Source organism: Gymnoscopelus braueri, assembly GCF_963280865.1.
Source record: "Gymnoscopelus braueri genome assembly, chromosome: 18".
Taxonomy (NCBI): domain Eukaryota; kingdom Metazoa; phylum Chordata; class Actinopteri; order Myctophiformes; family Myctophidae; genus Gymnoscopelus; species Gymnoscopelus braueri.
In genome coordinates, this window is record NC_137618.1 from 38154477 (window position 1) to 38224437 (window position 69961).

The window sequence follows — 69961 nt, forward strand, 5'->3', positions numbered from 1 at the left end:
CAATTTCCAGTCAAACAATCAGCATAATGATTTATGCTGACACAGTACAACAGTGACAACTAGCTCCCTTCAGCCTACTGGCAGCTAAGAATCTGTTCCATGTTCAGGGGCCCATAACCCACTATTAATGTGTTGTTGTACAGGTAGTTGTAGCCTACAGTAGCAACCCATCTAGTTTATACCATTTTGGTATTTTTGTGTGTGTTATATTACACAATATTTATCATGTATTTATTTGCAGTATATTATATATACAGGCTATACATATACAGTATATATATATATATGGCCACCCCATAAATTGTAGTCCCAGTGGATTCCAATAATTATAGCACTATACTAACTGTACTAACTGTGCAGTAGTGAAAACACATGGGAATAATAAATGAATCGCAGTTACATTTTACACAATTTAGTAAAATTTAGGCCTACATTTTAGGCCTGCAAGTAGAAACACATTTAAGTGCTCGCTAGATCATGGCCATGAATATCTTCAACAAATGAGAAGGCCTCAGGCCTGTAGACTTTAGTTGCGTTTATATACTTTTCTTTGTTATGATGAATAGGCCTATAATTGCCTACTATGTAATTTGAAATGTGTTGATTTGTTTGTGAAAACTGAATGGGAGAGGATCTTTCATTAAATGATTCAATAACAAAACAGGTGTAATTGATAGCTGGTTTAGGTAGTAAGGTAAATGGCTGGTCACCAATAACTCCTACACCGGTAGCCTATGTCCAATGCCCATCAAGGCATGGAAACCAGAGTGCTTCATATACTTGGTTTATTTCTTATAACTCCATGCAGATGACATGTTGAAATGAAGATTGAACTATGGGAGAAATCAATAAACACCATAAACAAACGTAGGCATACATATTTTCCAAATAAAAAAATACTTAAGAAAGAAAACAGAACTTCAACTAAACAGAATACAACTCAATAATGCATCAGATATGATATGAAGACAAACAGCAATGGAGTTTTTTTTCCTCTCTTCCAACACAACTTCCTCACCCCTCACCATAGACAAATGGATATGGGACATCTACCTCAGCCTACTGTATATCTAGGTCTGGTGTGCCTGGCTAAGCCTGGAACCAAACCCCACCCACCAACACGTGAAAATAGTTAACTCTGGTTAACTCTCAATCCATGAGAATCTGTCCATGGACCTCCTGTGATCATGCCATGGACCACTAGTGGTATGTGGACCAGTAGTTGAGCAACAGTGCACTAAATGACCTGGTGACCTAAGATTACGTGTCAATGTAGTCACTAGTCAGTTACTGGGAAGTCTGAGGTCAAGAAACTCCACAGAAAAGGGAGGGTTAGAATCTCAAGAAGGGGAAGTGAAGTATTATATTCTTTGGAACTGTTTCTGTTTGTGTCATGAGAACATCCACACAGAATGTGGAAATTACGAACTCAAAGCGATAAAGTTGCATAATTTTTATTCAAAATTAGGTCAATTCTGAGGCATCAATATAAATAGTATTGTTTATTTGTCACGCCCCAGTGTGTAAAGACCTTGGGTGATAGTCCTAAATGATGCTGGTATTAATCGTTTTGAGAGACAGTTTGGCAACATGACACTAGCTCCCCTTTGAGAAACACTACTGTATTGAACCATTAGGAGCCCTAAAAGGAGAAGAACTGGTAGAGAACCTCTAGAACTATATTGGGCTCCAAAGAACCACTGAATATCCAAATAGTTTTGTGTATATGTAAAGGACTGGCCCAATAAGCGGCTGGAAACAGCACAGAGTCAGGAGGTAGAGTGCAACCAAAGGTGCTTTTATTCATCCAAAGTTCACACACAGGATAAAGGCATCAGCAGCGAAGGGTGGCATAGTGATAGGCAGCTCCACCATGTCCTAATACTTCTCAGTATGTTTCTTTCTGGCAGCCTTTTATACTCAGCTAAGCCAATCAAGTGTGAGTCAATCAAGTGTGGGTTCTACCATGTTGCAGGTAACCTCATACATGCAACAAATCTAAATCACACATTCCATTAAACATCTGAATCAATACCCCTGGTAAATACATATCATTTATGCACCCTATTGCAAAACAGCAGCTTCCAATACACAACACAAAACCCCCCTCTCTCTTCTACTGTGGTCCAGTCCAAACCCATATATGGTGCTCGGGCACCCTGGGGACTCTTTTGCCCGAACACCCTGGAACAGACAGACATAAGCAGTATTAAATCACAATCCAATATCACATATATATTGCCAAATATTATATTGCACATTCCTCTTATGTTATTGCACTGAATATGAGTAAAGTGCATAATGCTGTGCAATAAATCAATAAATACTGGTACAATATATATATGTGCAAAATAAGTTGTGTGTGCAAAATAGTGCCAAATATAAGTAACGGAGGACCTCTTCGTTACAGTATATATGTAGGTTTTTTTAGCATGGATGACATCAGCAGCATAACGATGCCAGCACCAACAACACAGATTATTCACACAATTATCCAAACACACGTTTTCCCGCCATTTTGAATTTTCTGAAAACCCTTGAAAATTGCAGGACAATTACATAGTATGTGCACGGAATTATTTTGAGAAAAGCTAAAAGATTGTCAAAAATGTACCAAATGATTACGGTAGTATTCATTTCTTTACATTTTAATTTGAAATGCTTCAAAAAGCTAAATATAGCAGGCCTGCATATCAGGCTTTTTATATATAAAAAGATGAATGCATTCTGATCAAAATCATGATGCTCTGAAAGAGTTGAATCAAATTTGTCTGGGGTTTAGGTTAAAGATGATTTTCAGAGCATTTTCTAAACTGTGGATTTAAGATGATTAGATGAAACACATCAGATTCCTTGTTCACTAACAAGTTACATGTTGGGCTCTGCACAAATCAAATGAGCATCGTTTACATTATGCCATCCCAAATATCTCCAAGTAGTGGTAGTGCCCACTCTCCCCAAATTGTGCCCAGTCTTCCGTCCCAAAAACATCACAACAAATTGTCTCAGGTGCTCAGGGTTCAGAAAGAAAAAAAAAGTGCCTAGTCTTCTCAAGGGCCCACTCTTCTGGATATCCAAAAAGACTCTATAGTCTATGATTCTTGTGGGGGAACAACACGATTCAAGATGATGTTGACTAGAGTAGCCTTAGCTAACCCATCTGTGACACAAACCATTACACAGCTCAGAAAATTTCACTGATGAAAAGGCAAAACCAGTATTCTATTGAAGATGTGATATCAGTGTAATGTCAGCAGGTATCAGTAAAACATATGAATTAATTTGCCCCCACCTCACCTCTCAAAGATGTTGCAACAATTAGTTATGTCAGTAGTAGCATAATGTGTACACTAGAGGTCAGTATTGCTCTACCACTGTACAGTCTCAATACAACACAGTGGTTAATACAGTTCTGCTTTATTGTCCATTTAAGTTGTGAAAGAATTAGGTCAATTCTGAGGCATCAATATAAATAGTTTTCACTGGAGATTTTTGAATTGTTTATTTGTCACGCCCCAGTGTGTAAAGACCTTAGGTGATAGTCCTAAATGATGCTGGTATTAATTGTTTTGAGAGACAGTTTGGCCATATGACAGAAGCTCCCCTTTGAGAACTGGTAGAGAACCTCTAGAACAGATTCAGATTTAACTGATTTTTTTATTTTAAAAGGCATGTCTAATACAATTCAGACAAATCCATTAAAGCACTATTACACGCAATGTGTAATATTAAAATGATGACTCTAAGATAAAGGATCACTCAAATGTAAAAATGCCATTACATTGCACATTTGCACGTTTCTACAGTAATACAGCATATCATTGCAGTGGAAGGAACACACGGTATCCCCTAACCATGTCAGGTTAGAATTATTACTTATCTCAGGTTTCATAAATCTGGAGTAGAGCCTTTAAATCAACACACAGAGGTCAATATAAACATTCACATCAAATACAAACATGTAAAACACATTATTTGGAGTTCTGATATGACAGCAGCAAAATGTACAAAAATTACAAGGAATTTCTCTGCAAAACAATTGCTCTCTGGATGAGTATCATCTATGCATGACAAAGTACATATATATATTTACATGGGAGGAAGAACAGTAAATTGCAAATCTCAAACAATGGCAGTTGTTCCAACAGAAAGAAAGAGTTCAACAGGAGCAGAGACCTCTCCAATTCTACCCTGTATAAACAAGTGGTTGTCGACGGCAGGGCAACACAGTGTGAATACTAAAACAGTTCATAGAGAGACTCCTGACGATACCGTCTCCTCCTGGTCCACTCATCTGTCAAGAAACTGCAAGTTCATTGGAGTAGCAGGGACAAGAAGTGTCCTGGTGATTGGCTTGACATCAGTTCCTGTGGGATCGGGCCTCACCTCGTATTGTTTTGTCAACTGTTGGAGGAGGGAGTAAGCAAGAGTGAGCGGGAGGGAGGGAGGGAGGGGGGAATGTATCATCACCATGGGTGGAAAGTAACTAAGTACATGTACTCAAGTACTGTACTTACTGTAAGTACAATTTTGAGGTATTTTTTACTTACTATTTTTACTAATGGAGTACTTCCAATTTTCAATCATTTTACTTCTACTCCACTACATCTCAAAGGCAAATATTGTGCTTTTACTCCACTATAATTATTTGAAAACTTTGTTCTTTTGCTCAAGTAGATTTTGAATACTGATCTTGTACTTGTAACAGACTATTTCTACAATAGGATATTAATACTTTTACTTAAGTAGACATGTGAGTACTTCTTCCATCACTGATCATCACAGAGTGAGATTCAATAGGAACGAAAAACATATAGGTGATACATAAAATAATAAAAAATTGCAGCAGCTCCTTGATGGTCTGCATCTCAAAATCGCAGTCTACATCCCACAGTTAATGATTACCCTCTGCTTGCAAGCTGACAGACGTATTGTTTTTGGTTCAAAGTTCTGATTTGCGGTCACTGATACCAAGAATAACACGACAGGCAGCAACATTGGCACTGATCAGACAGTTATTATAGGTCATATCAACCTAATCTTCCTTTGTGTGCATAGCCTACTAACACTTACTGTTTTCCAGGTTTTAACTGGCTTGATCAGCAAGTCGTGTAAGTAACAGCGACTTGCTTTATTGTTTTTATGAAAAGTACATCAGTATAATGGTAGGTCAGCACTCTCCATTGTGAAGAATGACAGCAACGTGTGCAGGGGTGGTGCCTTTACAGTCTTACCCTGGACAGAAGGAGGTACATCTCTAGCTCAGCCACCCTCCGACCCAGGCAGGCCCGGATCCCGAAGCCAAAGGGTACCGACCCAAATGGGTGCTGCTTCTGCTTGTCCTCCCCGCCTCTGAACCAGCGCTGGGGCAGGAAGGCGTGGGGCTCAGGGAAAATCTTCTCGTCATAAGACACGGCATAATGACAAAGGTGGAAAAGGGTCTTGAGAGCGAGAGAGACAAAAGTATTGTGTTAGCGACGTCCCATAATCATATTTTCATAGTTTTGACTAGTATGATAAACAATATGTTTGAAGACAGGTGAGGTGCAGGGTTTAGTTTTAGGGTCAGTATTAATACATTTTACAATTAACACCTTGTTGAAACTCTCCATCTAAAGTTGAGTCAAGTGGTGGTAAATAAATCATTATGTAAATCTCTCAAAGGTTGGATGGCCAAACAAGGCATCATTTTTATTTAGATACAGAAAGAGAGATGGAGCTATATGAATTATGTTAGTAGGGCAAAACAAACCAATATTTTTGGATCATCGCTGAGACAAATCTAATAATCTATTTTGCATGTTTGCATGTTTGCATGTTTGCATGTTTGCATGCTATCCCCAATGTCAAAAAGTAATGGTCTACAGCAGTGTATATCAACCCTGGCAAACGTCCCAATTTTGGGCCGGGGCTACTGCTGAGGTGTGCCGCGCTGTTTGAAGGAGGTTTGAAAAATAAATCATTTTGAAGAAAAAAAAAAAGAAAAAAAAAAAAGTTTTTTTTTTTTTTTAACAATAATAATAATCAGGCATGCAAACAGCCCCGAGGTGAAAAGGGTGACAACATGCTGTTTTTTTTCGGGTCAGGTGTCACACTATTGCCCTATTTGGATTCAAAACGGCTAGTGGAAGCTGAAAAGCTACAAGTTTGCATGTCTGAATAATGCAAAAACAGAAATATTTGTTTGCATTTGCTTTTTTTCTCCCCCATATATTTTCATGATAAAAAAGTGCGTATCGTATCGAAATCGTATCGAAGTTGTGTGCCCAATATCGTATCGTATCGTTTCGTGAAATGTGAAAATCGGCACACCCCTAGTGTGTGTATATAGATATACCGTATATATATATATAATTATATATACCGTATATCTAGGTGTGCCCTGGGATTTTTTGGCTATGCCAGGTGTGCCTTGGCACAAAAAAGGTTGATAGACACTGGTCTACAGTATAAACACATTGTGTGAGCTTGTAGATGATATTTTATGTGAGTGTTTGTAATTTAATTATATCTGGCTTTACCTTTTTGGGAAAATGCAAATGAAGGAGCTCCATAGACCAAGAGTTGCTTTACGTTCACATGTGTGAAAAATGTTTTTATATGAGGATTTAAACAGACGTTTCAGTTATCCAGCTTTCATCAGTGTGACATTCACCTGTTTGGGGAAAAGATGATCTCCCACCACGATTTCACTGTCCACTGTGAGACGGGCATTTCCGGGCACAACTGGATATAGCCTGGTGACAACACAACGCAATAGGGAGTTATTCAAGGCGACATATTGTGTGATCGGTTTTTACACACAACACCAATATGCACTGTAATTCTTCACAATTATGGGTATGGTGGTACGTTTTTCAATCTATATAAGATCCCAACTCAATTAGTTGTTTTTTGGTATTTGCACCTTTATTGAAACAGCAGTCACGGACGGTGCACATCCTACTACTATAATTGAAATGACCTCCAGCATTTTTATTTTGACCCCAGCCTACTGCGCATTTCCATATATGGCCAGTTGGATCACTGGTGCAACGTAACTGTGATGTAGCTGATCAGGCCTAGATGTGACTTCTAGTTTTATTTAACCCAAACGTGCATGCAAGCTTGTCTAACATTAACATTTTTTAAATGCTTTTTTTTGTACATAGTGGTATTTTTTCTGTATTATCTGTATTTTCATGTTGATTTTTGAACTGTTTGGTTGCTACTATATATGTCTATGAAATTAACTCAAGGACCTCAACGGAAACAAGTCCGCAAGGACTTTTTTGGCCGGACCTTTTAGACAAAAGCATTATTAATGTAACTGTGTTGTTTTACATTCTTTTGCCTAATAAAAATGTCAATCAATCAATCAATCAACAGGTACAAAATCACTATTAGACAAGTGCATTTAGCTGTATATAGCAAGTCTGACGATAAAAGCTTGAGTCTACCTTCATGGAATTGGACCCAACCCTATGTTTGGAAGACACTGTATAAAGGGTTACAGGTTAAAGTGTTAAATGCCAGTTATGCCCCTCACCGTAGCGTCTCCCTGACAACAGCTTTGAGATAGGGCATTCTTGCAATGTCATCAGTGGTTGGCACCGAGTCTCCCGGGCACACACTCATCACCTCCTGGTATAACTTCTCCTGGATTTCTGGCTCCCTGGCCATGTGGTACAGAGACCACGAGATGGTGTTGGAAGTCTGAAATAAAGACCCAAGGATCTGACCTTTAAAGCCCTGTAATCTCACTGAGCATGGTTTCATGTTAAAGTATAACTTATCACATTATTTATGTATTATTTATCACAGAGCAGAACCTACAGCCTCTGAAATATAGTTGACAGTTTTAAGAGGCAGCTAAAAATGTACCTTTATACTCAGTAAAAGTGTACATTTGTTAACTCTATGAGGAATGTGTAAACACTGTATGTTTTGTAGACCATGTAAACATTACGATTACATTGGGGTGGTAAATTCACATTTCCTCACATAAATGCAGGAAATCTACTGGTTATTGTGGTTTAATGTAGGTGTAAAACACTTTCTAACCATCATTCTATGAATAGTTCAAGACCACTGGCTACAAATGTAACCATGGCGTGCTATGAACAGTTCCAGACCTCCAGAGAGGATGTGAACCTATTTTTCATGCCATCTCTGGTGGTCTGTAACTATGAACTAGAACATAAAAAATGATTGTGTCTCACCGTGTCGACTCCGGCCAGCAGTAGTTCGGTGATGCTGCCCAGGATCTCAGAGACAGTCATCTGCTCACTGAGGAGCAGGTGTGTGAGGTACTCTCCCTCCACCGGCTGCCCCAGCCTCACCTTCTCCTGGATCTCCTCCATTTTTTGCTGAACCAGTTGTTCAGCTGGGTTGACGCAGGAAGAAACAAACGCAAAGTCACTAAAACAAGACACGAATATGGTTTAAAATATTTTGCCCATGCTGGAGTTAGCTGAACTTTTTACCAGGTGCTCTGGAAGAGCGCCTGAGTCTATGAAGAGACAGACCTAATCGTCATCCTAAAAATGTGCATCATGTTCGACATGTTTTCAATCGTTGGCTATCCTGGCTGTCCTTCACTCCTTTAAAGCCAATGGGGACACTTCCTCGTTTTGCCTGTCCTTTAAGCCAATGGGGAGACGGCCCGTCCTCCGCAGTAACCGCCCTCCGCTCCCCTCCTTCAACACTGCAACAGTTGCAGACAGTGCAATCTGGCCTCAGGCAACAGAGTTAGCCTAAATGCTAGCGTGCTTCATTAGACCTAGTTTGGCTATTAAGTTATTATTTGGCCATGAAAAACAAGCAATCCGAAAAACAAGCAATCAGGTCTATGAAAAAAATCACACGCACACACACACACACACACACACACACACACACACACACACACACACACACACACACACACACACACACACACACACACACACACACACACACACACACACACACACACACACACACACAGCACCTGGTATAAATATAATATGACTTGTCATTTCTTTCTTGTTTCTCTGTGACACACAGGGAATCAACTGAACTTGAAACAAGCTAAATACACAGAGTTCACAGAGCGTGTGTCGGGTTGGTGTTACGTACATGATGAAAAACCATTGTGAAAAACACAACTGCATGATGCCATTATGGTATGTTTAGTTGACCAATTCAGTTTTGGCAGTAGACTGAATGGGTCTGGCGTTATTCCTGAAAATAGGTGAAGACTCAGCAAAAACAGGCAAATGTATATAAAAATAAAATAGCAGATCTACAAGCTCAAAACGTGTCGCAATGTGCTGTGAGCTCGTCGGTTGTTTTTCTTCACTATTTGATGTATATACGGTTTAAGTCGTTACAGTAGCCTCCCAAGCTCTGCTACCGGTTTGTCAACATGTGGCAGGAAATACCAATGCACTCTAGAGGGGTGTGAACCAGAACGCCACAGGATAAAGGTGTCCCCTTTCCTGTTCCTTATTTGGCATGCACTCACCAACTTTGAAGAGATGGTCCCAGACAGCCACAAAGTGTTTCCAGAAAGGGAGGTACGGCCAGGTGCGCTTGGGGAAGAGCACAATGATGGGAGACAGCCGGAACATTTCACCCACTGAGAAAATGAACTTCCGGGTCTCCTCTGGCATCTTCTCGTTCAGGCAGCCCATACGGGTTTCAAACAGCACCGAACAGATCCCTGCAGGCACAAACAATGTTATAATCTACTAAATATTCACGCTTAAAGGGATATTTCACTTTCAAAAAAACTTTTGCTATTTTAGTTGTCTACTCAGGCCTTTGTGAGCCCCCCAGACAGTTTTTAAGTTGCTCGATTCAGTATTTAGATATTTGATATTCATTTTATCAGACACGCCCCCTTCCTATACAAACCCATTGTAACTTAAAACTCAATTTTAACCATGTTAGAATCATCGAAAACACCCGTCCTTGGTTCTGGTGACTCACCCTGCCCTCCTAATGCGTGAGGGGCCGTGTTTTTCCGATAAAATATTTCATTTATTGTATTTTATTTTTTTCATTTTCCCAAAAAAATATTAAAAATAAATAAAAAAAGTAAATGAAAAGACACGGCCCCCTCGCGTATTAGGGTGGCGGTATGAGTCACCAGAACCAAGGACGGGTGTTTTTGATGAATCTAACATGGTTAAAATGGAGTTTGTAGTTACAATGGGTTTGTATAGGAAGGGGGCGTGTCTGATAAAATGAATATCAAATATCTAAATACTGAATCGAGCAACTTAAAAACTGTCTGGGGGGTTCACAAAGGCCTCAGCAGATGATACAATGACCAAACGTTTTTTTGAAAGTGAAATATCCCTTTAAGGCCTACACAAACTACATGAACTGTAAATAAAACTGAAGTATAATAGAAAATAGTTCATGTAATAAATAAATGGTAAGGACAATGAAAGTCTCTCATGAAAAAGGTCATTAATTGTACAGTTTCTGCACGTGAAGTTAGGTTGTAACTGATTAATTATTTATTAATGTTAACAATATATCTACCAATTTGAGGTACACATTATTTTGTGTGTTATTTTGTTATTGATGGTGTTCTTGAAGTTTGAATTTCAACTGAACTGAAACCTTGATTTCACAACAGAAATGTGCTTTTCCCCCCTAGTTAGATAAAAATAGATAAGAAGGGACAAACAAATCAAACAAAAGTTAAACATGCTGTGTAATTGTTGTTTTAAAGATGGGGTGCCATGATATTTTTCAACCCTAAAACCTGATCATAAGGTATTATTATTATGTAAGGATTTTTTTCAACAAAAAAAAAGTGTACAGAAATTGTTAAAATTATGTTTTTATGTGGACGCGCCTCCAGTTCATTAAGTATACCTGGTTCTCACCTTAGCACCTCCTCCACCACCTTAGCACCACCCACCTGTCCTAGTCCCTCCTCCTCCTCATGCCCACACCTGTTGTGTTATGATAATGAGGGGGAGGGTATGGCTTTGTGATGTCACTAAAGCGCTGTTTCTCTATTGGCACATTTGACCCTCAAGGTTTCAGCCTCCAGGAAGAAACTCCAAATAGTCAGAGAAGACATAAAACACCATAAAAACACCACCGGGGGGCTTAATGAAGTTCTATCAACCTCATAGACACATGAAAAACAGAAAAAGTGCAAAACCATGGCACCACCTCTTTAAAGATACAAGCATTTAGGCTCAATGTAGCCTGACAGCGCGTCGCAGGTTCGAGTCCCGATCCCGACGGCCTTTGCTGCATGTCATTCCCCATCTCTCGCCCCGTTTTAGGGATGTGTAAAAGTGACCAAAATGAAATTCATATACTATATTTCTATACATAACGATTATTCAAATATTTAATTATTCTGACCTGCCCGTTTCCTGTACCTACCTACTGTACTATCAATAAAGGCATAAAAAGTCCAAAAAATACAAGCATTTAAAATGTGCTGAATGTCCACAAAGACCTTACAAGACACTGAGCTCAGAGCATTGTCATTATCTAATCTACAGTCAAGGTTAAGTATGTCTGAGCAAAGCTTGCAACGTCAATAACCATGAACCCCATTCACAGGAAGAGGACATAAAGAAACAAAGGTCAAGGCCGTCCATGCATTAACCTCACAACCTTGTTTGAAACATTCTCATTCCAAGTCACAATGCACAACTGCAATATAGTAGAACTCTGAGACTACATCTGATTGAAAGAGTCATGGTCAACTGCAGCAAGGTTGGTATTCATACTGTATACATCAATTATATTCTAAGATTCTGTAGATAATAACGTATAATAAGTCTATAAATTCAACAATACATTTAAAGGCTTAAAACAATCAAAACAAATGAGGAGTAGCCGCACACTCTCAGCTCCAATGCAATAATTTATTGAGACATAAAAATAAATAAGAAACACTTCAACAGCTAAGCTGCCTTCTACCAGGACATTGACTGAACTTATTTAACCCCAACACCAAAGGCAGCTTAGCTGTTGAAGCTTTTTGTGATTGCTATGCCTCAATCAATAATTGCATTGGAGTTACAAGCGGGCAGCAACTCGCCATTTCTCTATTTACCTTTGTTGGCTGGACCCCCATCATTACAGGCGTGCGTTCAACCTATTTTGACTCTTAAAACGTAATCCAAACAAAACCCTAAAGGATACTCAAGCCACAAAACCAAAGTACAGGAATAGTTCGTTTTTATTCTACTGAATTAATTGACCAACCAAACAATTTTTTTTATTGATATAACTAATAGCAGATCTACAAGCTCATAGCGCGGCACCGAGTGCCGCGCTACGAGCTTGTAGATCTGCTATTTTTTAGAAATCGTGAAAATGTGTGCAAAACTGCAAATCTCTTTTAAAGCATTTTTTTTAACTCAAATCTTTGCTTCTGGGGGTCCCTGGAACAAAATATTTTGAGATGGGGGTCCGCGGCCAAATTCATATCATTTTGGGAGTCCTTGACATGAAAAAGTTTGAGCACCACCAAACCCAGAACCAAATAAGAATGAAAAACAGCGCCCTCTGCTGTTTGTACTATCTTACTTGGCTCTGGGACAATGGCGACATAGCACCCGTGCGCAAAGGAAACCGGGGTTTTGGTCTACCTTCAGCTTTCACTTCCGGTGGTGCCACTATGTTTTCATTCCCACTAACAATATTTCTACACGGAACACTAACACCACTTCTCCCAGAGAACATGGATCGTTTTGGTTATAAGCCCACTTGTTTCTATGATGAAAGAGTAAGTTAAAATGTGAATATCTTTCCGTGGTTTTGTCTGCTCCGCGGACGCTATTGTTAAATTAGTTTGGGTTTGTTTCGAGGGGGAAAGACACGTGAATCCCGCCCACTACATTTGATTGGGTAAAGAGCGGCCTGCTTCCTGCTCTGAAGGCACGCCCACTTGTAGCCCAGTGCGTACATGTTATGACGAGCCTTCACGACAGATTCCAACGCAGAGCAGAATCTGTTCTTGAGAGATTAGAGCACCACTGATATAGAAACATAAGTTTTTCAGAAAACCGTTTTTTTAGAACCGATTTAGAAGACATTTTGCAGAATCGGAACCTCAGGCCTCAATGGGTTAAATAAAAACTGTCTGTCCTCTGCTGACCTTCGAATGCAAACTTGTAGAGTTCCCCAGCCAGGTCGTGGACCACGACTCCTTGGCCTTTCGTCTCCTTCAACCAGGCAACTTTGCAGATGAAGTCTGTCACCACCTCATTGATGGGCTTGGTGTAGCAGGACACGTGCTTGGGCTTCAGCATCCGAGGGTTTAAGATGCTGCGAATGCGTTGCCACTTTGCCCCCATCCTGCCAACAAACAGGCTTTAGATCCTGTTTTACAGATATACACACATACTGTATACATTTACTAAACATTAGGCAATATTATCAGCATGTTCGTTTAATAAGTGCGTCGGTGACATTTTATACACGTCCACGTGAAGTTGCTCAACATGAGGGACACATTTCACCAATAGGCCTGGCTGGAAATCGCAACGTGCAGATTGACCTCACATTGTTTTGACATCTTGAGGGCATTGTTTTAGCTATATCAACAGAAACAAACTGTCAGTGGTGTAGTGTGCTGTCAGAACAGGTCTGGTAGGAATGACAGACTGGCAATTAAAATACCCTGCCAGTGCCATCATCACATTTGTCGAAACCAACTGCATATAGGTAACCTACAGTCAGTGGTGGAAAAAGTACTCCCATTTTTTACTTAAGTAAAAGTATCAACACTGCAATATAAAAATAATAATAAAAATAAAGTTACAAGTAAAAGTTCAGAATTCAAAATGTGAGTAAAAGTAGAAAAGTATTGGTATCAAAATGTACTTGAAGTACCAAAAGTAGAAAGTACTCATTACGCAGAATGTCCCATTTCACAAGTTTTCTGATGTGTAAAATGTCTACAAATCATTTTGAAAATAGCAGATCTACAAGCAGATCTATAAGCCCTACAATGCGTCGCATGTAGGGCTGAAGTGGTTACTGGTTACTGTATGTTTTGCAGATCAAAATCTACAAAGTAACTAGTAAAGTTTTCAAATAATTGTTGTGGATTAAAAGTACAATATTTACCTCTGAGATGTAGTGAAAGTATTGACAATTGGAAATACTTTAGTAAAGTAAAAGTACCTCAAGATTGTACTTAATTAAGTACAGCACTTGAGTAAATGTACTTAGTTACTTTACACCACTGCCTACTGTCATGGAACTTATTCAGTGACACAAAAGTTGTGTGACGTCGATTGCAGTTCTCGGTCGAGATGTGCATTTCTAGTAATAGAGATTTTATTTTCAGTTTCACTCACTCGGTGAGGGGGCCGTATGCCTGGTTCCTGAGCTCTCGGTAGCCCCTCCAGTGTGGCATGTCAGTCCGAACAGGGAGTCGACCCTCCTGTCTCAATACCTGCTCGATCAGCTCAGCCGAGGCCACGTTCACTATCACCAAAGGGCCATACTTTGACTTCCACAATGGACCGTAGATCTTGCTGTGTTCAATCTGGAAAGAAACATTGAGAATAAATTGATTATACAATGTAGTATCGAAGCCCATTTCCGCCGATGTGATGGAAAATGAAAATCCTGCAAGTCATTATGAGAAATTATAAGAAATAACTTAGTAGGCTATTTAAAAATAATTACAGTGAGATATTAACAAATTGTGATAAATAATGAGTTAGTATCTCAGCATGACTTAATATCAAAAGAATAATGACATTGTATTAACTTTATTAACAGTTATGATATTAAGTCATTCAATAATTGAGTGTCATTATTTTTGGTGAAGTTTCTCATTATTTTGAGATAACCAAGTCATTGATATATGTATCTATTCTCCATAATGGGTCATAAACATAAACAGGAAGTTTTTCAGTCAGGCCTTATAAGGAGAGTTTCAGGGTGGGCCGAAGAGGGCAAACGTTGAGCAATTATTATCCATGAAAGCATAACTATTTCATGGCCATTATCCAAGATCAGATTAATTACAGAACAAACTTTGCACGTTGGCTTGTGTACCATGATGGGACATGTAGGCCTAGTGCGATGTAATAGAAATGGTGCTAAAATATACTGATAACCTGTTACAGTATACAACAATGGCAGTAGCAGTGGTGTAAGGTAACTAAGCACATTTACTCAAGTACTGTACTCAAGTAAAATTTGTAGGTATTTGTTTTACTTTACTGGAGTGTTTCCAATTTTCAGTAGGTACTTCTACTCCACTACATCTCAGAGACAAATATTGTACTTTGTAGATTTCGATTATTATTACAAAACATGCATTATACCCACTTCAGCCCAATATACATTTCGGCCATTTGAAAATAGCTGATCTACAATCTCACATTGTGAGCTTATAGATCTGCTATTTTCAAAAGATTTTTATACATTTTATACATTTGAAAACTTATACATTTGAAATGGAACATTCTGCACAATGAGTAGGCCTACTTTTACTTTTGGTAGGCTACTTTAAGTACATTTTGATACCAATACTTTTGTACTTTTACTCAAGTATCTATTTGAATTCTGGGCTTTTACTTGTAACAGAGTATTTCTACATTGCAGTATTGATACTTTTACTCAAGTAAAAAAAATGAGTACTTTTTCCACCACTGCTAAAATATACTGACAACCTGTACAACCATGGCACAGTGAGCTAAAATAGTGATTTGTTTATGTCAGATACAGTAGGGCTGGGGCAGTTCGCCTACAAATTTAGATCCATTGAAAACTGCCCTGAATCTGATTTATCAAGTATGATGCACTTACTTGCATCTGATGGGTCGTCTGGAAATAGCCTTTCACAAAAAGCCAATACAAAGAGGTCATGAAAGACGGGCCATCCAGATCATCCATAGTTTTCTGTTTATTATCGCCGCCCATGACAGTCGCTGTAGACGTAGACGCGTCCCGTCGGTTATTATCCGCAATATAATAATTCAATGTCGATGTCACTCTACTAATGCCAATTGCGTGTTGTTCGAGACGGCAAGCACGCAATCCGATGTATGTAAGCGACTTGCTGAACATCTTGTCGTGGAAAACTGCCTTTCGTAAGAACCGTGTAATAACCGTGTAATAATCCGTAATCCGTATTATTCTGTAGGTATAAATCTATACACAGTTTGTGCCGATGCGTATTACAGCCTAATGCCTCTTGCTCCAGTGAGACTGGCGATGGCACCACAGCCCAGCCCACCACCGATCAACTATTTCACCAATGAAAGCATTTTGAACTTTGGTACAACAGTTAGCCCTGATACATGACTGTCATATCATGACAGTCATGGATGAACTTTAACCTGGTGTTTGCGCTTTCTCCCCTTTTGGCCCGTACATCTACATAAACTTTCAAATTTCAAATATAAAGAGCTTACCCCATGGCCACGGATGTTAAAATGATGTACGGGTTATCAGAAGTACCCGTATTTTCCGTATTGTTCAATAAAAAGCATTTTAATCCGATTGGTGGCCATTGTCTCCGTATTTTCACCACGCTTGCAAGCTTTTTCAACTACATGACCCTATCGGTTGGTAGGTGTATTGCACCCTGATACATTATAACTCTATGAGAAAATGGCCACCAATCGGATTTAAATGCTTTTTATTGAACAATACAGAAGATACGGGTACTTCTACATAATTGTAACATCCGTGGTAAGCACTTTATATTGAAATCTGAACGTTTATGTAGATGTACGGGACGGAAAGGGAGAAAGTGCAAACACTAGCTTGAAGTTCATCCATGACGGTCATGACAGACGGCTGTCGTGTGATCCATGGCTCGAAAAGTGCGACATGTCTATATTTTCTGTTGCTGGGTGCACGCAGCCTTGCGTATGAGTGTCATGCTCATTTGTTTCATCTAATCAGATACATTAATTTCAGGTTTCAAATAGGCTATATGTTAAATGTTTAAGATTGTGTTAGATATACTGTACCCGGTAGCCATGACAGCTAAGGGGCGTGTTCAGTGTGTGTGTGTCATGTGTGCAAGTTATCACAGTAGCTCAACAGTTATTGTTTAAGTGATGCTGAATATTGCAGATGAATCAAAGGACAATAGACACAGGACCTCAATGGAAATAAGCCCTGGGCTTTTATGGGTTATCCTTTTAGCATTATTTTGTATAAATCTGTGCCACTGCACCTTTTTTGCAAACTGTTAAAGTAATCAATCAATCAATCAATAACCGTTATCTGATTCACCTACATTCTTCAACACTTTCTTATTCGAGATGATAGCAGTTCATCCATACCACTCAATCTGAAGTGAGTTTAAATGCACTATAATAAACACAAAAACACAAACAATTAAAATATTTATTCATCTATAAAGGGATCAATTTCAAATGTTTTACTGATGACAGTGACTGGATCCATTATCCTCCTCTTGGCAAACATACAATATATATTTACTTTCCCATTTGCAGATATCTGAGAACAGTTATGTCACTTTTCAAATTGCCTGAGACCTCAAAGAAATGTTGAAACTTAAAGCGCTTCCTTCCTCCTGCCTGTTCAGTAAGACAGCACAGCATTGAGATATGGGGTTTGTCAAGAGAGGCCACTGATATAATTGGCCAAGGCAAGTAAAGTCCAAGTTATTCTTTGCTGCACGACGGTGTCACTTGCAGACAAAATGTCATATACATTGGAAAAATGGGACGCATCATTTTTGGGGCGAGTGACTCAGTCATGCAACAAAGTATAAATAGGCTCAACGAAGGCACATTATGTGCTGTAAGACTCACAGTGGTGTGTAGTATCAAGGCTCCAGGTTTGGTACATACAGTAGTACAGTATATGACATACTACCTTGCATCTCCCATTGCTTTGCTTGCCCACTAAAAGTATATAAAATATATTAAGCATTTAATCTGTTGGTCTGAGTATTGTAAAATATAAATAAGTTAGATTCAAGTATTGCAGGCTTAAAGCTACAAAGCCAAATCAGTTTTCCCCAAACACATTGCACTGAGCACCGTCTCGAATAACCCCAACACAAAGATTGATCCAATTCTAGTGCACAATTTTCTCAGAAAGACCTACGATATCTTCAGATCATAACATTATTACATAAAGTACCTTATTTATTCCAGAACATTTGAAGAGACACCAACCCAAGTGTCTACTTTCTGTAATTTTTTCCCCCACAGTAATCTAAAGTCAAAGGCTCCTATAACTAACATAATACTGACGCTGTAAGGCTGAGCACTCCACCCTGATAACCATCCAAGAGTGGAATGCTTTCTTTCCTTAAAAAAAAAAAGCTGGCTAATCCTTAGTCCTCTTTTCACTTCTTTAACCACTTAAACCATATACTTGTATACTTTGCTAACCGCCCAGTGCTCTATCCTACATCCACTCCTTTGTTCCCTCAACACAAGATGTTAAGTGTGCTGTAAGATCACAGATCCGCCATTTGTACCGAATGTTCAGTGAACGTTAGGGTTCATGTGGTTAGTTACAAATAACACATATGAGCATGTGAACAACCTAATACAATATACTGTGTACAATGGAAACTAATCTAGTTGATTTTTAAAAATAAATATATATCCAAGAACTTTCTGACCTAAGGCACTAAACAAACCCACAACATAAAGTGAAATATAGAAACAGGATATTGTAAATTGTAGAATATTAACCAATTAAGCTCGCCCGAGGACGATCTAGAGACGTCTGAGGACGACATAGAGAAGCCCTACAGTACATATTGTATGACGAATAGCGAAAACAGCAGATCTACAATCTAACACGTCGCAATGCAACATTTTTTTTTTTTGCATTTTCACACAACAATCAAAATGAGGGCTTCCTCTAACATATTTGACATTCTACACAGAGTAGCACCACCCTCTGTCTAGCATCAGCTGGGCTGGAAGAGGGATTGACCATTGAGCTATGGATTGACAGGTGTCAATTTTCAATATTAGTGGTTGAAATTGGGCTAGATCTGCCGATGTAATCACGCAATACATTTTTGCTTGACCGGAAGTATTTAAGATCTGGCCTTTATGTACTTTTGATATCAAATACACCCCCCCCCCTTTGTTTGGCATAGATTGTTAACCAAGTCTCCATTATGACCATGGATATGCTCTACAAGTGTGAATTTTTCATTTCAATTCAGCCGTCTTCAATGTCGGATGAACAGAAACCCATCCTACCGTACAACCTGCCCTCTCATGTCCATGGCCAGTTGCCACTGCTACAGCACCATAACTGGCAAGTTCACCACATGAAACCTAGGGTCCCTATTCTGTCATAATTGGCGACCATTCAGCGAAAACAGGCAAAACATTTGGCTACTTTTGCTATTTGATGAACAAAATATATGTATAGGGTTTAAGTGGTTAAACACTCTGGCTGCCTTCTCATAATATGTTGTTTTGCTAGTCTATGGTCACATCACCCCCTGTGCAAACCATTAAGTTAAACTGTGGTTCCTCGCACAAACACATAAGGCAATCATGAAAAAAAAGACCCGATATGAGATGTGTCCAGGTATAAGCAAATGTCTTTGCTAAGTGGAGGTTAGGGGGAGGCCTGTTGCAGGACATTGCAGATACATGGTATTAGCAGGCAGCCCCATATAAGAGGAAGCAAGACAATGCATATGGATCTGCAAGCCCGGGTTCATTTCCACCTCATTATACACCCGCCCCCCAAATCGGATGTCCAAAGGCAGACAGAAAGTCATCAATCGCTTTCACTGCTAGACCCACTTAGTTCGAGGTCGTTCTCTGGAAGAGAAAAGGGAGGAGAAAAAAACAGTCAGCTATTTATGGGAACGATTACATACATATTCATGTCAATCCAAAATTATTCACAAATTATTCACACAAAAAAGAAAAACAGCTCTATAAATAACAAAAAGTAGAAACTAGCATAGAAATAATGCTTGAATGGCAGTTTCAGCTGCGGAGATGCTGTGGGTTAATGTGTATAGTGCTGTACCGGTATACAGTATAAAAACATTTATTGGCTAACAGTACTCCCTGCCCTACAAATATACTTATTTTGTTATACTTGTTTTGTTTGCTTCGAGAAATATTTAGTAGTTTTCACGATTAAGTGTTGGTTAATGTCTACAATATTGCTTTAAAGCAACCTATGTAACTGTTTTGAGTGAATAATTTGTTATTTTGACCAATCTCTATGGTAGAGCATGTTAATACAATATGCCTAACACAAATGTGGTGGTCGTTTTTGGTCACCCTGCTCTTCTATTTAGGACTTTAGATCCTGTGGTAAGGTCTGACCACTACTGGTTGACAAGTGTTACTGTCTGAAGGTCAAAATTCAATACCCTCCAGAGCAATGGTGTTTTGGTCGCTACACGGGACACCAGATCTGCTATTTTTGAAAAATCTTGATTTAAAAAATAATAATTTAGGATTAGGATTTAGAAAACATTTTTAATCGCCTCAGGTCTTAATGGGTTAAGAAACCTGCCGTTTTGAAAACCACCTATTTAAAATTGATCCAGCCAATTGACCAGAGCATCCCTAGCTGCTAACTGTCGGATACCCACTGAGTGTGTTCATCAGGTGTCCTCCTCCGCTCTCCTCCGGACGGTTGGCGGAAGAGGAGGTGGTGACGGCCGGGGGGGCAGTGGTGCTGCTGAGAGCGGGCTGGTATGTCTGGTGGGTGGGTGGTGCCGCCTGGTGGGTGGGTGCCGCCTGGTGGGTGGGTGCCGACGGGGGCTCGGAGCGCCGCTCGGAGCGCTGTTCGTCCTCCGAGTCGCTGCTGCTGGAGCTGTCGTCACTGCTGGAGGACGAGGAGTTGTTGGAGTTTGAGGAGCTGCCGCTGCTCATCTGGTCCATGACCTGTGCCTCCGCCATCAGCTCTGTGTGGACACACACACACACACACACACACACACACACACACACACACACACACACACACACACACACACACACACACGGACGGACGGACGGACGTAAGACATACATGACGAGTCTGATGCATGGCACATTTAGTCACTGTGGGGTGGAAACCCATGTCCAAAACCGTTACTTTTCAGGAAATGGAATAAAACCTGTTTCGCAATGGATCTAATGCAGTTATAATTTATTCACAAGCTCTTGTTAACTAGTTTCCTGCCATACACGCATAAAGTCGTTCTATTAAATAGTCCACTTGCCCGCAGGCACCAACACGCATAAAGTCGTTTAAAGTAATTTTAAAAATTAGGCACGGTAACACAGCTTTGGGATGATCCATCGTCACTCAGAGAAGAAATGTGTGGATGTGACATCATTCCAAAAAAGCGTCACATCCATCCGCCTATGGGATTTTCAGAAAAACACCTCCAACTCAGTTGCTGTTTTTTGCATTGAAAACCACCGTTTTCAGCAGGCCAAAGCCCCAAAATGGCGGATCGGGGTTGGAATGTTGTTGTCCACAGATACACAGATCCCTCCGGACAAATTTTTTTGTTTTTTTTGTACACAATGTCGCTTCCACAGCGTTTCAAAGATCATCGGATTAAGGTAATTACGCTGGCAAGGGGATAACAAACGATGTTTAATACCTTGGCGGGTGATGCGTTAATACTTTTTAAGCAGGGGATTCGTTTACGAAAAATGTCAACATACCTCTTTCAATGTCGTCCATTGGGGAAGCAGGGGACATCTTTTCCTTGGGTGGAGACTGAGAGTTCTTGGGCCCGGTGGGAGTCTTGTTGCTACTGCCACCGCTGGTGGCACCGCTCGTGGCACCGCTCTTCACCTGCTGACTCAGACCTCTCGTCTGCTGCTCGAACCGAGACTGGACCTTACTGCTCCCTTCAGCCCTGGGCACAAACGCACACAATGCACATGCATTTTTCTTTCAAATCCTTATTTATTGGGACGACACACTCAGGGTTGCCAGATCTGCTTATTATAATTTCCCCGCAAGATTTTATTTGAAAATAGCCGATCTACAAGCTCACAACGCGTCGCAAAGCTCACTGTGAGCTTGTAGATCTGCTATTTTCAAATAGCTGATGTACATGTTAGAGTACTCATGTGGCCCATAGTCGCTTCTTTTAGGCTGGTTTTCCTAGACCTGGTTGCTCGTTTCTCTTACAGAATCTGGCAACACTGAACACACTGAGGGAACTAGCCCTCTTTTACAACGGTGCCAAGGTAACAAAACAGTAGTACAAAATAAGAAAATATCTATAGTATAGCAATAGTTCAATATAAAAGCAATTATCAAAACCGTTGACGCTCAAAATCAGACTAAAGGTCATTACACATGCGAATATACGCAAAATTCGGACTCGGTCAAAATAAATAAAAGACGCTTTTTCGCTCCGCGAAACTGATGTGGAAGCTTGCATTGACTTTATACGGTTTTTTAAAAAAACATATTATTCGCATGAAAAAAATCGCCCCCGGTGTGTAAGGACCTTTAGACTGAAATTAGAAACTTAAAATAACCAAGGGGTACAACAGAGACAAAGTATGGAGTACGCAATGGAGTGCATTCATTGTTTGAGGGGCAAGACATTTAGTCAGAGAAAATATATCAGCATACGAGTGCCAATATCCTTAGTACTCCCTCTCATGTATTACTACTTAACACCTTGAACCATGTATACTAAAGGGGGGCGCATGCTACCGTTTTCGGTGATCACCCTCTCACCGCAGTGGTTTGTATACTACAACATGACGTCACTGAGCCGCGGTGATAAGCTACTCACCGCTCACCTCAGCACATCTCTCCGTTTTACTGACCGACATCACCAGAATATGAGTGCCTAGTATCATAATCACCTACGGGTGGAAACGTTTCCTTTCCACCTAAAAAGGTGAAAGGGTGATCACCTAAAATGGTAGCATGCATGCAGCCACCTTTAGTAATACTTAGTTGACTACTGGGGTACTTGGTTTGCTCTACACCAAATCTCCTTGCCGAACATAACCGATCTACAACGTCAAGCTTTTGCACTTGTAGATCTGCTATCTTCAGTGAATGTTCCCCCAAAATAGGGATACAGGGTTCAAGTGGTTAAATACAAATGAAAAGCAATAACATGTAGCATCATGTGTTTTTAGATCATTTCAAGTAGATTTTCAGCTAACCCATTTACCTGGTCTTTTTGACAGCTATATTGCTGCTGAGTTTTTCAAGGCGGTACTCTCCAGTGTCATGGTTCACAATAAGGATGCATTCCTTCATGTAAGGCCTCTTGGATCCCTTGAAGACCGTTACTGGGGCAGTTGAACCCTAGGCAGAAAGCACAAGCAGCAAGTGGAAAAGCAGTCAAAACAATTGTGATGATGATGATTAATAATAATAATATTAATTTTAATTAAAAAAGGGAATAATCATTTATAAATGAGACACACGTTCAATAAAGATAGTGGAATTATTTGCAGGAGCCTCTAACTTGTGGTACCAACCTCTAAATTAGGTAGTGTTATGGTGACTTGCTCTCCTTTGCCTACTTCAAGGTCCCCCTCACGTGCTGTGTCAATAGAGGCTGGTTTGAAGTCATCTGTGCAAAGAGAAAGGAGAGACATTTAAAGGAGGGCATTATTTAAAACAGGGGTCTGTAACAGGGAGTCTGGGACCCCTAGGGGGTCCTCAGAGCTACTATAGGGGGTCCACCAAATCTTTGTGTGATAGGATGTTTTTTTTTACATTAACCACTTGAACCCTAGCATCCCTATTCTGGGGGGAACATTAGCCGAATATAGCAGAAGGTTTATTGAAGGTTTAAGTGGTTAAATGTCTGAAAATAACACATTAATTTACACAACAATGATGATAGTCAATGAAGCTATATATGAAATTAATGAAAAGGTTTCAGCTAAGGGGTCCTTGGGCTGAAAACGTTGAAAACCCCTGATTTAAAACAAATGTCAGTCTGGCCTTCAGTAATGGGGAAGCCACTATTACACCCTTTCACCAGCAGATGGCAACCACGTCACGTAATAGACAGTCATCACCATTGCGTGGCTAATGTTTTATCTGTCAGAAAGATGGGGCATCATCGACTATTAAAGATGACAGACCTAATAAATCATAATTGATAAATTTACGAACGACGATATTAAAGTTAAAGTCAATTTCATTGGTTCTAGATATTGCTAACAGCAGGCTTAGATCCAAATGAGCCAAACAGAGCGACAGCATGGCTAACAAGAAAGTAGCCCTGATACATGACTGTCATATCATGACAGTCATGGATGAACTTCAACCTGGTATTTGCACTCTCCCTTTTTGGACCCTACATCTACATAAACGTTCAGATTTCAAATGTGAAGTGCTTACTCCATGGCCACGGATATTAAAATTATGTACGGGCCCCCAGAAGTACCCGTATATTCCATATTGTTCAATAAAAAGCATTTTAATCCAATCGGTGGCCATTTTCTCCGCATTTCCTCCATATGCTCTCAACTACGCGACCCTATCGGTTGGGAGGTGTATTGCACTCCGATACTTTATAACTATGATAAAATGGCCACCAATCGGATTAAAATGCTTTTTATTGAACAATACGGAAGATACGGGTACTTCTGGCGGCCCGTACATAATTGTAACATCCGTGGCCATGTGGTAAGCACTTTATATTTGAAATATGCACGTTCATGTAGATGTACGGGCCGTAAAAGGAGAAAGTGCAAAAACCAGGTTGAAGTTCATCCACGACGGTCGTGACAGACGAGCGTCGTGTGATCCATGGCTAACAAGAAAGCTAACATTAGCTATAGCCAGGTAATAATAATGTATTTAAAATGCCACACTTACATCGCACCGTGTGGTATGCACTTTTGGGATGTTTCTCAAATGTTTCCCCTAATTTCAAGACGTGCTCTTGGTTGTCAAAGTTGGAATATGCCGTGCCATTCATTCTGAGAAGGTTAATGTACAGTAAACTTTGAGCTATTCTTCTTTCTATCCGATACCATCTATGGCAGAACTGTCACTGTTGCCAGGTTAGTGAGAGAAATAAGCAACCAGATCTATGAAAACAAGCCCAAGAGAAGCGACGACTAGGCCTACAAACCATAGAGTTAAAATAACTACAAACTCACAACGTGTCACGATGCGACGCGCTGTGAGCTTGTAGATCTGCTATTTTCAAAAAAGGAAAAAATAAGCTTCAATAAAAGAGAGGTAATTTTTGAACATTTTGGAAACAACATAAATCTGGTATGGGGGGGTCCCTGGCATAAAATATTTTCAGGTGGGGGGGTCCGTGGACAAATACATTTTCATTTGGGGCAACCCACAACTACCAATATTTTATAAGCAACTTTGTAGAAAAACTAGCCCAAAGTCGCTTATAATAAGTGGACATGGCAACACTGAGAACTGTTAGCCACCTCACTACTACCACTAAGCTCCGCCTCTTCTTGGCTATGATCGCTGTGATTGGTCAATGTTCGGAACCCCGGGTCTGATTGGGTTCATAGTTTGTCAATCAACATTCGGTAAGAAGTTCAGTTCAGTTTAGTTTATTTGAAATGCAAATTACCAAATAATAAATCACTAATCATCATACATGTTGGTTTAAAACATTCTAGAATAGAACACAATAAAGTCCAGTCCTCCTCTCACAAACAACATGAAGCGGGACAATCCACAAAATGTTTGTTTGTTTGATTGATTGATTGAATACTTTATTAACAGTTTGCAAAAAAGGTGCAGTGGTACAGATCTATACAAAAGGTGCTAAAAGGAACCCCAAAAAGCCCATTGTGGTCCTGTTTATTCAATTCATACAATAATATGCCAAACATCATAGGCTATATACAAGTAGTAATAAAAAAGAAAAATATGTACAGTAAACAGTTGGGGGGGGGGGGGGGGGTCATTTCCGGTGAAGCTTAGACTTTTAATGAGACAGTCAGCTATAATATAAAACAAGACAAGACACAGGATAAGATAAAATAAAATGTAAAAAATAGGTTATTTGATTAGGCCTACACCTGTCCCTTTCCAACAGCAAAACATTACAGGATTTAAACTTTAGTGCTCGACTGCTCATATCAAGTGTTGGTGGTACATTTAGTCATTTATTAGACTGGGATCATTCCACTTTGAAGGTTGCAGATCTGGTCTAGAGTGGATACGGAAATCTATTCTGTGTGAATCACGGATACAGTAGGCAGGCTCTGGACCGGATCTGAACACAACAATAAATAAACCAGGCTCTTCCCGTGTACTGTTGAAAGCCTGGTGATGAAAAGTTAGTCTCTCAAAACTTTCACAAGTACGATAATGGACTGTTATAGATGTAGATGTGATAGTATGTCATAGATGGCTATAGCCTCGTGCAGAGTCACAACGTAAAAACACGTTGGAGGGAGGGGGCCCAAACCAATCCTGGGACCCTAAAGAAATGCTTACTTTGTTTGGGACTTTGGGTCAGGCCAGCCCAGTGGGGTCATCCATCCATTCAATTTGTACTCTAGCCATGTGAGTCCAACACCACAGTATCAAAGAAAAAACAAGACTGCGTCGCCATGGTTCCCATGTGGATCTCTGACATCATATTGATGATCATGATCATTTCACGTTGTATTAATAATTATTTATTTCTGGTATATCAATAATGTCAATCATGACATTATCTATAAATACCAGAAATAAATAATAAATGAATAAATAATAAATGTGAGTGAGGTTCTATGGATCAGTCCAGTGGTTTGAAGATTATCTCCGGACAAACAGACAGACAGACTTATAGGTGACTATAGCCTCTTACAGACCCACAGCGTAAACATATACTGGATGCTCTGAATCCATCACATCCGGTTTGGCAGAGCATCTACACAATCACAATTGGCCTGTTTGATGAGTAGGACTGAGGCGCTACGTCCTCCCAGGGAGATCCTCACTGGCAGGTGAGACAGTAGAGCTGCTAGACTGAGGAAACAGTAGAGTCTAGCATAACAACTAAAAACATAACAACTAAATTGAGGAAAAAAGGGGTTGAAATAATTGGCTACTAAAAAAAAAAGGCCATAAGGTGGACACCATCCAGTTTTTGACCTGCATGGGTCTTCCTCAGGGCTTGGCTAAAAATAAACAAACTAGGTTCAGTCCTTATACACACATAGTGGCCAGAAGGCCTAATTACATCAGCATATAATAGCAAAATATATACTGAGTAGGCAGTGTCATCTCCGTGGGGCCAGAAGACCGTTTTCACCATTGTGTGTGGCGTGTGCATGAGTGAGTGAGTGCGTGCATGAGTGAGTCCGGAGTAATCTTGCAGACAAAGACAAAGGAAGTCCACCCCATTTTCAAATCAGCCTTAGTCTCAGCCTCCGCCTGCATTATGTTTTGACCTATAATGTTTTGGCCTATAACACTCTGAACTGCCCAGATGGTTCAGATCACACATAGACTATAGACTCCTGACATATCAGGAGTCAGGACCATGTCCTCATCACTCAAAAATAGATTTTCTGTCATTTTGCATTTTCTTCAAAACACACTTTTTGCTAGTACTGCACATTTTGGTCAAAAACTCACACGCATTTGCTACACATGTTTGTGGAGGTGCACGGATAGCGCATTTCATGTTCACCATCGAAGAGACTAGGGGTGTGCGGTGATTGGCTTGGCCGAGCGTCCATATAAGCGCAACTGGCGTGTTCGTGGGAGGGAAGCTGGGAGGGGAGGGCAATCCTTGTCCAGCACTAGCAACTTCTACAGGGAGTGCCTGTAAGCGGGGGTGTTGAGCGGTGGGGAGTATGGTCTGGTCCATTTCCTTCACGGCCTTCAGGAGGGTGTTGTCCTTTTCTCTGCGTGTAAGGGAGGAGCCTTTCAATAAATGATTCTTTCATCAGCACCTGTTAATTCTCCTCCTTGATGGAGGTCAGTACGTTTATTTCCTCCCTGACCCTGACTGTATCATATACTTGCTTTCTCTTTCCTGCATGTAAGAGTAACAAGCTATAAGTAATGCCGCCGCCGCAGCTGAGACGAAGACAGCGAACACAACACCAAAGCCGAATACAACACCAGCGGCAAACACAGCGTTAACACAAAACATTATTATCTTTCCATTTCTGTGACAGAGCTATCAGTATGTCTTTACCTGTGTTAATGTGTTGTGCAGGGCTGACATTATTATTTATGTGCTTATACTCTCCCAAGTTGGTTCTTCACAGCTGCACATTGATTGGACAAACTCTTTTGATGTCATCACGGTTGCCATGGTAGCAGATATGAAACACTCGTTTTTAAAGGCCTGGTTAAACCGGGAAACGGCCTGCTGCGGGAGTGTCTGCCAATGACGTCTGCCCTTACGATGGAGGAATGGATATGGTGTGACTACCAGTCCATGTCTTGCAACCTCTGCTCTAAAGGGTTCTCCTGGAGGCAGTGATATCTTTTTTATATTTTGCACATTCTATGAATTCATAATCTCAGATCTCTTATCCACCAGACCACCGATCAGTCTTGCCAAAATATGGAGCCACGTGGAACTCCACATCTGGACATCAACATGTCATCATATTGATGATGTCAGAGATTCTCAGCAGTACTGCAGAAACATCCCCTCCCCCCCACACCTTTCTAGTAGATTGTTTATCTGGAAACCCCTTGTGAGCCAGGTTTCGTAGCACAAGGGTCAAATTAATGTCGTCTTCATATGGACAGGTAGTTAAAGCCACAGCGTCATGATTTTGGCACTTTTCTGTTTTTAATTTTGTCTAAGGACTCAACATTACTTCTCTATACCATCCAATTTGGTTGGTTTGATTGATTGATTGAATACTTCATTAACAAGTTTAGTAAAGTCAGTGGTCCTGTTTCCATTGTGGTCCATTGAATATGATGTGTTGTTCAAATGTGTGAGGATGTATTTTCTGTGTATTATCACGTTCCCATTGTAAACTGCAAGCTTCTCTTGCAAACAGGCAAATAGGAACAGACTGGACTCCTGACATTTCAGGACTATTGTCTGTAATATTTGATAATATTGTATAGTCAAGAGAATGTGGAACGTCTTGATAATATATGTAATTCATGCTTGTAAAAAGTTATTTTTGGAGCTAATCTCTTAGCTACAGTACACCAGCATTGTTGTTGTGAATTAGTTTTTTATTAATAGAAGCGTTCAAAAAGGTCACTATTTCCATTTGGCACAGACGGGTAGGGAGAGAAGTGCTTTGGTGAGACTACAATTGGGCAGTGAAAAAGTCAAATCCAGTATTTGTAATGAGCTGTTGGAAAATGATAATGGGTGATGGGATGCGAGAGGTCAGGGAACTGAAAAGACAAAACGGGAGGATTAGACCCTTGGAATGTCAAGTAGCAGGCCTGGAACAATACCACTGCATGGCCAGATGGACACACTTCCTTGACAGAGTAGAGCAAGATCCAAACAACATGGATAACAAACTGCAAGGTGTTCATAAAACGGAATGGGTCATCAGAGGGGGCAAATGGCGCAGGTCATCAGGGTGATTGCGGAATTGGTCACATCATTAATTTGGATAACTTTAATTGAGGTGACGTTATGAAGGTGGTATTTCTAATGCTGTGTAGGCTAACTTCAAATATGTTTATATTATGCCGATATTATATTGTATCTCATGCCTAGAAATAGCTAAGGAGTAATTTAGTCCCTATGCCTATGCTGAATGTTTGATAAATTGCACATAGACTGTATATTTAATTGCTGCGTCAGGCTCATAAACTGTATTTGCACATGTTTGATTATCTTTTTTATTGTTTTGCTAGGGGGTGCACACACAACACACAATGTGTGTGTGTGTGTGTGTGTGTGTGTGTGTGTGTGTGTGTGTGTGTGTGTGTGTGTGTGTGTGTGTGTGTGTGTGGGGGTGTGTGTGTGTGTGTGCGTGCGAGCATGTTTGTGTGCCTTCTATAAGGGGTGTTATCTTCGGAAGCCATATCAAGCTAGAACCAGCCCTGTATTTGGGTGATTCTCTGAGAATGGTGCGTCTTGTGCTTCATCATAATCCTCATCATCATCATTCACTAAAAGGAGGGTATCAGCATGAATAATGCCTAGTACACTTGACTTTGTATTTATCATGTAGAAGATTGATGTCTCAATTAAACTAAAAACATACTATAGCTGCTTACTCAGCGTACAAAGACATAGTGACTTATTTGTTAATGGTGAGGACCGTCCATCATCCATCTTCTACCACTTATCCAGAATTGGGCCACGGAGGTAACAGTTCCAGGCAGCGGAGAATCCCAGACTTCCATTTCCCAGACCATATTAGCCACTCCTAACTGGGGGATCCAGTTCAGCTGGGGGAACATAATCTCCCCCTGCCTTTGGCCTGGTGGAGATAAAAGCGAGTAGGCCTAAGTTTGCTATAGCAACCGTGACACTGTCGAAATACTCTGTCCAATCGGCACACAGATGTGACACACCAAGTGTGGGAGAGTTTTGGGGATATAAATAAACATGGGTTAAGGTTAGGGTTAAACATTTTCAGGTATTGTTGCTTTACACCAATAACATGGCTGAGCAATCTTGGCCCGAACTTCTCAAATCATCAAAGAAAGCATCTTTGATAAAGGATGGGACAAGGAAGGTCCGCTATCACTTTACAGATGGGAAAGAAATGGGAGAGGAGTATGATCTACAAACAAATGAACTCATCCTGAGGAAGTGGAAGTCTAAAAGCTCACTTGGAGCTCAAGGCCAATGGCAGATAGAGGTTGGAGAGCCTCACATGCCCACTGTTGCCATTTTGGAATCTGAGGGGATCAAGGAGAACTGTGTTAATCCTACATTCTTTCGTAAAGACACAAAGACCAGTTTTCAGTGGAGAATCCGGAATCTTCCCTATCATAAAGAGGTATTCAGTGTTTCAGTGGAGCCTGCTGAAAGATGCTGCATCATAAAGACCTCAAACAAAAAGTATTATAAGAAGTTTTGTATTCCTGACCTAGACCGATGCCAGCTGCCGCTGGACTGTTCTGCCCTCAGCTTCACTCATGCTAACAACACATTAATCATCATTTACAAGAAACCCAAGGAGATCTTAACACTTGAGCATGAACTAATGAAGGAGCTAAAGATGCTGAAAGGTACCAGTGATGGTGATGTCGACTGCAAAACTCAATGAAAGTCCGAAGTTATTCTATTCTGCCCTACAAATACAAAAGACTGGAACGGAATGGCCGAAACGGCTTTAGAGCCTGAAGTTATGTTTGTTATGTTTTTGCCTTTGTGTGTGTGTGTGTGTGTGTGTGTGTGTGTGTGTGTGTGTGTGTGTGTGTGTGTGTGTGCATGCGTGCCAGTTTTTTTATGGCCTCAATGGCTCTATATCAGCCCACTTGATTCTTTGGCCCATAGCTCTTGGACCGTAGGTTGTACAAATAACATTTCTTTGTAACTAGATTTATTCTCCAAAACGAACACAGATTGCTGCACATGTTCTCTGGAGTCAAGCAATTTCAATTAAACCAAAGGTTGTGCCACAAATGTGGCAAATGTCACAGTTCTTTTGGCAGGGGGAGTGGCTAATATGGACTGGGAAAGGGAAGTCTGGGATTCTCTGCTGCCTCGAACTGTGGATCCATTTTCATGGGTCGCGAGTGAATATCCTTTTACTTTTTGTTTCTTACATTTTGTCATTAATTATTATTATTTTAAAATATTTTCTAAAGATTTCCAAAAATGTTCACAGAAACAAGCCAAAGCACATCAACCAGCTGATCAGTCAGTGTATCAAATGAATACAAACTAAAGGGCCCCAGCATGTTAATCTATGGGACTAGACCCCCCACCCCTGCAGTCTGTTTTGCAAAGCATACATTATTGTACCACATGTATCTGTGTTTCAACATTGTGACCGCTCAGAATTTATGACTCTATGATGTTTTAATTTTCAAGATTAATCTGATCCAGCACCCTTAAATTTGAAACAAACCTGTAAATCCGACGAATGATCTGGATGGGGTTTCTGTGAAATAGCATGCACTGCCGTCACAGACTTAATCAAGTCACCAATTTCGGTGTAACTAGTGACCCAAGCGAGCCTGCTATGACAGCGTGAACTGAGTTGAACTTAAGTAGGGTAGTTCTTGAGAAGAGGTCAGGAGGTGGACTACTAATGTGTTTAGTGACAGTGGCTGGATGCAATCACAATGTCGAGGTTCTTAGCTCCTTAAGCCTCGTGGCAGTGAAAATAATCTCTTCCTTGCTTAAACAGCTAATGAATCCTGAGCCATATGTTGCGCGGCGTTCAAACACTAAGGATCAGCAACCAGAATGTCAAGATTTTGCAAGGCAAGAGTATTAAAATACAGTTCCAACAACAGGTTCTCCCTACCTACAGTACCAACTGTGGATAGAAACGGAGTGTGTGTGTGTGTGTGTGTGTGTGTGTGTGTGTGTGTGTGTGTGTGTGTGTGTGTGTGTGTGTGTGTGTGTGTGTGTGTGTGTGTGTGTGTGTGTTGTGTGTGTGTGTGTGTGTGTGTGTGTGTGTGTGTGTGTGTGTGTGTGTGTGTGTGTGTGTGTGTGTGTGTGTGTGTGTGTGTGTGTGTGTGTGTGTGTGTGTGTGTGTGTGTGTGTGTGTGCGCGTGCGTGCGCGCGCGCGTGTGTGTGTGTGTGTGTGTGTGTGTATGTGTGTGTGTGTGTGTGTGTGTGTGTGTGTGTGTGTTGCAGGGTCTATAAATTAGGCACTCAAGCGTCATTGGCCAGGTATAATACGGACCTCACTAAGGCTACATGCCTTATAGTGTCTGTGTCAAGTCAAGTGATGTATAGGTGACCTATAATAGGTCTGCTCTTGACATATATGAGTAAAAAGAAAGCACAAGAGGTAATCAGCTTTAGAGACTTAAGGATTCAGTCATGATGAAAAAGAATGTAGTAAGAGTTTAAAGGATGATGAGCAAATACAGTGGTACACCACACATAATACCCAGTTCATTAGCTTCTAAGAATCTGAATAAAGTTCATTAACTTCAAGATGTTTCTGAATAATCTTAGCTTAGAGATAGGGAGAAATGGGCTTAGGTTGGCAATGCACAGGAATCAATAGAGTGAGTCCCATCATTACATTCTCCATTACTTTACACATTTTCTGCAAATACCTGTGAGGAATTGGAATTCCTTTTCAATAGAGGCGGCGCTCTTTGTGGAAATGGATGGATCACGAGAGACCTGTGTCGCTGTGTCTATATCACATGATAATGTAGCACAGCAGGCCGGGCTGTGTTTCCATGGTTAGGGGTAAACAGCAGCTATCCTTTGGTGATATCAGTTGCCATGGGGGTTACCCTTGAAATGTGGTAAAGTTGACTGTTTCCAAGCAACTGTCTGAGCTCACCATACAGTAGCTGAGACCACTGACACCGTAGAGAGGGCGACCCATGTTGTATTCCAATAACAATGGTGAGATAGGACACCCCTTTCCATGAAATTCAATATCAGCCCATTCAAGGCGGCGTGGAGGTCTACTATTTACCTGTTTATGTAGGCTAGGTTAAGTTTACATTCCTGTGCTTCTCAAATGGGGTTGCATATACACACCCCTAGCTACCCCTAGGGGTATGTGGAGGTACAACCAAATGTGAGGAACCAAGAAGTCAAAGCACAATACAAGGCAACACAGGTTTTCAAACTCAAATCATTATCAAAATTCCAAATAAACAAGTTGGGGCCCTTAAAAGAGGTCAACAAAACATAAATCTAGTGTAAATACTGAGTGACAAAACAGACTGTGAACTCATAACAGGGATGTGAGAGAAAGTGGAAAATTAAGAAGAAAGAAAAAACATTGACAAACTGTGTGAACCTGATGATTGGTAAAGTGCTAAACCAAATTAAATAGAAAAAACTTGCACAATACTTATTTTCCGTTATGCTGTTTTATTTTGAACATATTGGCATCCCTTCAGTGGCCTTAGGCCACTGTTTCCCAAACAGTGGGTTGCGGATCCATTTTCGTGGATGGGTCGCGAGTGAATATCCTTTTATTTTTTGTTTCCTACAATTTGTCATTAATTATTATTATTATAGAATATTATTTCCAAAAATGTTCACACATTTTCATGAGTTGAAAACAAATTCAAACATTTTTCGAAAAATAATTTCATGAATAATATAACATAAACATAATATAACAGACAGATCTGTTATATTATGATGGTATTAGTGGTTCTGGTTCTCAAACTCGTTTGGCTTCAGTGCCCTAAAGGGCCACTTCAGTGGCCTAGTGGTTCCCAAACTTTTTAGCTCAAGACCCAAAAGAGAAATCAGATGTTTGCACAGGTCCCAAACTAGTGAAATTAGTAGATCTACAAGCTCATGCAGATCTGCTATTTTCACTACTTCTTAAACATGTTTTCTAATTTAGGGAATTTCTTTGATAATTTCTATTTTATAAAAATAATCAAAAAAATATGTGTTTCAATTCTGGTACTGAATCATCACTCCATCATCATTGACTGAATCTCCAATTTTTGCTTTTTGAGTGTTGATGGGGTAGAGGGGATTGGGAAGGGGGGCAGGGGGGTGATGGGAAAGGGGGAGGGGGCAGCTTTATTCATTTGAGCCAATCAGCAGAAGGCTGAGCACTTGTTCCGCTAGTTCCCAAGGAGATGCACGCTGAGAAGAACGGCTCCGGGTCCGGGATCGGTGTTGCCATGTCCGTTTATCATAAGCGACTTTGGGCTTATTTTTCTGGTAATTTGCTTGTAAATATTGGTAGTTGCGGGTTGCGTTTTTTAGGGCTTGTTTCTAAAGTGTAGCTACTTATTTGGGCTTGCTTCCATTTTTTTAATTATTATTATTCAAACCAGTGGTTCTCAAATATTTCCATGTCATGGACCCCAAATGTATATAACGTAGGCGGGCCCTAACCCACATCTGAAAATGTTTTGTGCTAGGGAGCCCTGTACCAGATTTGTGTTGTTAGAATGTTTCAAAAACATTCAAAATATTCCACATTATATTACAAGAGTTTTTGAAAATAGATCTATAAGCTTGCTTGTAGATCGGCTATTTTCAAATATATGGGTTTACTTTAAAGTGCTCATGTGGCCTAATAGTCGCTTCTTTGGGGCTTGTTTTCATAGACCTGGTTGCTTGTTTCTCTCACAAAATATGGCAACGCTGCTATAGAGGTAATAAACCATAGAACAGCACGGCTGATTCTGAACCTGCCTCTCTCGTAGGATGGCCTGGTTGCTTATTTCTCTCGCAAAATCTGGCAACCCTGTACGCTGCTCTCCTCATTCATACCGAGAATAGAGTGAGTCGGGACTGAGTGACCACTGGTCAGCATGCAACCAGGACGAGTCTGGGACTTCTATCTATCTGATGATGCGTTCGTGATGAAACCAGTATAACCACACTGTGAAAAGTAAAGTAAGTTGACATAATGTTATAATATATATTTGCATCTTTGTACCTTCTTAAATCAGAAACGTGTGTGTCAGTCACAATGTTTTGCTCGTGTTTAGAATAGATAACATCGCAGGTGGCTGGTTTTCTTGAGAAATTGGGAATGTGTGTGTGGACTTTATAATTGTTGTCTTATGTTGTCCAACGCAAAGCCAACATCGCCGGTTATCGTTATCCTCATGCTGGAGCAGCGATGATCCGACTTTATGGCTTCTTGGCCGCTGCCTGTTAATTCCATCCATCCATGCCTCGTAAATACTATAACTTAACATCGTGACTCTGAGTGGTGGTAGCCTGCCCTACACAGCAGTCCGAGTGGCTCTGGGGGATCTTAGTGTAATTAGATTTTCAATTGGAATTGACTTATACATTTTTCTTTCAGATTTTCGTTTCAGAACAACAATCTAAAAATGGGGTCATCTCCCCAATTTTCTTGTCCAGAAAGAAAATCATGAAAATGCATTTTTTGGTGATTTTGTGATTGTTTACCTTTGAGAATGTACTGAAAGCAGGCATTCTGTTGTGATTGAAGACTCTTCAGTATTATTTATTGACGCCCTATATTATTATTAGAATCGCATGCAAGTCTATGAAGGCAGGTGGCCATCCTGAGAGAGGCAGGTTCAGCCCAGAGTTGCCAGGTTTTGCGAAAGAAATAAGCAGCCAGGTCTGGGAAAACAAGCCCAAGATAAGCAACTATAGGCCACATGAGCACTTTAAACCCAGGCCTGCATCGGCTATTTAAAAATTGCCGATCTATAAGCTCACAACAACCTGCAACTACCAATATTTGCAAGCAACTTCTGAGAAAAACAAGCCCAAAGTTGCTTATAATAAGCAGACCTGGCAACACTGTCTGTGGCGAATGCTTGCTGGTACTGGTAGCCTATACTATCTGATAATTGGCTATGGGTAGTGGGTATACGTCTATATACTAGGAAGGTTGAATTCTGTCGTTTTCATCATCAGTTCTGCAGAAATGGAAAATGTGATGGACTATATTCAACGTCCCTCTACCAGTCCTGGCACATGAATAATTGATGAAAAATATTGATTTATTTGGAGTGGTTTAAGGATGAAATAGAGCTGTTTGAAGATGATGGTCACATGATTGGAAAAACATTGACTAGGCCAGTGGTTCTCAACCGGTGGGTCGGGACCCCCAGGGTGGTCCCCACATGATTTTATTTTGACAATTTACAATATATTCTTTGACAATTTAAGGACTTTTAAGACATTTTTAATACCTAAAAACAAAAACAAAACAAAGAAAAGACAAGACCATTCCTGCATCAAAAGTAATCAACAAACTATACAATAAAACATTGGCCAAATTGTCAAATGATATAAGAAAGAGGAAAAAAATGTGAAAATAGTCGATCTTGCGAGGCGTTGTGAGCTTGGTTGAGAACTACTGGACTAGGCTGGGTGGACTCACTATGTCTGCAGTATAGCCTACAGGCAGGACACATAAGAAGCATGTTGATGCATTTTTACAATGCATGTCCCTACTTAGCCAGTCATTTTGTGGTATATAGCCTAAAAGCTTTAACAGTAAATATCAATTACGCTGTATTCCAACTATGGCTGGGCAATATGCACTTCAAAGCAATGTCACAATTATTTGCCTTGATTACAATTAATGAACGATTGGTAACACTGCTATGCATCCCATGTCTATAATGCATTATATTCACTGTTAAAATTCATTATATTGTCATTATAAGGCACTATAAGTGGTCATTTGTTGTTGTAATGACAATTATAATAGTTGCCCTTATAAGTCATTATAGAATGCTTTATAATGTGTTGTGTGTGGATATTGTTATAAAGCATTATGCATATTTGTGAGTGCTTATAACTATATACTTATATAGTGTTATAAGTAGATTATAATGCATTATAAGTATGTTTATATGTTTATCATAGACATGGGATGCATAGTAAGTGTTACCGAACGATTACTTAAAAAAGTGAAAGTAGCAGATCTTCAAGCTCACAACGTTATTTTCCCTTTTTCTTGTATGTCACCATTGTACAACGAAGTAGCCTATAATACAGGGTTAAGGGGTTAATCAGACTACTTGATTTAGTTGATTATAAAAAATCTATTCAAATTTCTTTCGTGTCATTCCGTTAAAAAACAAGAAAAATAAATAATGCTTCTCGATTATTTGACTAACCTACATGAGCAAGATTGAGTCGGTTATTGGTTCTAAATATTTGGTTAATCGCCCAGCCAGCCCTAATTGAAACCCACGTCTGGATTCATTTTACCCCATCTCTCCAGGGCTCTGGCTAAAGGAATTTCACCAAGGCCGTTCCTTCCCCTTGTCATTGTTTTGAAATACCATATCAGCACACTGAATCCAAATACCGTAGATCCCAAAATATCTTTTAGCATTTCATGGCCAAGCAATGCAATCCCACATTTTCAGCGGTTCTGAGCATCAAGAGGATACTGATTAACCCATTAAGACCTGGAACGCATCTGTGTCACTTTTTGATTTGTGCTAAAAAGCATTATTTTACACTTTGGCTATTCAAAAATAGCAGATATACAAGCTCATAGCGCGGCACTGAGTGCCGCTCTACTAGCTTGTGGATCTGCTATTTCTGAAAAATCGTGAAAATGTGTGCAAATCTTTGAATATATTGTTTTAAAGCGAACATTTTAAACTCAAATCTTTGCTTCTGGGGGTCACTGGAACAACATATTTTGAGATTGGGGTCGGCGGCCAAATGCATATAATTTTGGGGGTCCTTGACATGAAAAAGTTTGAGCACCACTGATATAGATTTTTTTTTAAAGCTAATGGCCTATGTCATTTTTTAAAGTTTTTCAGGAAAAATTAAAAACTGATCCAAAACAAAACTGTATGATATTTCTTAATCATTTCACCCAAAATGTTTATAACAAATTATGACTATTACATTAAAAACAACACTTTCTATCAGTTATGTAACATAAGAGATTTAAATAGGTTTAAATAGGATTAAATCTGACTTAGGCCAAAATAAATGTAAAACCATGTGACTTAGGCCTAAGTCACACTGGGGAGATAGGCCATTATACTAAAAGGGGAGGGAACAGCATGATCCTTTACAATTAGGAGATGGGCGATTTTACCAGAGGTGGCCAGTGTCATGAGGAGCTGACTTAGGCAAAAATATCATTTTCCTCAAAAAATGACATAGGCCATTAGTTTAGCAGGGTGACGATTTGTAGAATCGGCTTCAGGTCTTAAGGGTTAAAAATGTGCAACATGAGGTTCATTGAAATCAATCAGCACAGAATGAAAGTAAATATAGTCTGGCTCGCATTTTGCACTTTCCAAGTGAACATGTTACTTGTTGGATGCATAGAGGATACCTCATGGAAATGTGTTCTTGGGTAGATTGTTGAATCACTGCTTTCTCATTCCTGATTAGAGCTCAACAGGGAGATAATCAGTGAGGTACTGAGACTTAAGGTCATCTATTGGTCCTGTGGGCTCTTAACCCATTAAAACCGGGAACGCATCTGTGTAACCACTTAAACCATTATTTTATACTTTGGCTATTCAAAAATAGTAGATATACAAGCTCATGAGCTTGTATATCTGCTATTTTTTTAAATCTTGAAAACTTGTGCAAATCTTTGAATATATATATTTTTGTAACTCAAATCTTTGCTTCTGGGGGTCCCTGTAACAAAATATTTTGAGATGGGGGTCCGCGGCCAAATACATATAATTTTGGAGGTCCTTGAGAAGTTTGAGAACCACTGATATAGTAATATACGTTTTTCAGAGAACTGTTAGGATTTAGAAGACATTTGCAGAATCCCCAGAAGCAAAGATTTGAGTTACAAATGTTCGCTTTAAAAAATATATGTATATTCAAAGATTTGCACAAATGTTCACGATTTCCCCCAAAAATAGCAGATCTACAAGCTCATAGCGCGGCACTCGGTGCCGCGCTATGAGCTTGTATATCTGCTATTTTTGAATAGCCAAAGAAATCTAAAATGACACGAATGCGTTTCCCGGTCTTAATGGGTTAAACTGCTTCCAGCAAGCTACGGAGGAGCCGCACATACACAGCGGGCCAAAGTGGAGTCAATAGCACTAGACTTAATGAGACAGGTCGATCAGTCAGGCTAAGCCAGCAGATATGCGAGGCAGGTAAGGGCGCCCCAGGCTCCCTAATGCTAATGTGTAGAGTTGCGAGAGTTGCATCGTAATGTACTCTTTTTTATTTTGAGCAAGGCTGCCTTGACCAGGCCGAGCGTAATTGCATTTCATTAACGTATTGGCTGAGTACAGGAGTTTTCAGTCCATTGACTTCCAATTATTAAACCACAAGTAATAGTCATTAATGTGGTCATTAAGGGATTAACATTATATTTCATTGAGTTTATTTGGCGGTAGTAAAATTGCAGTGCTTACGCCACTGTGTGTAACTGCACTGTAAAACTATGTGTGATGACTTGTATAGAGTCGTGGTCAATGGGCTAAATATGCCAGACTGTATGGTCCTGTAATACTGTTTTCTTCCTTTAGAGGATATACTTGGGTTTCTATGTATATTAGGCTTCATAAAACAACAGTGTCTCGTCCCCCCTCTCTGAGCCACCACAATATTTATACTAACAGATGGCCAAATCAATTAGGGCTACTTGAACATAAAAACTAAAGTCTGTCTAATCACTGTTAATAACCACACAGCGACAGATCAGATGGTGTATCAGGTAGTAAAAATAATAAAAGGAATCTATCTATCTATCTATAAATCTATAAATATGCATAATAATCTCTGCATTCGTACCTGTGTCTACCTGTCCTTCACGTATCTTGAAAACCAATTGCCCGACCGACTTCAAACTTGGCACGTGTATCAGCGAGGACCCGAGGGAGTGTGGTGCCCAGTCGGTGTGAAGTCGATCAGCCCAAAAATATTCTCTCTCTCACTACGGATAGCCTAACTTCCTTAAGAAAACAAACGACGGTACTTAACAAAAGACGATACTTAACGGTACTTAAATGTTTAAGCACGGCCACAACAAACTTGTTATTTAACACAGAAGCGCCTTCTCGATCAGCAGCAGAACGAGGCGGCTCAACGTTAAATTCGGCACAGGCTGTCACAAAATAATAATTAAAAGGTTGTTTCGATCCATCTTTGTAAAAATGCAAAAGAAAATTACAGTTTGGCCGGATAGTTTATGTGTTTATGTTTGACGAGTCCTGGAGTTAAGAGTGGCGAGGTCACAGATGGGGCTGTGGATGGTGAGAGAACAGGGACATATTTGACGTAACATTAGCAGAGATTTTGGGAGAGACTGAGCCATTCCTTCTCACAGCTGGTGCACGATCGTTGTCAGTGGATTTTGAGTGTTATTTCCCGGCAACCAGCAACCAAAGACCCATGAAGTGCAAACTTTAGTCAGAGAGGAAACAAAGGAAAAGGTCAGGCCAATAATATAAAACATATTTAACAGGTTATTTCAATTGCCGACCATCAAATATTGACTCCATGGCATATAAATAACAAATCAAAGCAATAGATTCTCAGTCCCTTTGGCCTCGGCAGGCCCTTGAATCAATCCATATTATGACACTTAACAACGCAGTGATTCAGCACCATGGACAGTGACATATAATATTCTTTTTCTACCTTGGCTACAGCTTAAATTATACTTTGTTATGTGCCAGCGTCGCACAACAAGTAACTGATCTTCCAACTCACAATGCAATGCTTTGTGAGCTTGTAGATCAGCTATTTGCAACGTGTACAACAAATTATAAATTGGACATGAGAACACCAGTCCCAGCTGCATTCACAGGCATATGAAAGCAGGATCAGAGATCAGAGACTGTGTTTGTGTGCGCGGCTGCGCGCACGTTTGTTTGTGTGTGTGTGTGTGTGTGTGTGAAGCCTCATGACAAGTCCCCATCTTCCCAATGAGACAATCAACAAAGGGCATCAGACGGATGGATGACAGGCATCTGGTGAAGACCTTGGCTTGGAGTCTCTACTGCAATCATGGACAACCTCTAATTACCTATGGAGTAATTAAAAACCAGGCAGCTGGGGCCAGAACACACCACTAATGAGGGACTTCACGGAAACATTGGGCCTTGTAGTGAAACAGTTAATTATGCGTGTCCTCTTACACCGCATGCGCGCACACGCACATCGGCAGTAACACAGGCACGCATATACCGTAAGGCACAGGTAAATTCAGGCGCACGTGCAAAGTGCACATACATAATATATGTCCACAGGCAGATAAAAACGTGGATACACGCATAGTTGGTGATCTTCAGAGTAATATGCCCCTTACGTAGCTCCAAGTATGCTCTTAACCACATGAACCTAGAGTCCCTGTTCTTGGCAACATTGGGCAAATAGCTGATCTACAAGCTTGTAGATCGATTGGCTTGTAGATCGGGTATACTCGAGATTTGGTGTAGAGGGAAAAAGGATGGGACCAAGTATAGACCCCTGCAGGTCTACTAGGTTTAAGTGGTTAAAGGAGGGAAGAGAATGCTGGTTTGGAGAAGAAATGTTATTCAGAGTCTGACCAGAGAACTGGAAGGTCACTTGATAAAATGCTAATGCCAGCGCTTAGCATCCACGCTCTGTCAATCTGACATGCCATGGTTGCTGGCTGGTTGGGATTACTCTCCTCAAATAGTACACACACACACACACACACACACACACACACACACACACACACACACACACACACACACACACACACACACACACACACACACACACACACACACACACACACACACACACACACACACACACAGCTATGTGCATGCGCACACAGAAGCAGAAATGCAGACACAGCTATGCACATGCACATGGAAGTGAATGTGTGCACTTACACATATCAGATTGGCCTTGTAGCCTGAGCAGTGCTGTGAAGGACATGCAGTGCTGTAGATATTGTGACAGGGTCAAACACTCCCTCCGCTATTTGCTCTATTCTCACTGCTCATTAAAATTATGACATTATAGTCTCTCCAGGGGTCTTCAACCTTTTCAGGCCAGGGACCCCCAAACTGATGGGGAGATGGAGCAGGGACCCCCTACCTCGTAGGGTAGGGGGGGCTACACATATATTGTATATTTATGTATACAATTGTGTTTTATATTGCCTGCTCCTATACGCACCTGCCCCAGTAGGTGTGCAAAATAAATAAATCTCTACAAAATATGTATAAACATACCATGTTATTATGCATTGTGCCTCCATTTATCTGTTTGCTATGGATTCATGTTATGTTTAAAGACAATTTGACATAAAAAAAAAAAAAAAAGTTTATATTTTTTTCAAACAAAAATATTGTTTAATCAAACAACAATTTCGCGGACCCCCTGCAGTAACTCTGCGGACCCCCTAGGGGTCGCGGACCCCCTGTTGAAGACCTCTGCGAAGCAACCTGTCACCTGTGCAGTTTCATTGTCTCATCTCAAGTAAATGTTACCCATTAATTATTTTTCAATTCATTATCTTTTTGTAGGTTCCTTTGGCAAGACATGATCTTGAAATACATGAACCATTAACCACATGTACCTTAGAGTCCCCTTTCTGGCCATCATAATAGGTGAACATTCGGCATTGTGAGCTCGTAGATTGGCTATCACCGGTGAAGAGATTTGGTGTAGAGGGAAACAAGGAGGGAGCCTATAGGATAGCCGTGGGGGATCCCGGTCAATGAAGTATATAGGGTTTAAGTGGTTCATCCATTTCTGATGACTCTATGTTCTCAGATATATTGAACTGAACCCTCTAATGTAGCCTTGATCCCACAGTATTAAGTGGATTAGTGAGCGTGTTAGCTTAATCCATTTCTAGTGCTATTAGCTTTATAACATTGGTACAAATATTTATTTTAGTTCATAACGATGTTACAAAGGCATGTCATGTTTCAAAGCAGGGTTGATACTGTACTAAACTTTCCATACTACTACTCCTAGCTATCTTTCAGTGCTGAAATGATTTTAGCATGGTACAGAGTGGAGCTGACAGACCCTGGCATGGAAAAAAAAGACCTCTAGCATGTGACCTCTTCACCCTTCATCTGGCTATGGTCACCAGTAGAGATACAGAGCAATCCAACCTCCTCTGCAACTCTGCCTTTCACGTACGCTGTCAAATCCTGAATTTTAAAGTGATTAGTTTAGTTAAAAAGTTAAAGCTCTATATTCTGATAGTAGTCATCATTGCTGTAGTGTGTTTGTTCAGTAACAGTGATCTCCCCGTCTCTCCAGCTCTTTAAACAGAAAATGAATTTCCAATTTTATTTAGTGCGCTCTCTCTCCCTCTCTCTCTCTCTCTGTCTCCCCCCCCCCTCTCTCTCTCTCTCTGTCACATCTGTTCCTCCTTCCATTCGTCCTTTCAGCTCATCATCCCCGCATGCCTCTCTCTGTCTGTGATAATAAGCCTGGGGTTTTACTCCCGAGTTCTCCTCTTGCTCACTCCCCTCCACTCAGGCTATGGTCGGCTGATTGGTATGGAGGGTAATAACTGTTGGCTTGCACAGCGGGGGAGCAGAGTGCACTCTGACCGCGGCTAGCGTGGCAAGACCAGCAGTTAGCCTGGGGACACGGCATGCCCAGGCTAGAGCAGCACTCCACACCCCTCGTCCGCTATCCATGAAACAATTGGCCATCCGTCTCCCTGAAAATACTTTCCACCAGTCTGACAGAGTGGATTTTTTTGCCCAAGAGAGCAGGAGCATTTTGTGGTGAAATGCAACCTGTCACACAATGTGCTATTGTTCTCTATTTTCCATCCATACAGTAAAGTGAAGGCAGTGGCATTTTACTCACAAAGGATATTTTTCTCAAAGGAAACTACTGTGTGTGTGTGTGTGTGTGTGTGTGTGTGTGTGTGTGTGTGTGTGTGTGTGTGTGTGTGTGTGTGTGTGTGTGTGTGTGTGTGTGTGTGTGTGTGTGTGTGTGTGTGTGTGTGTGTGTGTGTGTGTGTGTGTGAGTGATGTGAGCATGAAGCCAGATGCAGAATGATAATGAGAGTGAAAGCCTGTGTACCAATCAGTCAGCTTGAAGACTGCCTGCCTGACTGTCAACATGCATGTGTGTGTGTGTGTGTGTGTGTGTGTGTGTGTGTGTGTGTGTGTGTGTGTGTGTGTGTGTGTGTGTGTGTGTGTGTGTGTGTGTGTGTGTGTGTGTGTGTGTGTGTGTGTGTGTGTGTGTGTGTGTGTGTGTGTGTGTGTGTGCGCGAGTGCGCGACTGTGCATGCGGGCTTGTGCAGGTCAGGATGCATTTTAACAGTTGGAAGCATTATCCTCAAAGCAGCTGAATTGGCATGCTCCTGCACCCAACCGTGTTCAGGTAGAAGCAGGGGTTAGCTAGTCACTCAGCAACCTGGAGAGTTCAAGAAATCACAGGCTGAAGCCCTGTTCCTTTATTTTTCATTGCACACTCTTGCCTTTGGGGACTGGGTTGGCAAAGTGGGGATTAAACTACTGGTCTGTAGCCTTGTCCTCCCTCCCTCTCTCTCACTCTCCCCCCCTCTCTGTCTCCGTCTCTCCCTCCCTCCCACTTATGTGCTGAATTGATAATAATGGTGCCTGCCTGTGGGGTCCCCACAGCAGGGAAACTGTGCTAAATGCTTAAATTCTTTCTCTATCTCCAGAGAAAGTATGGAGCCTGTGTGAGCTCTCTGTCCATGAAATTCAGCCTTTTGTTCCCTGAACTAGCTCAATAATCCAGTTGGCATGTTCGTGTCCTGCTTGCAATTGCAACCTCTGCCTTAACAAAGAAAATGCCTCTTTGTGGGTTACGAATATTATCACTTTCCAAACAGACTGTTACTTTATTTCAGCCCAGGGTTATCATTAGAAGCTGCATCTTGTGGTGTACTCTCCCTTGTAGCTACTGTACTACTGTATGTGTTTTCTGTTTTGGTCTTCTGTGAGTATAATGCACTGGTTCTCAACCTGTGGGCTGGGGCCCACTGGTGGGCTGCGAGGGTATTGCAAGTGGGCCCTCAAATAATTGACAAAACACAAAGATTTGAATGATAATAATAACAGGTGATACCAATTCATAATTAGGAACATTAAGTATACTACGTAGGTTCCATTGATCCAAGGTGGAACCAAATCGATTGGCTGATCACTTGGGGCGCTCGGGCAGTGCAGTTCGAATCCACCGCGGTGCATCCGGCTTTGTCGAGCTTCTACGCCAGTGGTTCTCAAACCTTTTCATGTCAAGGACCCCCAAAATGATATGTATTTGGCCGCAGTCCCCTATCTCAACCATATTTTCTTCCATGGACCCCCAGAAGCAAAAATTTGAGTAACAAATGTTCGCTTTAAAAAATATTTATTCAAATGTTTGCCCAAATGTTCACGATAAAAAAAAAAAATGCGGATCTACAAGCTCATAGCGCGGCACTCAGTGCCGCGCTATGAGCTTGTATATCTGCTATTTTTGAATAGCTAAAGTATAAAAGGTTAAAGTAGTTCAAATTATTGTGATGCTATATTAAGACATTTTGATGGGTACCCCCTGGAACACCCTAAGGACCCCTGGGGGCCCCCGGACCCCACTTTGAGAACCAATGTTCTACACAAACACAGTTGGCCTGTGTTCGGGGGAGGGAAGCCGAGAGGGGAGGGTGAAAATTGTCAATGCACGTATCCCTACGGGCTGGGGGTGGCACCTGTCAGTGTAAGGAGTGTTGGGCAGGAGGCTCAACGTCCTCCCGGTGGGGTCTCCTCACTAGCAGTAGGACACAACAGCAGTGACAGCCCCGACCCAGCATTCAGAAAACAAAAACATCCAGTAAATTATTACACATTGGTGATGTCAGGAGTCCAACTAAACATTGGTGATTGCGGTTTTATTTGGGCTTGTTTCTAAAGTGTAGTTGCTTATTTGGGGCAATTATTATTTAAACCTCAATTATATATTGTAGATCTGCTATTTTCATGTGATGTGGCCTAGTCGATTCTTTTGGGCTTGTTTTCATAGACCTGGTTGCTTATTTCTCTCACCGAACCTGGCAACAGCGCTAACATGAAGCTAGCATTGTAGCATCTAGCCAAAACAACGCAATAAAAGACACAAACTAGTTAGTCCACAAACTAGACAAAAACAATGGTTGTCTACAAAACGTGAGTTTCGACCCCTACTGCAATGTGCTATATTATTTGTGTGTGTGTGTTTAGGGAATGGCTGGGTTCATTTTGTCACGGACCGTGGATCGACGGGTCGGGTATTGGTCTAAGTAATTAAGTACATTTACTCAAGTACTTCCACCAACGTGGGTCTTTTTTTGGAGAAAGAGGGCCAGAGGAAAACTTTTTTTTCCTTATACTGCCAAAGGGCGCCAAGGGTACTACAGGCAACGTACACGTTGGCCTGACGGTGAATGTTGATCGCACGGAAGGAAATACTGGAAACGGAGGGGGAGACAAAACAAACAACGTAAGGAGCGTCGGTGCTCGTTACGCCTCCTTACGTCCGACTATAAATGATACTTAACAGTAGAGAGGCTTCCAGAGCATTATACGTATTGCTGGTTTTGAATGCAGCACATTTTCCAATTATAGGCCCAATATACCAATATACTACGTGCAGTGCAACTAGCAACTTCCTCCACTTGTGATGTCATGATTCTTCATACCCGGACAGCTGCTTTTCCAGCAGTTATGGAGTACTTTAGTCAAGTCACTTTTAAAAAGCAACTGATAGTGTTATATGGACTCGTTATGTAATGTTGTTCCATATCTGTTGCTTTACCTTTAATTTTAGATGAGGAGTTGCATCTTCATGCAGATTGACTTCCGCCAATGCACCGTGCCTTGCCTGTCGTAGGCGTTCGCTTTCCAAACACAATGTCATTAAGATTCAAAACAATCCGATCTGAATATTCTGCATCATAATACACAGAGAGTGTTTGAAAGGGCCCGTACAGACCGTCCTATTGTTGTGTAAATATTGATGTTTCTCAACTAGCTTCCTCTTATTACCATAAAGATTGCCCACGTTTGAATTTTGATGACGGATGCCTCTGTAGTTCTGCCTACCGCACAGCATGGGATCCTTGTGAGTCGTTTTACTGCATAGATTACTATTCAAACAGTCACTGGGCTACTCGGCCCCCTGGTGAGCCTCCTGGGAAAGCGGTACACCATTGATCTCATCTGCGCGGAGGAACCTTGTCTTCCCCTGAGCCAGGAATGATGCAGCGCATAAACCTTAAAGCAACACGTTGTGCCACGAAGTACATTAGGCTTTAGCGTTCTGCAGTAAATACACAGAAATACCGTCATTTTATTGCTGTTTTAACGACGCACAAGAGACTGTGATTCTCTGCTGTTATTTTAACTGCCTTCGTTTTTTATTGCTATTTGTTACCATGCACCTGCCCATGTGTTTGACGTTGCTAATGTTATATTAGGAATATTTCTGACGTGCGGTATCTGAAATTTTGGGAGCTTGTACGATAAAGAATTTCACTCACTCTTTTACACCTGTAAACGTGTGATGTGACAATAAGGACAGATTTAGCAGAGGCGTGAAACCCAGGAACATTTTACTTTTACTAGGAACAAGTACTGGAGGCTCTCCACGCTGATTTCGCATTTGGCAACAGTCTGGCTAATCACATTCATGATAACACGAGGAACTCCCCCTGGCACTCTGCTCTTCTGTGGTACTGTATCAGATGAGGAGAAAAAAAAAGACCGTTTATTTCCCTGGCGCTTGATGGTTCTATTATGACACGTCTATTTATTGAGCAAATGAGGATGGAAGTGATAGGCCACTCGCCAGTCGCCACGAGGCACCATAATGTTGACCTAACTCTGTGGTGCTAACCAGCTCTGTGGTATCAGCTGGAGTGGAGCTAAGCAGGGTTTATGTGTAAGCAAGTAGCAGATGGAGATCCAGGTACGTGTGTCCTTTAAGGGGGGATCATATGTCTGCAGCGTAATGCAGCCGTGGTTTGCTGTGCCGTCTCGGTGGATGGATTAACTGGAAAATTGGATTTCATGACTTCCCATAAGGATGGCTGGGCTGATTCCATGTACTGTACTGACTGCATATACGCTGATTATGTTAGCATGCTTCCCCTGCACACAGGACATTTAATCAGCCAATCTAGTGCTTGGATGGAAAGCCACTGTAGCCGCAAGTACACACACACGCACACACACACACGCACGCACGCACGCACGCACGCACGCACGCACGCACGCACGCACGCACGCACGCACGCACGCACGCACGCACGCACGCACGCACGCACGCACGCACGCACGCACGCACACACGCACACACACACACACACACACACACACACACACACACACACACACACACACACACACACACACACACACGCACACACACACACACACGCACACACTTGCACGCCCAGTAACATGCATACATGCATACATACTGGCACACACACACACACACACACACACACACACACACACACACACACACACACACACACTGTGTGCACACATACATGGCCATGTAGGCTACGCAGAGATGCATTAATGCAAGGCAAGCACATACGCATGTAACTTAACACACAGTATTTGACCCACCTGAGCTTTCTCTCCTTCCGTCACTCTCTCTTACTCTTATATGCACTCACTCACACACACACACTCACTCACACACGTCACATGCACACACACACACACACACACACACACACACACACACACACACACACACACACACACACACACACACACACACACACACACACACACACACACACACACACACACACACACATGTAGGTCATATCGTTTCATTTACATAATAACTGATACCGCTAACTGAATGATGTCATAGATGAATCCTTTGGCTAAAGACATAATACAGATGGAAGTCAGGTTTAATTCCGTTTTTGGGTCATGCTGGCATCATGTGATGCTGGATTCTTATGTTAGATATTCTGTGTACCCTCTGTTCTGCTTTAGTGCTTGGTCAAATAACTACAGTAACAGACTAATAAATGAAATGATAACGTTTTAAACACGTCTGTTTCTATGATGCTCACAGTCATTGCTTTCGGTGAGTCACATTAATTATTTGTGGCTTTGAGTTGAACTGGTACTAGAATGACTGGAACATCCTTGTTCACACACAGGCACTCACACACACAAACAAACACAGATATACACAGTAAAATCCTCAGTGTTTAGTTATCCATCTGTAACACAGACAGAGACCACCAAATGGACCCTTACAGGTCCAACTGGTTACATTTGGATTTGACCATGTACACACCCATCTACTGTACGCATGCACACTCTTGCATGCATCACTTGTCATGAGTGAGTGAAGCAGCATTTTTGCTGAGGAATGTGGGCCAGTTCCCATACTGCTTCCCAGGATCTGCAAGTGTGCGCCTATTTAGTGCTATTTAGTCCTAATGTGTCGTGATGCGACAAGTTGTGAGCTTGTAGATTGGCTATTTTTAGTATTTTTGCTATTAATAGCCTTTTTTTCCTTCAAAATAGAGTATTTCTTTTAAATTAAATGTTTTTTGTTTATATTACAACCCAGTATCCTGCTGCATATATGGATATTCAATACATTGAAATTCCTTACTTTGCCAACACAATTAAAATGCTAAACGCCATTTGTCCATACCCGGTCGACGCATCCGTGGGGGAATATGCGCACATGATCTGGCAACCCGGAAGGCAGTTTGTCCCATAGCTGGGCAGCCCCGTAACCATGGCGACATCTTTTACACAAAAACGCTAATAAACAGCTGAGATTTGGTGAGCCACTCAGGAGAACCGGGCAGAACAGTTTTGGCCTCACCACCACAGAGGTTTGTCAAATTATAGGAGGATGTATCTTATTACATTTCTGGAAGAGAATAGAATTGTATAGAATATTTAAAGATTGCCTTTAAGTAATACACTGCCTACTTGTGTATTACACACTTGACCATCTATCTGTCCAGTGTCCACTGATAGTTGTGGCACATAAGGTAGGTTATTTTCAGCAACAGCCCTGTCACCTTATAAATAACCAAATTGACCCAGGCATTGGTGGACAAACAGACACAGTTAACAGTGTAAATCTATGTCAGTGTCTGAGCCTGTGGCTACTTTCCTCTATATGTGTCACTTGGTCCCATTGTACATGCAATCCATTGTAACCCCCCCCCCCCACCCTCCCACCCTCCCACCCTCCCACACACACACACACACACACACACACACACACACACACACACACACACACACACACACACACACACACACACACACACACACACACTGCCACCAACCCATCACTCCATCGATTGTCTCTCCCTCCTGGCCAGCCATCAAGGGACGCCATTGTATCCCACAACGGCCCTGTGGTTGCCAAGCAATTGGGCTCCAGATAGACCAACCGGTACGAGACGTTTTTACGACGTCCACTATTAACGTATCGCACTACCACCAATAACACACACACGCACACGCACATGCACACATTAACCTCCCTCCATAAGCAAACATTTACCTCTTGTCAGGGCGTTTATAGACAATGCATTGTTCCTCCCAGGGGGGAGTCTGACAGTAATAGCCATTGTGCGACTGCGAGTGTGACAGAATGGAACGGAAAGGGTGGTCTCCATTATACGCAGCCTCTGCTTGTAAACACTTTCGTTCACTGCTGCTTCCTGAGTGTATAAGACAAGACATAAGTCATATGACTTACAGTGGGGCCTGGTGTGTTTACATTGTATCAAGGAAAGCCTCTGGCACAGTACGGTGCTTCCCAACACATGACCGCCCGTTGCCACTGAGCCAAGGGTCAGACTGTCAGAACTGGACTTACACACAGTGTCTCCTTGCCTGAGTCATGGGCGCCGTGCTAAATATAGCAGCCCCTAAAAAAGTGATGGCATGGCAAGTTCTTTTTGAGAGTGCCAAAAATACTCTCTCTCTCTCTCTCTCTCTTTTCTCTTTCTCTTTCTCTCTCTCAGTTAAAGGCTGGGGCAGAGTGAAGACTTGATGAATTATTGAGCCAATGTGAAGCCCTCGTAAATTATGTAGGCACGTGGTGCTGAATGGAGTGGGGCAACTGAGCGGACGCCCGTCGGCCCTCTGTGTCATGGCCACCTGGACCTCTGTATGGCCACACACAGGCACGCACACACACACACGCACACACACACACACACACACACACACACACACACATACGTTTGTATTACTATTCTTGTGAGGACATCATCAATCAACACAGTGATTTTTATGAATTCATTTTTATTTATTTTTTGCCATTTTTAACCCTAAGCCGAAAATTGCTGATCTACAAGCTCACAACGTGTCACGCTGTGAAGCATTGTGAGCTTGTAAATCGGCTATTTTTGGTGCTTGACACACACACACGCACGCACGCACACACGCGAGCGCGCGTACACACACACACACACACACACACACACACACACACACACACACACACACACACACACACACACGTGCGGCAACCAGCCCTCCTTCTTGTTAGTCTGACAGCCACTCAGGTAGCTGCTGCCGTCTGATCAGTACTGCATAAGATCTATTGTGTCTTGGCAGTTGGCACCCAGCAGTGTTCTTAGATCAGTGTTTTCTCACCGTTATAGACCTGCCTGTCTGCATTAGACCCAATAATAAACATGACCGTTTTACCACTGTCATAACACAGGTCTTTAGTAGTGCATTTAACGAATGTTTGGTGGTTTTCAAAAGGACGGATTTGGCAGCAATCACATGCTTTGATCTATGTAATCATTAGTACTCACTACATACTGTAGAGAGCATGCACTACATTGTAGTGCATACTCTCTCTCTCTCTCTCTCTCTCTCTCACACACACAAACACAAGCACAAGCACAAGCACAAACACTCACACACACGCACACGCACACACACACACACGCACACACACACACACACACACACACACACACACACACACACACACACACACACACACACACACACACACACACACCTTCTGACACACCAAATACACAAGTACACTCACAGATGAATGCTCTCCATGATCGCCACCATTGATTAGCTGACATGTAACTGAACACGGGAGAATCAAGAAGGTTTATGTGTCACTACAGGTACAAGCAGCATCGTTTCTCCCTCCACTACCCCCCCCCCCCCCCTCTCTGTAGTGGACATTGTTTTCTTGCATCTATATTTTTACTTATTTGTAAAATAACAAGGGAACCAGGAGACCTGGTACTGCCAGACCCCTAGTGGTTGAAAGAGCACTACGTCACGCTAAGCTTGGCCAATCAAAAAGAGGACAGAAGACAGCTTTTATGCCCATGTATGGACGAAAACATTTCGAGAGGGGGACCGAACAGAAGACAGACCTCTTTTATGCCCATGTATGGACGAAAACGTTTGGAGAGGGGGACCGACAAAGCCTCATGTAGGCCCGACCCCCTGGGTTTGGCAAAAATCACACCCAGTGTGAAGTGGGTGGTGTGGTCATCACAGTGGTCATCACAGTGATGGAAGCTCACTTTTAAAAAAAGTGTTTTTTTAAGTGCATAGTCCTATTTATAGGTTATTATTTTCATCATGTGTCTCGCTAGCCAATCACAGTGCTGAATAGAGTCAGCCAATAGAGTCAGCCAATCACAGTATAGCTAGGGGTGTACTAATGCTAGGGGTGTACTAATTATGAGCCAATCACAGTACAGCGAAGGGTGTACTAATGAGGTGTCCCAACCCCACTTATAGGGGCGGCTACACCGCCCAAAAATGTAAATGCTATAGTACACACTGACCTCCACAGCCACATCCCTTCAACCCCTCCATCTCTTCCCAAATATGGTGCTCCCTAGCCTTGATACAAGACTGATATTATCTTACAGTCTTGGAGTAGGTTCACAATAGTCTTTGCACTTTCGCACTGTACATTTACATAAACGTTCAGATTTAAAGTGCTTACCCCATGGCCACGTATTGTCAGATTTTCTCATTATAATGTATCAGAGTGATATACACATCCCAACCAATAGGGTCGCGCAGTTAAAAGTTTATTTTACATTCATGGATTTTTTTTTTGTTAGATGTTTTACATTCCCTTTTAATTTCAGGAAAATAAATGTGTGACATTGTTGAAAATAGTAAAAAATAAAATAATAAATGTAGTAGAAAAAAAGGTACATTCGCTCGCGACCCATAAAAATTGCTCCACGACCCAACAATGGGTCCCGAGTCCTCTCGACCCGCTGTTTGGGAACCAGTGCTGTACATGTGTGTGTCAGTGGTGTTACAGGACAGTGTGTATGTATCAGTGTTGTTAGCAGGACAGTGTGTATGTATCAGTGTTTTCTAAAATGTGTATGTGTCAGTGTTGTTACAGGACAGTGTGTATGTATCAGTGTTGTTACTGTAGCAAGGCAGTGTGTATGTATCAGTGTTGTTAGCAGGACGGTGTGTATATGTCAGTGTTGTTAGCAGGACAGTATGTATGTCAGTGTTGTTAGCAGGACAGTGTGTATGTCAGTGTTGTTAGCAGGACGGTGTGTATATGTCAGTGTTGTTAGCAGGACGGTGTGTATATGTCAGTGTTGTTAGCAGGACAGTATGTATGTCAGTGTTATTAGCAGAACAGTGTGTATATGTCAGTGTTATTAGCAGAACAGTGTATATATGTCAGTGTTGTTAGCAGGACAGTATGTAGGCTATGTCAGTGTTGTTAGCAGGACAGTGGGTTGGCTAACTTGGCTTCAGTGTATCTTGGCAACGAGATGCCATTGGTGGAGCTGAGCATATGGTCGGTGTGGCAACACTGAGAAATGTACAGTATGCACGCACGCACGCACGTACGCACGTGTGCACGCACGCACGCACGCACGCACCCGCACACACACACACACACACACACACACACACACACACACACACACACACAATAAATGAAAAAACACACACACACACACACACACACACACACACACACACACACACACACACACACACACACACACACACACACACACACACACACACAATAAATGAATCACACACACACACAATAAATGAAACACACACACACACAATAAATGAAACACACACACACATGCAATAAATGAAACACACAGGAAACATTCACGACACTAGGACACAAGCTAACAGAAGCAGTATAACATTCTAGTGAGTACGCACACACGCACACGCACACACACACACACACACACACACACACACACACACACACACACACACACACACACACACACACACACACACACACACACACACACACACACAGACACCTTCTGGCTGTTGTCTGGTGGTCCCAGGCTTTGGACAAAGTCATTCCCGGAGGAAGTGATGTTCAGGGGTCATGCAGGGGTGGAGGAGGGGCCCGGTGCAGTAAATACCACCAACACATACTGTATAAACACCCTGGGACAAATACCCTCAAACCTCGGGTTTTAACTTTTGGCTTCAACCTTTGTAAGCACCACACAATGGTGGTGGCAATGGCATCTCACCTATTTTAACCACTGGCGACTGCCGTCCGTATTTTGAGCATGCCTTTATAAACTAATTTTACCAAAACATTTTGAAAATGTAGTAATGTACCACAAGTTCCAACAATTTTTCAAAAATAGCAAAAAATTATGATCTACAAACACACTGCGAGTCGCATGATGTGACATGTTGTGCGCTTGTAGATCAGCTATTTTTGCTCTTTGTCGCACAATGAAGTATAGGGCTTAAGGCTAAAGTGGTTAAAATGATGAAAATAACAGGTATTTAGACCTGGAAAACAATGTAATTATTCTGCTCATTCACATTAATGCATAAATAAAAAATAAGATGTATTTGACCGCGTACAGTATAAGATCATTTTTGGCAGCTTTCGAGGAGATTGTTATAATTAAGGACTATTCAGGTTGGATTTCTGGGCTTCCTTCCAGGTTTGTTGATCGTTTTATCCAGGCCGACGTGTGAGCAGCTGATCCAGGTCAGTGGCTGGCTCCGTCTGAACACAGCTCCTAAGTCACTGTGAAATGAATCAAGCAACAGACAATTAAAGATTAAAGATGTAATGGAAGATTGCCAGGTTGATGACACAGCAACTCTGCCCCCCCACTCTGTGTGTGTGTGTGTGTGTGTGTGTGCGTGCGTGCGTGCGTGCGTGCGTGCGTGCGTGCGTGCGTGCGTGCGTGCGTGCGTGCGTGCGTGCGTGCGTGCGTGCGTGCGTGCGTGCGTGCGTGCCAGTTCAGTAGGAAGGACCAGGCTGCAACACACAGAATCCCCTTTGGTTTCATAATTAGACCACATAAAGAATATGTGTGAGAGATTGTGTTTCTATGTGTGTGTGCACACGTGTATGTGTGCGCATATGAAAGAAAGGAGAAAAAGAGAGAGAGAGAGAGGGAGAGAGAGAGAGAGAGAGGGGTAGAAAGCAACCCCGGCACTTGAGCACGACAGCGCGCTTCCCGGTTTCCATGCCGACCACGAGGAGGGCTGCTCACTTGGAGCATGCTCACTTTGGCTCACCTCCCTGTAACAATAGTCAGTGAGAGAGCTAGTGCACTCACACACACACACACACACACACACACACACACACACACACACACACACACACACACACCTACTTACACATTACTCCAGCTCACAGTGGGAGAGAGAGACCGAGAGGAGAGGTTGCCTGCTACGGAGCTCAAGACATTCACACACACATGCTCCCACAAACAAAGGTGAGCAATATCCTTCTCTGTGTCTTTATGCCTTGTTTTAATCTGATAAAAGGTTAACTGGCAAACAGCTTGAAAACGGTAGTAGTTTTGTCTCTGCGAAGGAGAGAGCTTGAGAGTGAGGACAGTTGTTGCTGTTATGAAAAGTATAGAATTATAGAAACGCCATTTGGGGGTGCTGAATTTGACACCATTGTGAGTGTGCATTCCGTGTTTGGGAATAATGCAAAAGAAAATTATTAATTAATATTCTATCACGGGAAAGGCTCAGCGCGGCACTTTCCAGGAGCAGCGTCTCATCAGTGTACGGGATGTGTAAACAGGCTGAATATTTATTCTGCTGAATTGGAGAGGAAAGGGGTAGAGTTGACAAAGCGAAGGCTCGTTCAATAATTCATGTCTAACTGTATACTGTAGTTGCGGAGGAAAGTCGGGGGGAGATGACAGCAGGTGTAATGTGATGCTGTGTGTGTCGATCCTGAAACCTCTCCAAGCACCTTTGACCGGACAGGTGACGCGAGAGCATGGTTTTACGAGCGCTGCTTTGACTGTGTTTGGATATTTGGCCGCCTCGCCATGCCTCTCAGAGTGATAGCGCCGATCCTAGGGCACTGGGGACGGTTTCACTTGTGTATTAACATATTACTGGTTGCTCAAAATACTCTTTATGAAGAGGACGTTTTCTTGAGGGTTTTGGCTCAGGCTAAAATGAATTGTGTTTGTTTGTCTTCTTTTTCTGTTGTCCTCTACTGGGTAGATAAGTTGTGAGTGGGAATAAAATGGATGCAGGATAAATAGACTATAGACTATATCCTGTATCCTCCTGGCAGTTACATGATCTGTGTGCAGGGAATGTGAGAAGCTTCATTGGTCATGCCCAGCTGACCTGATCTGAGATCTTGTGTGTCCATGTGGATATCTTGTCTGGCTGTGTGTGTGTGTGTGTGTGTGTGTGTGTGTGTGTGTGTGTGTGTGTGTGTGTGTGTGTGTGTGTGTGTGTGTGTGTATGTATGTGTGTGTGTGTGTGTGTGTGTGTGTGTGTGTGTGTGTGTGTGTGTGTGTGTGTGTGTGTGTGTGTGTGTGTGTGTGTGTGTGTGTGTGTGTGTGTGTGTGTGCGTGTGTGCGCTGTGCGCGCACGTCCGTGTGCGTGTACGTTTATGTGTACGTTTATGTGACTGTTAAGGGTGGTCAGCACTAGAGAACTCACTATTATCCTGCTGTCTCACTCCATTTCTCACTTGGCACCACCCTCAGTTGCACACACATACAGTACACACACACACACACACACACACACACACACACACACACACACACACACACACACACACACACACACACACACACACACACACACACACACACACACACACACACACACACACAAGATTAATTGGTGTAGCCGCTGAATTCCTGGTGGGTCGATAGTATATTCCACTGCGGCCAGCTACTGTGTGTGTGTGTGTGTGTGTGTGTGTGTGTGTGTGTGTGTGTGTGTGTGTGTGTGTGTGTGTGTGTGTGTGTGTGTGTGTGTGTGTGTGTGTGTGTGTGTGTGTGTACACGTGCATGTGTGTGTGTCTGTGTGTGTGTGTGTGTGTGTGTGTGTGTGTGTGTGTGTGTGTGTGTGTGTGTGTGTGTGTGTGTGTGTGTGTGTATGTGTGTGTGTGTGTGTGTGTGTGTGTGTGTGTGTGTGTGTGTGTGTGTGTGTGTGTGTGTGTGTGAGTGGTGCAGCGATGTCACAGCAGAATATTGACTGGTCCTTTCTCTGCTTATCGGTCCAGACCCCACATAAACTCTGGTCCTGCCCCTGTCTGTCTTAACTGTCCGTCTTCTTAACTGTCTCAGTGTCTGTCTGACTCACTGTCTCTGAACCCTTACAACAAAGTCGTACAACAAAGTATATACATTATGCTTGAGTGCTGTGCCTGGCTGTCTGTCTGCCACATGGAGGATAGAAGCAGCACGCTTCCTCGCGTCACAAAAGAGTGTGGGAAGAAAATGAGTGACCACGCTAAAGACAAACTGGAGTGTGGAGTAAGAGGAAAATAAGTGTTGAGCAGAGCAGATAAAAGAGAAGAGGCCGGGGGTTGGGTGTGTGTGTGTGTGTGTGTGTGTGTGTGGGGGGGGGTTGATAGATGTTATGGCGGTAGAAGGGAGGCAATGGAAGTAGAAAGGGAGGGAGAGAGAGAAGAGAAGAGAAAGGGAGAGAGTCTTTCACCCTGCAGGAAATTGGAAAATAAATTGAGTTGACACATCCAGGTTTGCATATGGCGTTGGTTGCTGGGGAGTGGGACATTTTGGTTTTTGGGCTCGGGGCTCAGCAGGTTCATACAAGGCTAATCATTTCTGCTCCCACTGGTGAGGGCAACCAAAACTAGACATCCTGGGGTTAGTAATAATTAGGAATTTCCCTCTGCTGCAGATAACAAAAGAAGACTGTACGGTTATTTTTGTCTGAGAAAATGATACCTCGCTTTGCCGTCTGATGGCGAGCGTTCGATCGATGAACAGACAACTTCATTTGTTTGGCAGCAGCAAAACGGAAATAGTCCATTAAGAATGGCCCTGGGTGGGAAATAGAGGATATTGCAGATTTCACTGGTGGAAGATATTTCGGCAAGGTGTTTGGCAGAATGCAAAGTGCCACCCGTTGTGGTGTTGTCTGGTTTGACTGCAGAAAAGTTGGGAGCTGAGGGGGACACGGGGGGCTCAAGGCGGGCAGGCAGATCTGTCTGCATCTTGTGAGTAATGAGACACCTCAGTGTTATGACAGTGGCTTAACTCTGTGGAGGCAGAGTTCAGCCACAAAACAGACGTAAATTGGTTCATTTCCCAGTCTACCTAAAAGCCTTGGGCTCATCACACACACACACACACACACACACACACACACACACACACACACACACACACACACACACACACACACACACACACACACACACACACACACACACACACACACACACACACACACACACACACACACACACACACACACACACACACACACAACAATTGTTTTTGAATGCTATAAACACACAGACATGCACAGACACATGCTGGTATGCACCACCACACTGCTTATGCAAGTGGGATCGTAAACACATGAGAACCACAAAATATACTGTACTCGCAAAACACACACACACACACACGCACGCACACACACACACACACACACACACACACACACACACACACACACACACACACACACACACACACACACACACACACACACACACACACACACACACACACACACACACACACACACACACACACACACACACACACACGCACACACACACACACACACACACACACACTTATGTAGCCCTGCAGTGTTGATGCTTGTTAGTCAGGCCACTGTAAACGGAGGTGACAGCTGATCAATGGCTCTCCATCCCTCCTCATTGCCATCAGCCTTCGTCTCTCCTGCCTTTCTCTCTCCTCCTCATCACCATCTCCTCACCACACCCTCTCATCCTCTCCTCCCGTTTCCATCACCTATCCCTTAAATGTGCATTGTGTATTTGTACAGTGTATAGGTGTCTATCTCCTGTCCTGCCTTCTCCTGTCCCCTTCTCTCCTTTCATCCTTATTTATCCCCTACTGTCCTGTCCTCTTCTCCCCTTTCATCCTTATTTATCCTCCACTGTCCTCTTCTCTCCCCTCCTTCTCGCCTTTCTTCTCCTCTCCTCTCACCCCTGGAGTTTAAGCCCATTACGAGCTTGTCCTTGGCTCAGGCAGAGCAGAGAACAGGGGAAATTCCTGCTCCGCCCCTCTCCCTTCTTCTCATTTCCCATTACTCTCTCTCTCTCTCTCCGCCCCCCCCCACCCCTCGTTCTCCCCTGCTCTCTCTCTCTCTCTGCACCCCTCCCTCAACGAGGTTGAAAGCCATGTGACAGTATACTTCCCTCTCCTGCACATGTGTGTGTATGTGTATGTGTATGTGTATGTGTGTGTGTGTGTGTGTGTGTGTGTGTGTGTGTGTGTGTGTGTGTGTGTGTGTGTGTGTGTGTGTGTGTGTGTGTGTGTGTGTGCGCGCGCGCCTCCGAAGCAGCCAGTCAATACAACACTATCATCTATCAATGATGGAGCCTTGTTAGGGCTGACAATGAGCCGACATGTGATGGATCCTGATACTGTTGACGGTCCCCCACAGTCAGGTCAAGGGCCGCTATCGATTTGGAGAAAGGAGGAGGTCGACGGTAAATGCACATGGTTCAATTAGAAACCGATGAATGCAGAACTCTCGTCCCATTTTCTATTCGGTTTAGGTGGTGACGATGGTGGTGGTTGTCAGTGAAAGTGGTCTATTTCCATTTTGAGAAAAGCTAATCCAAATGGACCACAATGGAAACAAGCCTTCGGGCTTTCTTTCGTATTTATCCTTTTTCATTTTCAATAAAGTGCTCAAAAAACATGGCTGAGCATCAATAGGTGTTTTTCTTCAGCAGGTTAGGGTTAGAAGTGGTGTTGTTAGAAGTGAACTCCGCTCAATAAAGATGTACAAAGATGGCCGACTTCCCGCTGTTCAATGAAAAAAGAATAGATTTCATTTATCGATTCCATCTTCGCAAGCTTGCTCTGTCAGCAAAACTCTTAAAGTGTTTGAATTCCCGAGAGTCGTTTTTATTTTTCCTTTAGTCAGCAGCAATAATTTAGTGAGCATAATACAATAGGTGTCGCTTTCTTTTTTTAAAGGGCTGTGTTTTTGGAAGTAAACTCTACAGCCAGTAATGAGGCGGGAGACACTTTGGCAAACAGTCTGGGCTTCATTCACAAAGAGAGGATGATTTATTCTCTTTCATGCCTCTGACCCAGGGGGTCAAGCAATAATAGAGAACACACGGAAAAGGCAGAATGAATTTACTCTTTGTTCTTTGGTGTCAAATCAAGGACGGTGCTTTATGTTGTGGAAAGGCGTTAGGTTGAGCACATGACTGATTTCAGTGACTCTGGATATGATCAGGACATATACAGTACATCCAGTTTATTTTCTTTATTGTCTTTATTCCATGGTTTATTTGCATTTGTGATATAAGTAAAAACAATTGATAAAAAAAAAGAAAATACACATACTGTACACACACACACACACACACACACACACACACACACACACACACACACACACACACACACACACACACACACACACACACACACACACACACACAGTAGACGTTCTGCATCTCTCCCCTCCCTCCATCCATCTCCCCCTCTCGTTTCTCCCTCCTCTGTCTTGTCCTCCTCTCATCTGTGACAGTATACTGTTATCTGTATGTTGTATGATGAGATGACGGTGAGTCACATAGCCATCTGCTCACAGCAAATCCTCCCCTGCCTTATTAGACTCCCTTTGTTTTATTAACACCCACTGCTTCTGGGACTACCGTTACACGCGCATGCATGAGGAGCCGCACACACGCATGCATTAATTCACACACGCACCACACACACACACACACTTGCGCACACACACACACACGCGCACACACGCGCACGCACACACGCGCACAAACACTCTCTCTCTTTCTCTCAATTTCTCTCTTTCTCCTTCCCTCTGGTGCACTACACAAACTCTGTGTAGTGGGACGGCATAGCACAGCATATCAGCCTAATCGTTAATTTTTTGCGATGAAAGCGCCAAATTTGGCAGAAGTGTTGATTGATATATTGGGGACAAATCTGGATATTGGGACATCAAAAATGTGCACCCTTGTGGGCGTGGCAGCCATTTTTCTAAATGGCCACCAGCGGTTGATCAAATCCTCCTAGTTTTCGTCCTAGTATAGGCTGAAATGTTGCTGAAGTACCGGTATGTGAATATGAAGGTGTGTGGGTGTGTTCATGCTAATTGCCTAAAAGGGGGCGTTGCAATGGGAATGGCCTAGATAACAGCAATATTTTGGGAGAATTGTTGAAATGGTGTGTGGAGCTCAGGGAGGAGATAAGAAAGGCAGCCAGAGAGATGAAGAAAGTAGGGAGGAGAACAAAGAGATGAGGGGTAAGGTGGAGAGAAAGGTGGTGAGGGTTAAGGAAAAGAGTATGAGTAGTTTTTTTTTTTAAATATCTGTTTATTGTTTTTTTTTACAGGTTTTTTTCTTCCTCCCATGTGAGGACTTCATTCGTAAACTTAAAATGTAGGCATGTATGTAATACATAGGTACCCCTCATTTCCCTCCCGTCCACCCGCTCACCCTCCCACCCACCCGCGCTTCCCAGATGCAGAGACAGTACTGCACAAACACAAAAAAAACTAAACAGAAATGTAAACAACTTTTCCTTTCTCCCTGCTTCCCCTCTTCTCCTCGCCCTCCCCCCTTTTTGTTTTCCTTCTTAAACATATTCAAGTAATCAGAAAATAAAGGGAAAAAAGAACAGACAAAAAGAAAGCACCAATAACAATAACACAATTGCAATGGTAATGATGGGGCAGGATAGGAAACAGATGACAATAACATTGCATAGATTTTTTCCCCCTATTTCTTTACCTCCTTTTTTCCTCTCTCTGTTCTTCCCCCTCTTTGTTCCTTAAAGGTATTTAAGTAGCAGGAGTGGAATATGAAGAAGAGAAAATAATAATAAAATAATATTAATAGTAATTTAAAGGTAAAAGGAGGGAGAAGAGAAAAGAGAAGAAGAGAGAAGAAGAAGAGCAAAGAAGTAGGGGAGGGGGGGTCCACCTGTGTGTGCGCAGGCACCAGTTCACACGAACAATGCGTGAGCCTATGTTGTCACCATTCCCCAATTCAAATGAGTATGAGTAGTTGTATGAAAGGTTGGACACCAAGGAGGGAGAAAAGGACCTGCACCGATTGGCTAGACAGAGGCACTGAGATGGGAAGGATGAGCAACAGGTTAAGGTTGGAAATGTTCTAGCAACCTACGGCTTGGAAACCGTGGCACTGACGAAAAGACAGGAGGTGGAGATGGCAGAATTGAGGATGCTACGATTCTCATTAGGAGTGACAAGGAAGGACATCATCAGAAATGATTAAATTAGAGGATCAGCCCAGGTTACAAGGTTTTGGGATAAAGCAAGAGAGGCGAGGTTGAGATGGTTTGGACATGTGAAAAGGAGGGATGAGGGGTACATTGGGAAAGGGATGCTGAAGATGTAGCTGCCATGCAGGTAAGAGGAGAAGAAGAAGGCCAAAGTGGAGGAAGACACAGAACACCAGATGGAAGAAAAATGTAATACATGTTCAGAAGTCATGACATTTTGTTTTGCTTTAATCCCAGAGCTTGACTGTGAGCACAGTTGTATGTTGTGTTTTTGAAATGTTTTCATTTAGATAGTTATAAATTCAAACTCCTGTTTGAAAATGTTCAAAAACATACTATGGGAGTGCTATTTGGTGATTTGGTGATTGACCTCAAATAATTATAGGCAAAGATATGCAGAAATGTAAAAACAGTCTAATTTTGATGGCCATCTTGAAATAAATGGCTGACATCTTTTATTTATTGAGTGGCCCGGTTTTCTAAATCGAAGCGTGATCTCCAAAGCTGATTTGTACCAAATTTCCAGCTTGTATCACCATTTGAACAATTCTCCCAAAATATTGCTCTTATCTAGGCCACTCCCAACGCCCCCTTTTAGGTAATTAGCATGAACACACCCACACACCTTCATACGCACATACTTGAGCAACATTTCAGCCTACTAGGACAAAATCTAGGAAGATTTGAACAACCGCTGGTAGCCATTTTTAAAAATGACTGCCACGCCCACCAGGGTGAGAATTTGTGATGTCCCAATATCCAGTTTTTTTTTTCAAAATATATCTATCAACACTTCTGCCAAATTTGGCGCTTTCATCGCAATAATGAACGATTTTGGTGCTATGCCACCCCATGTCAACCTCTCTTTCCTCATCCCTCTGTTTATCTCTATTACTAATAGCTCTCTCTCTCATTAGGTCTCGTACTAAACTACCCTTTCTATTCTCAGTATTCTTTCTCCCCCGTTCCTGTCTTTATTTTTATTTTATTTTATATTCTCTCTCTCTCTCTCTCTCTCTCTCTCTCTCTCTCTCTGTCTCTCTCTCTATCTCACTCTCTCTCCCTTTCAACCACATTCTCCCCTGTCCTCCCGCTTTTATTTCTCCCCAGTGTTTTTCTCCTCTCCTCCTATGTGTCCTCCTTTACATTGGCACCTTAAAATGGGCCCATTTTTACACTCACCGAGTTAAATGAACACCCAGGATTCTACTGCCCTACTTCTCATGTCTTCCTCATTCTGTCTCTCTCTCAACCCCTCTCTTTCCCAGGAGAGATATCTGTTAGGAATGAGGTCAGGCTGTGTGTGTGTGTGTGTGTGTGTGTGTGTGTGTGTGTGTGTGTGTGTGTGTGTGTGTGTGTGTGTGTGTGTGTGTGTGTGTGTGTGTGTGTGTGTGTGTGTGTGTGGGGGTGTGGGTGTGTGTGTGTGTGTGCGTGCACACACACGCGTGCGTGCGTGTGTGTGTGCGTGCGTGCGAGCGTAGATTGTTTATGTTATTGAGGTGGTAGTGTGGAGCTTCTGTTGTTGATGTCATTATGCTCCCTGCAATAACAACAAAAACACTAACACCCTAGAGGCGTGTGTGTGGCCGCGTACGCATGTGTGAGCATGTGTGAGCATGTGTGAGCATGTGTGTTTGTGTGTATTGGTGTTTCTGTGTGTCTGGGTCTTGTCTGTATAAATTGTCTGTATAAAAGTGTGTGTGTGTGTGTGTGTGTGTGTGTGTGTGTGTGTGTGTGCGTGCGTGCGTGCGTGCGTGCGTGCGTGCGTGCGTGCGTGCGTGCGTGCGTGCGTGCGTGCGTGCGTGCGTGCGTGCGTGCGTGCGTGCGTGCGTGCGTGCGTGCGTGCGTGCGTGCGTGCGTGCGTGCGTGCGTGCGTGCGTGCGTGCGTTTGTGTGTACGAGAGAGAGTTATCATACATTTATAAGACTGAACGCATACACACAAAGAGAGGGTCCCATAGACCTTCAGTTGAACTGTGCTGGACTGCACATTGCTTCTCTATACTGTAGTGTAGATGCAGTATCTCTATCTAACCCATAGTGCTTACATTGTTGCTCCAAACGGTTTGGAATCAACATGGCCTTGGGATGTAATTAGGTGACATGCTGTAAAGAGTGTGGACCCTATTTCAACTCTGTTTTCTTCGCACCCAAACCCTTCCATACTTGGGGTTGAGATCCTTTAGGATTTTTACGATTCCGGTTCCTTAACGATTCCCTCTTAACGGTCCGATTCCTTAACGGTTCTCTTTAACGATCCCTAGGGGTTCCAAATGGACCTTTACAGGTCTGTAACTCTGAGAACCAAATGGACCCGTAAGGGTCCATTATGATGGTCCTTGAAATTAAAAAGTTTGAGAACCACTGGTATTGTAATTGTACTAGATTTACGCGGCCTTCAAACCTAGTACTATGTTGCGCTGATAAGAGCAATGGTCACTGAAGTATGGCCATTTGAAGTGTTAAACACAGAGGGGGCGGGGCTTAAGCAATTCCAGCCCGTTCCTATTGGCCGTCTAAGAGCACCTACCAAGTTTGGGGCCTTTAGCATACTGGGAACTGGCGTTATGGCTGTTTAAAGCCCACCCAATAGAAACACTGAGGGGGCAGGGCTTAAGTAATTACAGCCTGTCCCTATTGGCCGTCTAAGAGCACCTACCAAGTTTGGGGCGTTTAGCATGTTGGGAACTGGAGTTACGGCTGTTTGAAGCCCAGCCAATAGGAACACAGAGGGGGCGGGGCTTTAGCAATTACAGCCTGTCCCTATTGGCCGTCTAAGAGCACATACCAAGTTTGGGGCCTTAATCATGCTGGGAACTGGAGTTATGGCTGTTTAAAGCCCAACCAATGGGAACACAGAGGGGGTGGAGCAATGGTGCCTGGTCCGTGGTCCTTGGTGTGGCTATTCTGATGGCAGACCCGAAACCAGTGTTGGTGGCAAGTTTGGTGCGTATCGGAGCAACAGTGCGCCTCGCAGCTTCGCATGTTGCATTTGGGACGTCCACCTGCCCACCGTCGAGGCAATTTTAATATAGGATAGCAAACGTGGAAGTCTACCAGCTCTGACAAGTGTGATAAACCGGTTCCGGAAACTGTTCCAAACGTGATGGAACCGATTCCCGTTCCTCATTGTTGGATCCAGTTCCTCCGGTTCCGGATCCCAACCCTTCCGTACTGAGGGGTCATCATGCTGTTTTTTACTTCATACCACACAAGTTGGATTCATGGCATCCTGCCTCGCTATACTGCAGTTGAGTTATACGGGCTACACACAGTGAAATGCTGAGTGTTCGTTTCTTTCACTCGCGAGAGTGTAAATAAGGAGCGTAAAGCTTAATTTATGTTTTGAAGTACAACAGAACAGATTTTCATGCTCTTCAATTATTTTCAGGAAGTGACACTGTCATGCAATGCAGTATAAATTAAGATTTAGGGTCCATTTGAGCTAAAAGATTTTGCTGTGTAGCCGTGTATTCTTAATCATACGACGAATAGCGAAAATAGCTGATCTAGTGCATGTTCACGACTCTTAGTTAGGATGTAAGTACGGCCATGTTACATAAAAAAAAAGCAGTTACAAAGTCTGCCATTAATAGATCCGTGTTAAAATGTTATGTGTTGCTTGGCCTCTCAGCCAATCAGGCTGCCATCAGTGGTTTTGTATAGTGGCAGCACTAAAGGTATGCTGTATGTATTATTTTAAAGACTACGCAAAGCAAAACTAAAAGATTTACGTGTCTCAGTTCATGAAAGTTATGTTATTGATGGTCCTTTAGACAAAATGACTAATAAATAAATAGGCCTGCGTGTATGCAGTGCAGTGCGTGTCTATAATTTGTTTACAAAAGCACAGGATGTCAGTGAACATTGACAAGCAGGCTCTGTAGATTTGAAATGCGTCTTTCAAGAATTGCAGCCGTAGGCACGACCATTAAACCGCTGGTTCTCAACCTCTGGTCCGGGGGACCACCGGGGGTCCAAAAGGACCCTTACGGCTCTGCAACTCTGAGAGTGTACAAAAAGAACCAAATGGATCTTTACAGGTCCATTTTGTTCCATTTGTACACCCTCAGAGTTAAATAAACACTGGATTTCACAGTGTAGATTGGGTCCCAGAGATATGTTTTAAAATAAAATTCTTCTCCATCTCTGTCTCTCTCTGTCTCTGTGTGTCTCTCTCTCCCTCTCTCTCTCTCCTTCTCCCCCAGTCTATTAAAAGCCAACGGCAGCGTATAAAAGATGACCATTGTTCACATCCTTTCCTCATCCTATTACTCCTCTCAGTAGCAGCATTTGACCACCGATCAATGTATAAACGTGTGGATAAGTCAGCATATCACATTCTGTGCCTTTCTACATCCATTTGCCTCCCCCTCCGCCCCTCTATATGTCACATTCTCTTATCTAACTTACCCCTTCTCATTTTCCCCTCTCATGTTACGTCGCCCTCCCCCTTTTTTTCACGTCCATCTCTTTCTCCTGGTCTCATTTCGCTCCTTGTCTCTCTCTGTCTCCTTCCCGTCACTTTTACTTCACGTTTCTCGCTCGCTGTACATCATCGTCTGTCTGTTTTGTTCACCCTGTCAATTTTTTTTCTCTACTCTCTCTCTGCCGCTAAAGCCAGTGTAGGGCTGCCTATGGATCCATCGCCAGCCTATCCAGATGTGTAATTATGATGAGGAGCGCTTCATTTACTCTCTCCTCTCGTCCCTCCAGGGAGACGGGGTCATTGCAGGGTTACATCACACAGTCAGCGTTTCACACGCTTTGCTCAGTTCACATAACGTCATAATGTCCCATGTAATTACAGATAGCTACATTATTGCACTACAGCTAACTCCAATTAAGAGTGCTGTACTGTAGCTTGAGTGAGGAATTAGTGTGTGTGTGCGTGTGTGTGTGTGTGTGTGTGTGTGTGTGTGTGTGTGTGTGTGTGTGTGTGTGTGTGTGTGTGTGTGTGTGTGTGTGTATTTCTACAGTGAGGACCAAATATGAATCAAGTATTGTAGAATTTCTGAAATAGTTGTGAGGACAAATTTCCAGGAAAAATGATTGTTTTAGGATTGATTTGAACGAGTTGTGCGATGCTGTGTGTCGCACACCCCAAATAGCTGATCTACAAGCTCACAACGTCCGTGCCGCAGCATGTCTGAACACTGGTTCAGATTCAGATCCTGGTTAGCATGAACTTTATGGAATACGGATTGCGGATTTAACCCCTTAAACCCCATGTCGGTAATCGGAGTCCCTCAGGGCTCAATACTCGTGTATTTTGTGTTTTATGTTATTGTGGGGAAAGCTTTCGCTGAAAATAGCCGATCGACAAAAGTTGTGAGCATGTTGATCGGCTATTTTCAGCGAAAGCTTTCCCCACAATACCGATGCTGCATGGGTTTAAGTGGTTAAGCTTAGAAATGGTCATTTGAGTGCGTTTTTTACACGGAATGAAACGGACAATGTGTTTGTATATCTTGTGTCTCTGTCTGCTTGTGTATGTCCATATTCTGTCTGTGTCTTTTGGTGTGTATACAGTATGTCTGTATTCATTTCATATATATTTACAGACTATATTATACTGTATATTGTATTTCTGTATTGTATTTCTATCTTCAATGTGTGTGTTTTCCAGTGCACACTATATACTGTGTGTGTGTATGTGTGTGTGTGTGTGTGTGTGTGTGTGTGTGTGTGTGTGTGTGTGTGTGTGTGTGTGTGTGTGTGTGTGTGTGTGCGTGCGTGCGTACGTGCGTGCGTGTGTGTGTGTGTTATTCAATCAGTACAGTACCGTATACTGTAGCTCTGTCTTTGAGTGCTGCATGTACCGTAGCTTTTATTATAGTGGGTGCTCCAGACCTGGTAGACAGATCCATAACCCTCCATCAGTCAATAGGGAGGATACCATATAGCATGACAGATACCCACTCTGCTGATTGGGCAACACACACACATGCATGCACGCACACACGACGCATGCACACGTTTATATTACTATTTTCGGTGTGCCTGCACTGGCGCACTACTAAATATAAATCAAGCACTCCAATCTTAACCCCTAAACCTAGCATCTATCCAATCCAATCCTAATTGTAGGGTTAAATCTTTTATTTATAATGTCTATTCCATAAATTCTACGATACTAGTGGGGAAATTTGGCCCTCACAATTATAGTAGTAATACAAACAAACGCACGCACGCACGCACGCACGCACGCACGCACGCGCACCCACGCGCACACGCACACACACACGCACATACTGCAATTGGGATCATAACTATATTTACCATGACCTGCTTTTCCGGTGTGATCATTGTGTAATTATATAGCAGCATGCTGCTGCTTCATCAATTAAACATGAACCTCTGGCACACTTCGATCGGGCTCCGTATTGATGGAATATGTTTGTTAGTATGTGTGTATATAAAGTGTGTGTGTGTGTGTGTGTGTGTGTGTGCACACACACCTCAGTTTGTCTCTGTTATTAACACATAACACAGGCGTGTTAGTTGCTTACCTTTTGCATCATACACATTTTGTTGTCATGGCAACTCATTTTTTCAACTACTGTATTGCTTGAGTTTAGACAGTCTAGATAACTACTTCAGCTCAGATTTTTACTTTCAATTTCATCTGAAAAAAAATGTTCACCTATACATGCCCATAATTTGGACACCGCACAAGGTTGAAGGTGGTTAACACATATTTTTTAAACACAGGCCTTGGAAAAGGTAACAGTTGTCTTGTCCAGTAGCGCAAGGTGTATGGAATGAAACAAACTGAAATAAAATAACCCCAAATGTAGTGACGTAGCT

General features: G+C 42.2%; 3 protein-coding genes across 3 annotated transcripts; 1 reads left to right on the forward strand and 2 right to left on the reverse strand.

Moving 5' to 3' along the window:
- Positions 1–3531: 3531 nt before the first annotated feature.
- cyp27a3 (cytochrome P450 family 27 subfamily A member 3) lies at positions 3532–16160 on the reverse strand. Its single transcript, XM_080456789.1, has 9 exons — positions 15781–16160; positions 14316–14506; positions 13109–13308; positions 9488–9685; positions 8202–8365; positions 7529–7695; positions 6656–6737; positions 5235–5441; positions 3532–4404 (listed from the first exon to the last, which is right to left on the reverse strand). The coding sequence occupies exons 1-9, from the start codon at positions 16039–16041 to the stop codon at positions 4291–4293; spliced, it is 1584 nt and encodes a 527-aa protein (XP_080312915.1). The 5' UTR covers positions 16042–16160; the 3' UTR covers positions 3532–4290.
- A 1160-nt stretch (positions 16161–17320) lies between these two features.
- On the reverse strand, positions 17321–24926 carry eaf2 (ELL associated factor 2). Its single transcript, XM_080413020.1, has 6 exons — positions 24772–24926; positions 23418–23512; positions 23105–23241; positions 21621–21817; positions 20552–20866; positions 17321–19760 (listed from the first exon to the last, which is right to left on the reverse strand). The coding sequence occupies exons 1-6, from the start codon at positions 24872–24874 to the stop codon at positions 19717–19719; spliced, it is 891 nt and encodes a 296-aa protein (XP_080269146.1). The 5' UTR covers positions 24875–24926; the 3' UTR covers positions 17321–19716.
- Positions 24927–30482: 5556 nt separating this feature from the next.
- On the forward strand, positions 30483–31094 carry LOC308106050 (protein DPCD-like; the record flags this gene model as incomplete). Its single annotated transcript, XM_080457057.1, has 1 exon — positions 30483–31094. One exon carries the CDS (start codon positions 30483–30485, stop codon positions 31092–31094), a length of 612 nt encoding a protein of 203 aa, XP_080313183.1.
- Between the last annotated feature and the right edge of the window lie 38867 nt (positions 31095–69961).

Coding starts and splice junctions, on each gene's coding strand:
- cyp27a3 (XM_080456789.1), bottom strand. CDS start 16,041: ATGTTCAGCAAGTCGCTTACATACATCGGATTGCGTGCTTGCCGTCTC. Junction 13,309..14,315: donor GCATACGGCCCCCTCACCGA/GTGAGTGAAACT, acceptor GTTTGTTGGCAG/GATGGGGGCAAAGTGGCAAC. Junction 9,686..13,108: donor CTACAAGTTTGCATTCGAAG/GTCAGCAGAGGA, acceptor TTGTGCCTGCAG/GGATCTGTTCGGTGCTGTTT.
- eaf2 (XM_080413020.1), bottom strand. CDS start 24,874: ATGAATGGCACGGCATATTCCAACTTTGACAACCAAGAGCACGTCTTG. Junction 23,513..24,771: donor TGCATACCACACGGTGCGAT/GTAAGTGTGGCA, acceptor CTCTTTGCACAG/ATGACTTCAAACCAGCCTCT. Junction 21,818..23,104: donor ATAGCTGTCAAAAAGACCAG/GTAAATGGGTTA, acceptor GTTTGTGCCCAG/GGCTGAAGGGAGCAGTAAGG.